General features: G+C 44.1%; 1 protein-coding gene across 1 annotated transcript; it reads left to right on the forward strand.

Annotated features, from left to right (window-relative positions):
• Positions 1-48,036: 48,036 nt before the first annotated feature.
• Positions 48,037-57,477, forward strand: LOC140491264 (NACHT, LRR and PYD domains-containing protein 3-like). The gene is made up of 3 exons (XM_072589235.1): positions 48,037-48,318; positions 53,672-54,009; positions 55,992-57,477. Exons 2-3 carry the CDS (start codon positions 53,925-53,927, stop codon positions 57,299-57,301), a joined length of 1,395 nt encoding a protein of 464 aa, XP_072445336.1. The 5' UTR covers positions 48,037-48,318; positions 53,672-53,924; the 3' UTR covers positions 57,302-57,477.
• The last annotated feature ends 4,297 nt before the right edge of the window (positions 57,478-61,774 follow it).

Here is a 61,774-nt window from a genome sequence, read left to right on the forward strand (position 1 = left end):
CCTGGGATGTCATTGCTATTACAGATAATACCTTCTCTTGGGAAATAAGGCAGGGCAAGTGACTGAAGTGTGAGTCAGGGAACACTTTTGGACCAGAGATCATAATGCTCGTAACTTTAAATTAGTTGTGTAAAAGGATAAAAGTTAAAGTTCTTAATTGGAGTGAGGCAAATGGGTATGAAATAAAAACTTTCAAAAGTTGATTGGAGCAGAATGATCGCAGGGAAAAGGATGACTGACAAGTGGGAGGCCTTCCAAAGTGTGATAACAAGAATTCAGAAACATTCTGTTCCTGTTAGATTACAGAACAATGGATGAATAAAGATGTTGAAGTTCAAGTCAGGAATAAAAAATAACCATCTATTAGAGAGACAATTGGGATCAACTGAATGTCTTGAAGAGTGTAAAGAGTGTAGGGACATTCTTCAGAAGGAAATGAGGAAGGCAAAGAGGGGACAGGAGATAGTCTTGGCAGATAGGATAAAAATTATCCATAAATACATTGAGTGAAGGAGCAACCAGAGAGAGAGTAGGACCCCTTAAAGACCAACGAGGTTGTCTTTGTGTTGAACCTCAAGAGATGGGAGGGATATAAAAAATATTTTGCATCCATTTTTATTGTTGGGAAAGAAATGGCGGCTGGAGAAATCAGGGATATAAATATTGATGTTTTGGAAACAGTTCACAGGACAGAAGAGGAAGTGCTGGAGATCTTAAAAAAACATGAAGATAGATAAACCTGATCAAGTGTGTCCCAGGATGTTGTGGGAAGTTGGAGAGAAAATTATACGGCCCCGAGCAGAAATATTTGTATCATCTATAAACCATGGGGAAAGAACTGGAGGACTGGGGTGTGGCTAATATGTCATTGTTTAAGAAGGGATGTGAGGAGAAGCCTGGGAACTATCGACCTGTGAGTCTGTCCTCGGTGGTGGGTAGGTTTTTAGAGATGATCCTGAAAGATAGGATTTACAGAGGTTGGAGAGGAAAGGATTGATTAGAGATGATCAGTCTGATTTAGTGGGAGCAAAATCATATCTCACCTTTGATTGGGTTTGTTTTGGAAGTAACCAAAATGATTGATGAGGACAGAGTGGTAGATGTTGTTTGCTTGGCCTTTAGTAAAGCCTTTGATGAGGCTCTGCATGATCGACTAATTGGGTAAAGTTAGATCACATAGGATTCGGGGTGGGCTTGCCAACTGAATACATAATTGGCTTTATGGCAGATGATGGATCATTGTTTTTCAGACTGGAGGCCTGTGACCAGCGGTGTCCCACAGGGATCGGTACTGGCTCTACTTCTGTTTGTCATTTATACAAAGGATTTGGATGAGAATGTCGGAGGCATGGTTAGTAAGTTTGTGGATGACACCAAAATGGTAAATAGACAGTGAAGAATGTGACCCAAGATTACAAAGAGATCTTGATCAATTGGGTCAATGGGCTGAAGAGTGGCAGATGGAGTTTAATTTGGATAAAGTTGAGGTATTGCATTGTGGTAATACAAACAAGGTCAGGAGTTAACAATAGGGTGCTGGATAGTGTGGGAGAGCAGAGAGAGACCTCAGGGTTCAGGGACATAATCCTTTGAAATTTGCATCCCAGTTAGACAGGGTACTTCAGGTGTTTAGCATGCTTGCCTTCATTGCTCAGACCTTTGAGTATAGGAGTTCTGACATCATATTGAACTTGTACAGGACAGTGATGAGGCCTCTTCTGGATTAATGTGTGCAATTCTCATCACCCTGTTATAGGAAGGATATTATTAAAGTGGAGACAGTTCAGTAAAGATTTACCGAGATATTGTCAGGAATGGAGGGTTTGAGATATACACATGGGCTGTTTCATTGGAGTGTAAGGGGTGACCTTACTGATGTTTAAACTATCATGTGGGGCACAGATAAGATGAACGATAAGGGAATTCAAGCCTGAGGGGTATATTTTTAAGGTGAGAGGAGAAAGATTGAAAAAGGACAGAAGGGGCAATGTTTTTAGAATTTTGGCTGTGGAATGAACTATCAGAGGAAGTGTTGGATGCAGGTACAGTTACAATGTTTAAAATACATTTGGACAAGTTCATGGATAGGAAAGTTTTAGAGGGATATGGGCCAAGTGCAGGAGGTGGGAATAGTTTAGTTTTGGAACATGGTCGGTGTGGCCTGGTTGGTCCGAAGGGCCTGTCTCCGTGCTGTATGACTCTATGACTCCATGACATTACGGTACGCAGTCAAAAGACACGTTAGTCTCTGCACACGCTCACTTTGCTCTCCAGCTCATGGGCTGGGACACAGCACGGGGAAGGGTATTGTTGATGGATGGAGATACCGAGGGGCTTCTATACACAGTGGGTGTATAATGGAGGAACTACAGAGGGACAGATCAGGATTGATGAAGCTGCACAAGGGAGGGCAATTAGACAGGGGACATGGAGGGGGACAGGGGCTAAATTTGCAGTGGTGGGGGTGGGATTGTCCAATATTGAAGTGGGGGGGGTGCAGATTCCATCTCAGAATCAGGGAAGGAAAAAAGGAGAAGGAAAGAGAGAGAAAAATGAGAGAAGAAAAAAGAGCAAGAGAATGGGAACGAACACAGATAAAGGTGGGAATAACAGGCAGGAGAGAAAAATACAAAAGAAGAGGCTGCCAGTAAGAGAGAGAGAGAGAGAGACAGAAAGGTTGAGAAGGAGAGAGAGATGTAGAGTAATACAGACAGAGGGTGAGAGGCAGAGGTAAAGAGAGATAAAGGGAGAGAAAAGAGGAAAAATCAGACAGATATAAGCACATGCTAAGGAAAGATATGGTGAGATTTAACAATTGATGTTCACCATTCTGGTTGGTCTCAGTTCTCGCGATGGTTTCTCAAACTCTTTCTCTCCCATTTAAGTCAAACTCTGCTCCAGGGGCTTGTTTTTGAGATTCAACCATTCCCCACACTCTCACACACAGTGACAGACAGAAACCCACAAATACTCACCCCCTGCTCAGTGCACACAGTGAAAGTTGAGTAGGTTAGGATAGTTTTCATTAGAAAAAAGGAGATTGAGTGGGGACCTGATTGAGGTCTACAAAATTATGAAGGGTACAGACAGGGTAGACAGAGATAAGCTTTTTTCCCAGAATGAAGGATTCAATAACGAGAAGTCACGCTTTCAAGGTGAGAGGTGAAAAGTTAAATGGGGATACACGCAGCAAGGACTTCACACAGAGAGTGGTGGGTGTCTGGAACACAGAGGGAGTAGAGGCAGGCACGGTAGATTCATTGAAGATGCGTCTGGACAGATACATGAGTAGGCAGGGAGTAGAGGGAGAGAGATGCTTAGGAAATGGGCAACAGGTTTAGACAGAGGCTTTGGATTGGTTCAAGCTTGGAGGGCCGAAGGGCCTGTTCCTGGGTTGTAAATGTTTTTGTTCTTTGTTCTTTGAAGGGAAAATGGCTGCCAGAACCTGTTTGAAATATCCCAAGTCTCTCACTGAAAGCACCCTCTCTGCCCAAGTCCCAGCTCATCCAGTCAGTTCCCAGCTCTCTCTACCCAGGGCATACCTCCCCCAGGGATGGAGCATAGCCAGAGTCATCTCAGTGGGATTAGAGGGGGGAGGGAGTGAGGGAACGAGGAGGTGTGAGAGAATGCAGCAGGTAAACAGTTTCATCCAGTCTGCCTTTGTCTACTCCTGCTTTGCATTTTATTGTCTTGGAATAAAAAACAAATGTATTTTCAAAATGATCCAATTCCTTTTGTCTTTGTGATTTCCTATTGATCAATGTGACAAATCTCAACTTGCAATTGTCAGGAATCTAACCCAGGTCACCTGTTTGGAAGACAACTACACTAACCACGATAGCACCATTACTGTGCACTTTAACACAACACAGTCCCCAAACATAGTTAAAAAGACCTTTATCATGACAAATTAAACAGAGTTCATGTTGATTCACTGAAAGTGATATTCAGTCAGGTGACGATAGCTTATATGAAGAGGTAGATTTGAAGAAGCATCTGAAATCGGAGAGGGAGTTGGGTCATTGGGTGGGTGCAGAGACGGAGTCCAGAAATCCCTCTGGTTGGGCTTGGATTCCCCGGCAATGCATCAGCTGGTTCATGGAAAGGAACAAATAAAGAAACGGGATGATGTCGGAGAACTGGTTCAGTCCAGATTGCCTTGTCTCCTCCTGCTTTGCATTTTATTCTTTTAGAATGAAAGCCACATGTATTCACAAACTGATCAAACTCCTTTGCTCTTTGAGTTTTCCTGTTGATCAATGAGAAAATCTCAAAATGCGATTTCCAGGAACCAACACGAGGAATTGAATGGAAACAAAGTACATTATTGTTGAAAGTAAAGGTGCAAATAAAGACACAGAATCTTTACAATATTTTATTTGCTTTTTCAACAGGAAACTTCTCGTTTTTTAAAAAAAAATGTCCACATGTGTGGCTCAGAGAATTCAGTGAGGAAGAGTGGACAGGAGCCTGTCGTTGCATTTCCCTCTCTGGCCTGCAGGGAGCGATTACACCTTCCTCCACATCATTTATTTTTCTACCCACTTCACTCACTGAGGACGGATTACTTGGAATAAATGTAGCTTTTTTATATATTTGGTTTTGCTTTTGTTCCTCCACTTCCTACTAATTGTTGCTGATTACTAACAGCACTTTACACTGGCTTTCCACCTCCAGGCTCTTTCATTTTGCTCCTCAGATGGAGCCATTCCTTGCCCATGAGGAAAGGAGTGTTATCATGTTGCTGCTCCTCCTTCTCCTTTCAGTCCATTCCTCACGTGGACTCCTCGTTCCGTTCTCTGCTGCACCTAATGTTGACTCTCAGTTACTTGGATTGATTCACCAATTGAATTATTGTTCTCACTGGATATGTCATGGTGTACTTTAACTGGTCTCTGAAATGTTTCTGTGTCACCACATAAATAAGGGCATTTGTGCAGCAACTGAAGTTCCTCAGCATGTATCCAATCAGAACAAAGAGACCAAAAGCAACAGAATCCAAGGAGTAACCAACATTAAAGAAATATAAAATATGCAACAACCAGAGAAGTATGAAGCTGGCAGATATGGCAAAGAGTAAAATCACAGAATTCTTCCTGCTCTCTCCCTCTGGATCATTCTCTGTTTTACTCTGACCTCTCAGTTCCTTCCGCACCTTAATGGCCTCGAAGATATGTCTGACAGTCAGAATGTTGATAAAGACAATAAAAGTGATTGGGAACAGTGGTGTTAAAAAAGTCTGAAAATATCTAAAACCTATCCACCAAGGGTCATAATAATAACTAGACCTGGTATAACAGTACCATGGAACAGTCCAAAGATGTGCAGCTCAGGTGAATTGGCCATGCTAAATTGCCCGTAGTGTTAGGTAAAGGGTAGATGTAGATCTAGATGTAGATGTAGATGTGGGGGTATGGGTGGGTTACGCTTCGGCGGGGTAGTGTGGACTTGCTGGGCCGAAGGGCCTGTTTCCACACTGTAGGTAATCTAATCTAATCTAATTATTGATAATCTTTCCAGGGTAATACACAAAGGAGTTGGGAATGTTCTTTAAACAAAAGAAGATGCAGATTGTTGCTAGAACCCTGGTTGCAGTTTTCCCTGTGCAATACTTAGTTTTCATCTCATGGAAACAAATGGCAACAAATCGATCAAAGGAAAAAGCAATGGTGAACCACGCAGAACAATCAATGCTCAAGCGGTTGAGGGCATAGATAACACCACAAACAGGAGTGATTTACAGGAAACACAGTGGACAATAATATTTTCAAAATTGGTGAAGGATGATATAAAAATCAATGAATAGTAGATCTGACGTTGTCATGGCCACCAGGTAGCGAGTGCTGCATGTAGAAAGACCACATTTGCCCCGAGCTAAGGTTACAATCACCACGAGACTAACTGTAAGAGAAAGGAAAAAATAGATTTGAAGTTATTAATAAAACATTCTCTGTGCCTGAGCCCAGATTGTAAGTAATGACACAAAGATAATTGTTGTTCCATGTTATATGAAGTTCAAAGAATCTCTCTCAATGAATCATTTGCTCTTTTAAAGGACATAGGGAAGAACATGAGCAGCAGATTACTCACAGAAACACAGTCATATACTCAGGATGTTTTTGGGTCAGCAGCAGTCGATTTTGCCTGCTCCTCAGATGCTATCTTGCCTGCTGTGCCTTTTCCAGCACATCGCCCTATCAGTAGTCCCCATTATTTCCTAATTCCTAATGACCTGCTGAACCCACCCATTGTCCTGTTGTATCTGAGCTCCCATTTGGAGCGAACTGCCTGAGCAAGATCCACCAACACAATCCCTTTCCATCAAGGAATGGGAAACACCAGGTGTCACTGCGAAGTGGGTTGTTACAAAACCCATCTGACCGATAGCGGGCTGTGAACTACCACAGAGAGAGGGTGGTCTTCCGAAACCCTTTCTAAACCAGGCAGGGCCGGTGCTCAGCCAAACTCCATCAATGTGGCCTCAGTGTAAACCCATTCTGCACAGTATAGGGAAACACACAATGCTGCACATTACTGAGGAACCCCCGAACTGACAAACTATTCACTTTAAATTCAGTCAGTGAGGACACTAATGTCAGACATCAGGATTTGCCTTGCTAAATGGAAATATAATAATTTATCAGTTATCTGTAGAAATAAGGATGATTCAATGCAGTGGTTTATATAAGTTGTTCCAATGCTTACCAGGAACACCAACAGCAACAAGGATGGTCTCGTACATTCTACCGATTCTTTCTCTGAGAAGATGCATTTCGTTGTTTATGACACAACCTTTCCTGCTGCTGGCAATCTGTTGGAATGGGAGAATTCTCTCAGAGATGGAGTTGACACAGTTCCAGAGACTTTATTTTATATTGTGTGGTATCTCCACTGGGAAACCGTGATTATATCTTCAAATTTTTTAACGTATTTTGAACAAACAAGTTACGACAGCAGGTTTATTTTAATGATGATAGCATTGAGATTTACAACAAGATTTGAATACCCCAAAGGCTGGATTGATCTGATCCTGTTAAGTCTCAAACATTCATGTTTTCAAGTAACAATATTTGCAATATTTCACTCACTATCAATCCTATCAATATCGAAATACCTTTTCATATTCTTTTCAGTGATGACCTTCGTTCTGCTGAGGTTATTCAGTCGTTCAATGCCTCATCCTGTTGAAGTTTTTGAGAGCTGTTCTCCTGCACACTGTTATCCCACAGCTTTCCTTGTTAATACAACTGATTTGGGAAATTCTCTCTATGAATGAGCACTCTAATACAGAACATGAAGCTGATACCGACCACACCTACAGCTGGAACTTCCACTCGGTCACATTTTCTCAAAACAAAGACAAAAATAATCAGAACCTTCAGTTCCAAATCATAGAATGATGACATCATACAGGATAGAGATGGCCCTTTGCTCCATCGAGTTTTTATCTCTAAACTCACACTCAAAGCTACTCAGGGCTGGACAATGGGAAGCCTTCAAACATGAGTTAATAAGAGTCCAGAGACAGTATGTTCCTGTTCGGGTGAAAGGCAAAGCTGGTAGGTGCAGGGAATACTGGATGACTTGAGAAATTGAGGTTTTATTTGAGAAAAAGAAGGAAGCATATGTCAGGTATAGGCAGCAGAGAACAAGTGAATCCTGAGAAGAGTATAAATGCACTAGGAATATACTTAAGAGGAAAATCAGGAAGGCAAAAACGGAACATGAGATAGTACTGGCAAATCAGGGTAAGGAGAATCCAAACAGATTCAATAAATACATTCAGGATAAAAGATTAACTGGGGAGAGAACAGTGCCCCTCAAAGATCAGCAAGGCAGCCTATGTGTGGAACCACAGGAGATGGGGAGATACTAAACAAATATTTTGCATCAGTGTTTACTGTGGAGAAGGTCATGTAAGATATAGAATGTGGGGAAAGAGATGGTGACATCTTAAAAAATGCTCATGTTACAGTGGACATCTCAAAATGCATAAAGATAGATAAATCCCAGGACCTGATCAGGTGTATCCTAGAAATCAGTGAGAAGCAAGTAAGGTGAGAAGCAAGTTGGGGTGGCACGGTGGCACAATGGTTAGCACTGCTGCCTCACAGCACCAGAGACCCAGGTTCAATTCCTGCCTCAGGCAACTGTCTGTGTGGAATTTGCACATTCTCCCCGTGTCTACGTGGGTTTCCTCTGGGTGCTCTGGTTTCCTCCCACAGTCCAAAGATGTGCAAGTTAGGTGAATTGGCCATGCTAAATTGCCAATAGTGTTAGGTAAGGGATAAATGTAGGGGAATGCATCTGGGTGGGTTGCTCTTTGGAGGGTCGGTGTGGACTTGTTGGACCAAAGGGCCTGTTTCCACACTGTAAGGAATCTAATCTAATCATTTCCATAAATAATTTGGATGTGAAAATAGCAGGTATCGTTTGTAAGTTTGAAGATGACACCAAAATTGGAGGTTACCTCAGGGTACACAGGATCTTGTTCAGATGGGTCAATAGGCCAAGGAGTGGCAGATGGAGGTTAATTTAGATAAATGTGAGGTGCTATATTTTGAAAAGACAAATCAGAGCAGGAGTTATACACTAATGGGTTTGTTGCTGAACCTCCTTCCAAGGCCCTAAAGGAGCCTTCCACATCCATCAAAGTTTTACCTGCACATCTACAAATATCATTTATTGTATCCGTTGCTCCCGATGTGGTCTCCTCTACATTGGGAAGACTGGACGCCTCCTAGCAGAGCGCTTTAGGGAACATCTCCGGGACACCCGCACCAATCAACCACACCACCCTATGGCCCAACATTTCAATTCTCCCTCCCACTCTGCCGAGGACATGGAGGTCCTGGGCCTCCTTCACCGCCGCTCCCTCACCACCAGACGCCTGGAGGAAGAACACCTCATCTTCCGCCTCGGAACACTTCAACCCCAAGACATCAATGCGGACTTCAACAGTTTCCTCATTTCCCCTTCCCCACCTCACCCCAGTTCCAAACTTCCAGCTCAGCACTGTCCCCATGACTTGTCCTACCTGCCTATCTTCTTTTCCATCTATCCACTCCACTCTACCCCCGCCCCCGACCTATCACCTTCATCCCCTCCCCCACTCACCTATTGTACTCTATGCTACTTTCTCCCCACCCCCACCCTCCTCTCATTTATCTCTCCATAAAACCCTTGTCAATTGTTGTTGAAACCAATCTGGTTCTCTAAAGCCCTTTAAGGATTAGGGCTGTCCTTGTCTTGTCTGGGCTACATGTGACTCCAGACCCACAGCAACTGATGCAGTTGGTGGAGGTCAGCCATCTAAGCTCCAGGGCCTCATAGCAGGAGGTCCTCAAGATTGCATCCCAGCCCTAACTATCTTTAGTGACTGTATAACTGACCTTCCCTCAGTCAGAATGTCATGAGTCCGAGAGTTCGCTAATACTCACACAGTGTTCAGCAGCATTCTTCGCTCCTCAGATACTGAAGCACTCCATGTGGCTCTGCAGCAAGATCCTGACAACTTCAGCTCCTCGGAAACGGTGTTAGGGAACTGGGGCAAGAGCTGGATGAACTTCGGATCATTCGGGAGGCTGAGGGAGTAATTGAGAGGAGTTACAGGGTGGTAGTCACACCTCAGGTAAAGGGGAAAGGTCGATTACAGTCAGGAGACAGAAAGGAACAGGCAGACAGTGTAGAGTTCCCCTGTGGCCGATCCCCTCAATAACAAGCGTACTGTTTTGGTTACTGCTGTGGAGGGGACAACTTACCAGGGGTAAGCAATGGGGCACAGGTCTCTGGCACAGAATCTGTCCATGTTGCTCAGAAAGGTAGGATTAGAAAAAAAGAGATTGAGGGGGGACCTGATTGAGGGTATGAAGGGTATAGACAGGGTAGACAGAGATAACCTTTTTCCCAGGGTGAAGGATTCAGTAATGAGAGGTCACACTTTCAAGGTGAAAGGTGAAAAGTTTAAGGGGGATACACACGGCAAGTACTTTACACGGAAGATGGTAGGTGTCTGGAATGCATTGCCAGCAGAGGTAGTACAGGCGGGTATGTTAGATTCATTTAAGATGCGACTGGACAGATGCATGAGTAGGTGGGGAGCAGAGGGATACAGATGCTTAGGAATTGGGCGACAGGTTTAGACAGTAGGTTTGAATTGGCTCAGGCTTGGAGGGGTGAAGGGCCTGTTCTTGGGCTGTAAATTTTCTTGGCTCTTTGTTGTTTGAAGTGAAAGAGGAGCAGAGCATTAGTCATTGGGGACTTCACAGTGAGGGGACAGATAGGAGATTCTGTAGGAACGAGAGAGAATCAGGGTTGATGTGCTGCCTCCCAAGTGCCAGGGTTCATGACATCTCAGATCGTGTTTTCAGGATTCTTGAGTTGGAGGGAGAACAGCCCCAACTCATGGTCCACATTGGCACCAATGACATGGGTAGGACAAGGGATGGGGTTTAAAAGCAGATATTCAGGGAGTTAGAGTGGACGTTTAGAGCTGGAACAAACAGAGGTGTCAACTCTGGTTTGTTACCTATGCCACATGCTAGCAAGGAATAGGGGGAGAGAAGAGTTGAACATGTGGCTACAAGGATGATGCAGAAGGGAGGGATTTAGATATCTGGATAATTGGGGCTTATTCTGGAGTAGGTGGGTCTTCTACAAACAGGATGGTCTACACCTGAACCAAAGAGGTACTCTAACCTGGGAGCAGGTTTGCTAATGCTCTTTGGGAGGGTTTAAACTAATTCAGCAGGAGATGGGAACCTGAATTGTAGCATCAGTGCACAGGAGGTTGAGAGCAATGAGGTCCTGAATAGGGTTTCAATGTTGCAGGAATACAGTGGCAGGCAGCAAGTTGGTTTCAAGTGTGTCTACTTCAACGCCAGGAGCATCCAGAATAAGGTGGGTGACCTTGCAGCATGGGTTGGGACTTCGATGTTGTGGCCATTTCAGAGACCTGGATTTAGCAGGGACAGGAATGGTTGTTGCAAGTTCCGGGGTTTAGATGTTTCAGTAAGAACAGGGAAGGTGGTAAAAGAGGAGGAGGTGTGGCTATGTTCGTTAAGGACAGTGTTATAGTGGTAGAAAGGACATTTGATGAGGACTGGTCCACTGAGGTAGAATGGGCTGAGGTGAGAAACAGGAAAGCAGAGGTCATGCTGTTGGGAGTTTTCTGTAGGCTTCCAGAGATGTAGAGGAAAGGATTGCAAAGACGATTCTGGATAGGAGAGAAAGTAACAGGGTCGTTGTTCTGGGGGCCTTTAACTTTCCAAATATTGACTGGAAACACTGTAGTTCGAGTACTTAAGATGGGTCAGTTTTTGTCCAATGTGTGCAGGACCGTTCCCTGACACAGTAGATAGACAGGCCAACAAGAGGCGAGGCAACATTGGATTTAGTACTGGGTCATGAACCCAGGCAGGTGTTTGATTTGCAGGTAGGTGAGCACTTTGGTGATAGTGACCACAATTAGGATACATTTACTTTAGTAATGGAAAGGGACAGGGATATATCGCAGGGAAAGTGATATAGTTGGGGGAAAGGCAATTATGCTGTGATTTGGCAAGAATTAGGATGCATAGGATGGGAAGGAAACTGCAGAGGATGGGCACAATTGAAATGTGGAGCTTTTTCAAGGATCAGCTACAACATGTCCTTGATAAGTATGTACGTGTCAGGCAGCGAGGAGATGGTGGAACAAGGGAACCATGGTTCAGTAAAGAAGTTGTATCTGTTGTTAAGAAGAAGAAGGAGGCTTATGTAAAGATGAGACATGAAGATTCAGTTAGGTGCTTGAGAGTTACAAATTAGCCAGGAAGGACCAAAAGAGAAAGCAAAGAAGGGCCAGGAGGGGACATGAGAAGTCATTGGCAGGTCGCATCAAGGAAAACCTTAAAGCTTTCTATCAGTATATCAGGAATAAAAAAATGACTAAAGTAAGATTAGAACCAGTCAAGGACAATAATGGGAAGTTGTGTGTGAAGTCTGAGGAGATGGGAGAGGCGCTAAATGAATATTTTGCATTCGTATTCACACTGGAAAAAGACAATGTTGTCGAGGAGAATACTGAGATCCAGATTATTAGAAAAGACGGGATTGAGGTTCATAAGGAGGAAGTGTTAGCAATTCTGGAAAGTGTGAAAATAGATAAGTCCTCTGGGTTGAAGGGGATTTATCCTAGGATTCTCTGGGAAGCCAGGGAGGAGATTGCAGAGACTTTGATCTTTATGTCATCATTGTCTACAGGAATGGTGCCAGAAGACTGGAGGACAGTAAAAGTTGTCCCCTTCTTCAAGAAAAGGAGTAGAAACAACCCTGGTAATTATAGACCAGTGAGCCTGACTTTAATTGTGGATAAAGTGTTGGAAAAAGTTATAAGAGTTTCGATTTATAATCATCCTTCAATCCTCCAGAAAGGATGAAGTTGATTAGGGCTAGTCAACATGGTTTTGTGAAGGATAGATCGTGCCTCACAAACTTTATTCAGTTCTTTGAGAAGATGACCAAGCAGCAGATTAGGTGGTCAATATGGTGGATATTGGTTTCAGTCAGGCTTTTGATAAGGGTCTCCATGATAGGCTATTGCACAAAATACGGAGGCACGGAGACTTGGGATTGAGGGCGATTTAGCTTTTTGCATCAGAAATTGGTGAGCTGTAAGGGTGGTGGTTGATAGGAAATGTTTATCCTGGAGTTCAGTTACTAGTGGTGTACCACAAGGATCTGTTTCTCGTTCACTGGTGTTTGTCATTTTTATAAATGACTTGGATGAGGATGTAGTAGGATGGGTTCATTAAATTTGTGGATGACACCAGGTCAATGGAGTTGTGGACAGTGCAGAAAGATGCTGCAGGTTATAAAGGGACAAAGATAAGCTGCAGAGCTGGGCTGAGAGGTGGCAAATGGAGTTTAATGCAGAAAAGTGTGAGGTGATTCACTTTGGAAGGAGGAACACAAATACGGAACACTGGGTTAAAGGCAAGATCCTTGGTGGTGTGGTGAGCATAGAGATCTCGGTGTCCATGAACATAGATCCCTGAAAGTTACCACCCAGGTTGATAGGGCTGTTAAGAAAGCACACAGTGTGTTAGCTTTTATTAGTAGACAGATTAAGTTTCAGAGCCATGAGGTCATGTTGCAGCTGTACAAAACTCTGGTGCGGCCGCACTTGGCATATTGCGTACAGTTCTGGTATTAAAAGTAGGATGTGGAAACATTGGAAAGGATGCAGAGAAGATTTATCAGGATGTTGCCTGGTATGGAGAGATGGTCTAATGAGGGAAGGCTGAGGGACTTGAGGCTGTTTTTGTTAGAGAGAAGATGTTGAGAGGTGACTTCATAGAGACATACAAGATGATCAGAGGATTAGATAGGGTGGACAGTGAGAGCCCTTTTCCTTGGGTGGAGATGGCTGGTACAAAGGGACAGAGGTTTAATGTCAGAGGTAGTTTCCTTACTCAGAGAGTAGTTGGGGCATGGAACGCCCTGCCTGCATCAGTAGTAGACTTGCCAACTTTAAGAACATTTAAATGGTCATTGGATAAACATATGGATGATACTGGAATATTGTAGGTTACATGGGCTTGAGATTGGTTTCACAGGTCGGCACAACATCGAGGGTCGAAGGGCCTGTACTGTGCCGTAATAGTCAATGTTCTATGTTCCATGCCTGGGCTGACAAATGGCAATTAACATCTGTGTCACACAAATGCGAAACAATTATCACCTCCAAGAAGAGATCACATCGATAACGCCGTGTGACATTCAATGCTTTGCTGTTGCTGAATCCCCCACAATCACCAAGCTGGGAGTTCCCATTGAGCTGAAAATGAAATGGATTTACAATGTAAGTACTGTGGGTACAAGAGCAGCTCAGGGGGCAGGAACACTGCAGTGAGGGATGTACCTCATGGCTCCAAAAGCTTCTCCACCATCTCCAAGGCACAGGTCAGGATTGTGATGGAATACTCCCCACTTGCCTGGATGGAAATATCTCCAAGATCCCTCAAGAAATGGGATCCCAGCATGACCCAGCAGCCATATAAAAGCACAATGTTGCAGATACTCAAATTCTGACATGAAATCAGAAAGTGCTGGAGAAATTCAGCAAATCTGGCAAACCTGTGGAGAGATACATAAAGTTAAACTTTTGAGTCCAATATCACCCTCCTTCAGAACAGTGCTGACAAGGAGTCATGTCGGACTAGAAACATTCATTCTCTTTCTCTCTTCATAGTTCAACTAGGCCTGCTGAGTTTCTCCAACATTTTCTCTTTTACAATGAAGTAACCAGTTTGATCGGCACCACATCTACAAACATTGTCATTCCACCACCGGTGCTCATTGGCAGCACTGAGTATCATTGACAATACACATTGCAGACACTCACCTTCAATATCTATGACCACTAACTTCCTTAAGACAAAGGCAGTAGATGTATGAGAACACCATGACCTGCATGTTCCCTTCCAAGCCATTCACCATCCTGACTTGGGTATATATTCCTTCAGTAAAATCGCCATAGACCCAATGGACCATAGGGCTGCTCTCTCATTAGTAAGACACAACTGGCCATGAGTTTAACCTGAGGGTCACCGTGCCTCAGGGGAACGGTGAGGTTGGGAAGGTAGGACCTTCATCATGATCTCAGCCAGTGTGGGGATTGAACCTGTGATGTTAACATAGAACATACTATAATATATCACCGTACAGGCCCTTCAGCCCTCGATGTTGTGCTGACCATTTATCTGACTCTATTGTTCTCTCCTCTATGTGCCTATCCAAGAGTCGCTTAAATTGCACAAAATACAGAGGCATGGGATTGAGGGTGTTTCAGCAGTTTGGATCAGAAGTTGGCTAGTTGAAAGAAGACAGAGGGTGGTGGCTGATGGGAAATATTCACCCTGGAGTTCGTTACTAGTGGTGTTGTCACAAGGATTTGTTTTGGGTCCTCTGCTGTTTGTCATTTTTATAAATGAGGGTGTAGAAGGATGGGTTAGTACATTTGTGGATGACAATAAGGTCGGTGAAGTTGTGGATAGTGTTGAAGGATGTTGCAGTCTTCAGAGGGGGACATAGATAAGCTGCAGAGCTGGGCTAAGAGGTGGCAAATGGAACTTAATGTGGAAAAGTGTGAGGTGATTCACTTTGGAAGGAGGAACAAGAATACAGAGTACTGGGCTAATGGTAAGATTCTTGGTAGTGCAGATAAGCAGAGAGATCTCAGCATCCAGGTACATAGATCCCTGAAAGTTGCCACCTAGTTTGATAAGATTGAGGCTCTTTTCGTTCAAGAGAAGAAGGCTGAGAGATGACGTAATTGTGAGATACAGATAATCACAGAGTTAGATAGGGTGGACAGTGAGAGCTTTTTCCTCGGATGGTGATGGGTAGCACAAGGGGACATAGCTTTAAATTGAGGGATGATAGATATAGGACAGATGTCGGAGGTAGTTTCTTTACACAGTGTGTAGTAGGGGCATGGAACACACTGCCTGCAACTGTAGTAGACACCGACTTTCAGGGCATTTAAATGGTCATTCGATAATCATATGGACAAAAATGGAATTGTGTAGGATAAATGAGCTTCAGATTAATTACACAGGTCGGCACAACATCAAGGGCCGAAGGCTGTACTGCGCTGTCATGTTTATGTTCTATATTCTAATTGTTCCTAATCTATCTGACTCTGCTACCACTGCTGGTAGTGTATTCCACACACCCACCACTGTCTGTGTTAAGAACCTACATCTGACATCTCCCCTAAAAGTTCCTATTATCACTTTAAAATGATACCTCCCTCATGATGACCTTTCCGCCCAGTGAAAAAATCTCTGTCTGTTCCCTCTATCTGTGTCTCTCATCCCCTTGTACACCTCCACCATCTCAGCTCTCATCCTTCTTCACTCCAGTGAGAAATACCCTCACTCCCTCAACCTTTCTTCATAAGACATGCCCTCCAGTCCAGGCAGCGCCCTCTCTAAAGCTCCCACATCCTTCCTATAATAAGGCAACCAGAACGGAACACAATATTCCAAATGTGGTCGAAGCAGGGCTCTTTCGAGCTGCAGCATAACCTCACGGCTCTTAGCCTCCATCCCTCTGCTAATGAAAGCAAACACGCGATAAGTTGCCTCAACAAATTTGGGGGGCACTGGGTGACTTTGAGGGATCAATTGGCATGGACCCCAAGATCCCTCTGTTCCTCCACACAGCCAAGAATGCTGCCTTCAACCCTGCATTTTGCATTTCAATTTGACCTTCCAAAATGAATCACTTCATGCTTTTCCAGGTTGAACTCCATCTGACACTTATCAGCCCAGTTCTGCATCCTGTCAATGTCCTGTTGCAACCTAGGGCAGTCCTCCACACTGTCCACCACTCCACCAACCTTCATGTCATTGGCAAACTTACTAACCCAACCTTCCACTTCCTCATACAGGTCATTTATAAAAAATACACAGAGAGCAGAGGTCCCAGAACCGATCTCTGTGCAAATCACTGGTCACCAAGCTCCAGGCTGAATACTTCCCATCTACTGTCAGCCTCTGTCTTCTATGGACCAGCCTGTTCTGTATTCAAACAGCCAAATTTCCCAGTATTCCTTGCCTCCTTACTTTCTGAATGAGCCTCCCATGGGCAACCTTATGGGCAAATCCCATGGGCAAATGCCTTGCTAAAATCCATGTGCACCACATCCACTGCTCTACCTTCCTCAGTGCATTTTGTCACATCTTCAAAGGATTCAATAACGTTTGTGAGGCATGACCTGCCCTCACAAAGCCATGCTGACTATCTCTAACCAAGTTATGGTTTTCCAACTAAGCATAAATCCTGTGTCTCAGAATCCTCTGCAATAATTTGCCCAACGCATATGTAAAACTGACTGGTCTGTAATTCCTAAGATTTCCCTACTCCCTATCATGAATAAGGGATTAATAACATTTGCCATCCTCGAATTATTTGGCACCACTCCAGTGGACAATGAGGACCCAAAGATCATCATTAAAGGCACAGCAATCTCTTCCCTTGCTTCCTGTCATAACCTTGCATATATTCCTTCCTGCCCAGGGGAGTTAGCTATCCTTAAAACTTTCAGCTCATCCTCCTTTTTAACACCAACCTGTTTGAGCATGTCAGCCGGTTTTATTCTGTCCTCACAAACATCAAGTTCCCTCTCAGTAGTGAATAATGAAGCAAAGTATTCATTGAGGACCAACACTACCTCCTACTCCGACTCCAGGCACAAGTTCCCTCCACTGTCCCTGATTGGCCCTACCCTCACTCTGGATTAGTGGTGCTGGAAGAGCACAGCAGTTCAGGCAGCATCCAACGAGCAGCGAAATCAATGTTTCGGGCAAAAGCCCTTCATCAGGAATAAAGGCAGTGAGCCTGAAGCATGGAGAGATATGCTAGAGGAGGGTGGGGGTGGGGAGAGAGTAGCATGGAGTACAATGGGTGAGTGGGGGAGGAGATGAAGGTGATAGGTCAAGGAGGAGAGGGTGGAGTGGATAGGTGGAAAAGAAGATAGGCAGGTCGGACAAGTCAAGGAGACAGTAACTGAGCTGGAAGTTTGAAACTAGGATGAGGTGGGGGAAGGGGAAATGAGGAAGCTGTTGAAGTCCACATTGATGCCCTGGGGTTGAAGTGTTCTGAGGCGGAAGATGAGGCGTTCTTCCTCCAGGCATTCAAACTTCCAGCTCAGTTACTGTCTCCTTGACTTGTCCGACCTGCCTATCTTCTTTTCCACCTATCCACTCCACCCTCTCCTCCTTGACCTATCACCTTCATCTCCTCCCCCACTCACCCATTGTACTCCATGCTACTCTCTCCCCACCCCCACCCTCCTCTAGCTTATCTCTCCATGCTTCAGGCTCACTGCCTTTATTCCTGATGAAGGAATACGTTGATTTCGCTGCTCGTTGGATGCAGCCTGAACTGCTGTGCTCTTCCAGCACCACTAATCCAGTATTTGGTTTTCAGCATCTGCAGTCATTGTTTTTACCTACCCTCACTCTGACCATCCTCTTGTTCCTCACATCAGTATAGAACGCCTTGGGGTTTTCCTTCATCCTGCCTCCCAAAGCCTTTACATGCCCCCTCCTAGATGTCCTAAATCCATTCTTCAGTTCCTTCCCGGCGACCTTGTCACCCTCTCGAGCCCTGTCTGATGCTTGCCCCCTCAACATTCAGTAAGCTTCCTTCTTCCTCTTGACTAGGTGTTCCACATCCCTTGTCACCCAAGGTTCTTTCACCCTACCATCCCTTCCTTGCCTCAGTTTGACAAACCTGTCCTCCTAAACAACCTCCACATTTCTGTTGAGAAGTTCCCTGAGAACATCTGTTCCCAATTTAGATACCCCAGTTTCTGCCTAATAGTGTTATAATTCACCCTCCCCCAATTAAATACTTTCCCAGACCATCTGCTCCTATCCCTCTCCATGAGTATAGTGAAGGTCATGGAGTTATGATCATTATCACCGAAATGCTCTCTTACAGAGAGATCTGACACCCGGCCTGGTTCATTGCCAAGCACCAAATCCAACTTTGGATGTTGGTATCACTCTACATCACAAACCAGCCGTCCAGCCCCCAGTGCTGCAGGGGCTCAGTTAGCACAGTTGGCTGGATGGCTGATGTGAGATGTAGAGAGGTGAGGTGGTACTTTGGTTAAACTCACCATCAATTGTTTCTCTACCTCTCTCCAAGACAGAACAGTCTTTTGAATTGTGCAATTCCTTCGGTACCCCTCTGTCACAATCCTAGAGAGAAGGCTGAGAGGCAACTTAATTGAGACATACAAGATAATCAGGGGTTCAATAGGGTGGACAGTGAGAGCCTTTTTCCTTGGATGGTGATGGCGTGCACGAGGGGACATAGCTTTAAATTGAGGGGTGATAGATACAGGACAGATGTCAGAGTAGTTGGGGTATGGAACACCCTGCCTACAACAGTTAGAGACTCACCAACTTTAAGGGCATTTGATGGTGGTTGGACAAACATATGGATGAAAATGGAATAGTGTTGGATCAATGGGCTTCAGATTGGTTCCACAGGTCAGCGCAACATCGAGGGCCGAAGGGCCTGTACTGTGCTGTAATGTGTGATGTTCTAGTTTAGTGACCAGTTGATCATTAAAAGTCTGAAGGGTGAGAGCAAAAGAGAGACCCGCAGAGACCCAGAGATGGAGAGCAGAAGGAAGGCTGTGCTTCTGCCCTTCACCATCTCTGGGAGCTTCACCCTCCCGTGGTTCATCAATGTTGTAGATTTCTGATATTATGTCAATCGAGGCATCAATCCTGATGATTACCCACCGTTTCTGTTAGTGTTCAGTGTTGTTGGTTACATGCTGCAGAGGTTACGTTGTTGTACAAACAGATTTATTTATGCAGCAACATTGTCTATCTTCAGAGGGAAGATCAGTAACACAGTAAAACCTCTGGCTGCACAAATTCATTACGTTCTGAATAAATAAAACTCTTCATTGAAGCCAAAGGGACAGTCCCATTGTTCCCAGACTGTGGAATGATATTTTTCATTGACCCGTGGGATATGGGCAGAACTGGCTGGGCCAGTGTTTTCTGCCTGTCCCTAGTTGCCCCTTGAGAAGCTCCTCAAGAAGAAGGAGCTGTCTTCCTCAACTTGCTGCACTCCATGTGATGTAGATTGACCCACAATGTGCCCCTTAGGGAGGGAGTTCCAGGACTTTGACTCAATGACACTGAAGGAACAGCGATATGTTTCCAAGTCAGAATTGAGAGTGTTCTGGAGGGGAACTTGTAGGAGATGGTGTTCGGATATAGCTGCTGCCCTTTTCCTTCCAGATGAAAGTGATCCAGTGGAGAGCAGACTGACCCCACTGTGTCTGGGCCACTGATGTCGGGGGAGCAGACTGACCCCACTGTGTCTGGGTCACTGATGTAGGGGGAGCAGACTGACCCCACTGTGTTTGGGTCACTGATGTAGGGGGAGCAGACTGACCCCACTGTGTCTGGGTCACTGACCCAGGGGAGAGCAGACTGGCCCCACTGTGTCTGGGTCACTGACCCAGGGGAGAGCAGACTGACCCCACTGTGTCTGGGTCACTGATGTAGGGGGAGCAGACTGACCCCACTGTGTCTGGGTCACTGACCCAGGGGAGAGCAGACTGGCCCCACTGTGTCTGGGTCACTGACCCAGGGGAGAGCACACTGACCCCACTGTGTCTGGGTCACTGATGTAGGGGGAGCAGACTGACCCCACTGTGTCTGGGTCACTGACCCAGGGGAGAGCACACTGACCCCACTGTGTCTGGGTCACTGATGTAGGGGAGCAGACTGACACCACTGTGTCTGGGTCACTGATGTAGGGGGAGCAGACTGACCCCACTGTGTCTGGGTCACTGATGTAGGGGGAGCAGACTGACCCCACTGTGTCTGGGTCACTGATGTAGGGGGAGCAGACTGACCCCACTGCGTATCTGTCACTGACCCAGGGGAGAGCAAACTGACCCCACTCTGTTTCACTGACCCAGGGGGAGTACACTGACCCCACTGTGTCTATGTCACTGACCCCAGGGAGGGAAGACTGACCCCACTGTGTCTGTGTCACTGACCCCAGGGAGGGAAGGCTGACCCCACTGTGTCTGTATCACTGACTCCAGGGAGGGAAGGCTGACCCCACTGTGTATGTGTCACTGACCACAGGGAGGGAAGGCTGACCCCACTGTGTAGGTATCACTGACCCCAGGGAGGGAAGGCTGACCCCACTGTGTCTGTATCACTGACCCCAGGGAGGGAAGGCTGACCCCACTGTGTCTGTATCACTGACCCCAGGGAGGGAAGGCTGACCCCACTGTGTCTGTATCACTGACCCCAGGGAGAGAAGGCTGACCCCACTGTGTCTGTGTCACTGACCCCAGGGAGGGAAGGCTGACCCCACTGTGTCTGTGTCACTGACCCCAGGGAGAGAAGGCTGACCCCACTGTGTGTGTATCACTGACCCCAGGGAGGGAAGGCTGACCCCACTGTGTTGGTATCACTGACCCCAGGGAGGGAAGGCTGACCCCACTGTGTCGGTATCACTGACCCCAGGGAGGGAAGGCTGACCCCACTGTGTCTGTGTCACTGACCCCAGGGAGGGAAGGCTGACCCCACTGTGTCTGTACCACTGACCCCAGGGAGGGAAGGCTGACCCCACTGTGTCTGTGTCCCTGACCCCAGGGAGGGAAGGCTGACCCCACTGTGTCTGTGTCACTGACCCCAGGGAGAGAAGGCTGACCCCACTGTGTGTATATCACTGACCCCAGGGAGGGAAGGCTGACCCCACTGTGTTGGTATCACTGACCCCAGGGAGGGAAGGCTGACCCCACTGTGTCGGTATCACTGACCCCAGGGAGGGAAGGCTGACCCCACTGTGTGTGTATCACTGACCCCAGGGAGGGGAGGCTGACCCCACTGTGTCTGTGTCACTGACCCCAGGGAGGGAAGGCTGACCCCACTGTGTGTGTATCACTGACCCCAGGGAGGGAAGGCTGACCCCACTGTGTCTGTACCACTGACCCCAGGGAGGGAAGGCTGACCCCACTGTGTCTGTGTCACTGACCCCAGGGAGGGAAGGCTGACCCCACTGTGTCTGTATCACTGACCCCAGGGAGGGAAGGCTGACCCCACTGTGTAGGTATCTCTGACCCCAGGGAGGGAAGGCTGACCCCACTGTGTCCGTATCACTGACCCCAGGGAGAGAAGGCTGACCCCACTGTGTCTGTGTCACTGACCCCAGGGAGGGAAGGCTGACCCCACTGTGTCTGTGTCACTGACCCCAGGGAGGGAAGGCTGACCCCACTGTGTCTGTGTCACTGACCCCAGGGAGGGAAGGCTGACCCCACTGTGTCTGTATCACTGACCCCAGGGAGGGAAGGCTGACCCCACTGTGGAGGTATCACTGACCCCAGGGAGGGAAGGCTGACCCCACTGTGTTGTGTCCCTGACCCCAGGGAGGGAAGGCTGACCCCACTGTGTCTGTGTCACTGACCCCAGGGAAGGAAGGCTGACCCCACTGTGTCTGTATCACTGACTCTAAGGAGAGCAGACTGAACCTTGTCCCTTTAAGAAGGATGTGTTCTGTTTCTCTTGATGAGGGATGTTATCAACCTGGTGCCAACCTGTATGTTCCATGGAAAGCAGAGTAAATAACTTTGGGTTTTCTTAAATTACGACCAAAGCAGCATGAGGAAGTGGAGTCTGGCTCTCACCGATCCAGGGGCTCAGTGCTGCTCTCAGTTATTGAAGTTGCATTATTTGGTGTTGAAGCTATTAGTCACAGCTGTCACCTCTCTCTGCTGTAGGATAAAAGCTTGAACTCTCTCTCTGCTGTGAGATTGTTTGTTTTGGTGTTCCCATCTTTTGGATTGGAGGAGATAGGAAGTGAGGGAAATCTGTTTTGCTGAATTTGCCTTGACTATGGGTCTGTTTATAGGATGTGGCTGTAATGGAACAGTTGATGGGTAGAATTAAATAATATATTATTTTGGTCTGTATTCCGACAGGTTCAAGTTGGTTTTTTTTCATTGTTTGCATTTTAATTGTGGTATAAGAAATGTGTGTTTTGTGGAAAGCTCAACATTCTGACCCACCGAATTCCATCCAGTACAGAACACTCTAGGACTGTCCATGATGCTACCAGCGATGTCTAAGGTTCAACATGACCATTCTCAAACTCACTTGAAATATTGGCCAACAGAGTTCTGTACATTCTAGAAGGGATGTGAATGCTTGGAGAGGGTGCAGAGGAGATTGACCAGGACATTCCCTGGGCTGGAGAGTTTTAGTTCTGAAGAGAGTTTGGACAGACTGGGATTGTTTTCATTAAAGCAGAGGTGATGGAGAGGAGACATGACTGAGATGTATAAAACTATGATGGGCGTAGGGTATACAGGAAGAGAACATTTCCCATGGATGGGGGGATTAAGGACCGGGGTGTAGATTTAAGTGAAGGAAACTGAACCCTTTAGTTGAGGGTGTAGCGTGTCAACAACTAAATGGCTGGAGGATAAGAGAAAGAGCTGGAAAGCGCAGCCTAAATGGTGTGAGAGGTGTGAACCCTAAAGACAATTCGGAATTATATGAATGATATTTTGAAATGCCACAGTGGACAAGGCTGCAGACTGATGTAGACAGTGAAGCAAGAGGATATGACAGACAAGGAGTGAAACCCACACCTCTCTGTATAGTGGGCCCAGACCCATACCCTCCCTGGCCTCACCCCTCCATCTCCCTTCAAACTGCTCCATCATCAGTCAGCTGTTTTGGGTTTCTTCACTGAGCATGCCCAGAACACTGCAGGGAACAAAGAATGTGATTCACCCCCATTTGCTGCTGTACAGATCGTGTGTGTCTCAGAGTCAGCTCTGAGACATCTCCTGGGCAGCCTCAATCTGTATCTGTGTGTCTCTGACTCCGTGACATTGAGCATCACCCGTACACCCTAATGTCTATGTCTAGAACTGCTTTGTATGTTCTGGAATATGAACACATTGTAACCTGAGAAAGGTGAGGACTTACTCCCTGTTTGATCGCAGTGAGGCCACTTGAACTGGACAGGTCAAAGTGTGACCTCACAGAACAAATGTGACCTCACCATGTACATCACAGAGAGAGCTCAGACATCACAATTGGTTTATAAACTGGCTTCATCGGAGACACGAGGCTGCTCCAGGAAACACAGGGAAGGCTAGATCACTGCACTGACCGTGTCTCTGGCTGATCTGCCTGGGAGTGAATGTGATCAGAGAGATCATCAAAACAGCTGGACTTTACAAAGAGAAAACAAAGCTTTGAAAACACCATCAGCAATCTGATCAGGCAGAAGATGGGGAACTTTGAAAGTTTTTTTTTAGATATTAGATTAGATTCCCTACAGTGTGGAAATAGGCCCTTCGGCCCAACAAGTCCACACCGACCCTCCGGAGAGTAACCCACCCAGTCTCATTTCCCTCTGACTAATGCACCTAACACTATAGGCAATTTAGCATGGCCAATTCACCTGACCCACACATCTTTGGACTGTGGGAGGAAACGGGGCACCCGAAGGAAACCCACGCAGACACAGGGAGAATGTGCAAACTCCACACAGACAGTTGCCAAAGGCTGGAATTGAACCTGGGACTGGTACTGTGAGGAAGCAGTGCTAACCACTGAGTCAATGTGCTGCCCTAAAAAAGGTTAGTGTAAAATTCTTCCCCTTGCACTGACTGAGGATTTGGGAGTAATTGCAGAATAATGCTCTAGAGATTTATTCTGAGAAAGTTTAGGGCTTATTGAAACCGGCGAGATACACAGAACTGATTCTTAACGAGGGACAGAAGCTGTCCCGAATGGACTTAGGCCGATCCCTATGTTCATCCTTTTGAAAAGCATTAAGGGTGGTAAAAATTGTTCAGTAGAGAACTGATGTGCGAACAATTTGAGGAGACCCCAGAGACAATGCATGTGACTGGGAGGAAGACAGGTCAGAAATTGAGTTGGAGAGAGATTGATTGAAGGGGAGCTCCCTGTGAGAGAGTAGGGTGGGAGAGGTGTCTGATCGTGGGATTAGAGGGGAGGGCATTGTGGAGAGATGATGCCCTGCTTCACATCATCATTGCCCTCAATTCCACCAAAATTACCAAGGGTGCCAACCTCAAGAGTTTGCAGAGATGCAAACCATTCTCAGCATGTGGCCATAATGCCCAATAATCCTCATTAGATTTAAAAAAGATGTTTGATCTTAATCTTGAGATTTGTTATTTAATTGGATGGAAGTTGCCATGGATTTGAAAATCTGCACTTTCTCTTGTTTCTCATCCTGCAGACTTGATTTGGAGGTGCCGGTGTTGGACTGGGGTGAGTGGACAAAATTATAAATCGCATAACACCAGTTTATAGTCCAACAGGTTTATTTTGAAGCACTAGCTTTCGAAGCACCGTTCCTCATCAGGTGGTTGTGATAAAGGAGCAGCACTTCAAAAGCTAGTGCTTCCAAACAATTCTGTTGGACTATAACCTGGTGTAGTGTGATTTTTAACTTCTTGCAGACACATTTCATAGTCAAAGAACAAAGAAAATTTACAGCCCAGGAACAGACCCTTCGGCCCTCCAAGCCTGAGCCGATACAAATCTACGTCTAAACCTGTCGCCTAATTGATAAGCATCTGTATCCCTCTGCTCCCCACCTACTCATGCATCTGTCCAGATGCATCTTAAATGAATCTACCATGCCTGTCTCTACCACCTCTGCTGGCAACACATTCCAGACACCCACCACCCTCTGTGTGAGGTACTTGCCGTGTGTATCCCCCTTAAACTTTTCACCTCTCACCTTCAAAGCATGACCTCTTGTTATTGAATCCTTCACCCCGGGTAAAACCTTATCTCTATCCACCCTGTCTATATCCTTTATGATTTTGTAAACCTCAATCAGGATCCCCCTCAATCTCCTTTATTCTAATGAAAACAAACCTCACCTACTCAACCTCCCTTCATAGCTAGCACCTTCCAGACCAGACAACATCCTCGTAAACCTTCTCTGCAACCTCTCTAAAGCGTCCACATCCTTTTGGTAATTTTAACATGACTTGCCAGCTCTTATACTGAATACCCCATCCAATGAAGGCAAGAATACTGTATGCCTTCTTGACTACTCTATCCACCTGTGCAGCAAACTTCAGGGCACTCCCAGATCTCTCTGCCCATCAACTTTTCCTCAGGATCTTCCATTCATTGTACAATTCACTCGAGAATTAGTCTTGCCTAAATGCATCACCTCACATTTGGCTAGATTGAACTCCATCTGCCACTTTCCCATCCAACTCTCCAGTCTATCTATATTCTCCTGTATTCTTTGACAGTCTCTTATGCTTTCTGCTACTCCACCAATCTTTGTGTCATCTGCAAACTTGCTGGTCAGATCAACAGTGCCCTCTTCCAGATCATTTATGTATATTACAAACAACAGTGGCCCCAACACTGACCCCTGTGGACCACTGGTCACCTTTCTCCATTTTGAGAAACTCTCTTCAACTACTACTCTCTGTCTCCTATTGCTCAACCAGTTATTTATCCACCGAGCTAGAACACCCTGCACACCATGTGACTTCACTTTCTCTATTAATTTTTCCATGGGGAACCTTATCAAACACCTTACTAAAGTCCATGTATATGACATCAACAGCCCTTCCTTCATCTATCAACTTGGTCACTTCCTCAAAGAACTCTATTATGTTGGTAAGGCACGACATCCCCTGCACAAAACCATGTTGTCTATCACTGATAAGCCCATTCTTTTCTAAATATAAATAGATCCGATCCCTCAGCACCTTCTCCAGCAACGTTGCCACCATTGATGTCAGGCTCACTGTTCTGTAGTTACCTGGAATATCCCTACTACCCTTCTTGCACAGGAGGACAACATGAGCAACCCTCCAGTCCTCCGGCACCTCACCTGTATTTAAGGATGCCAAAAAGATATCTGTCAGGGCCCCAGCTATTTCCTGTCTCACCTCCCACAGCAACGTGGGATAAATCCTATGTGGTCCTGGGGATTTGTCCACCTTACAAACCTCTAGCCTGCCCAACACATCTTCCCTACTTATGTCAATGTGATCCAGACTAATCAAACTTCTGTCTCAACATTCATCATGTCCCTCTCCTCAGTGAACACTGATATAAAGTAATCATTCAGAATCTAACCCATTCTCTCAGGTTCGACACACAGCCTTCCTTCATTATCCTGTAGTGGATCAATCCTTTCTCTAGTTACTGGCTTGCTTCTTATATGAGAATAAAATGCTTTGGGATTCTCCTTAATTCTGCTCGCTAAAGCTATGTCATGACCCCTTTTAGCCTGCTTGATTCCTCATTTAAGACTGGTCTTACTCTTCCGATATTCCTCCAGGGCCCATTCTGTTCTTAGCTGCCTAGACCTTATGTACACTTCCCTTTTCCTAGTTGTACAATTTCTCCTGTCATCCATGGTTCACCAATCTTGCCCTTCCTATCCTTTGCCTTCAACAGGACGTGCCTACCCTGCACTATCTTCAACCTCTCTTTGAAAGCCTCCCACACCTCAAATGTGATTTTCTCTTCAAATAGCTGTGTCCAATCCACATTTCCCAGCTCCTGACTAATTTTGATCTACTTGGCCTTGGCCCAGTTTAGTACTCATTCCTTAGGACCACTCTCCTCTTTATCTACAAGTATTCTAAAACTTACAGAATTGTGGTCACTGTACCCAAAGAAATCCCCCACCGCAACTTCTACCACCTGTCCTGGCTTGTTGCCCAGTACCAGGTCCAATATGGCCTCTTCTATCGCCGGACTATTGACATACTGCTCTAGAAAACTTTCCTGGATGCTTTGTACAAATTCTACTCCATCTAGTCCTCTGATGCTAAGTGTATCCCAGTCAATGTTGGGGAAATTAAAATCTCCCATCACTACTACCCTATTGCCTCTACATCTTTCCATAATCTGTTTACCTAGTTGTTTTCTACCTCACGCTCACTGTTGGGAGGCCTGGAATACAGCCCCAACAATGTAACTGCACCCTTCTTATTTCTTAGCTCCACCCATCTTGCCTCACTACTCAAGCCCTCCATAGTGTCCTCCTTTTGCACAACCGTGGTATCATCCCTGACCAACAATGCAACTCCGCCCCACCCCCACTTTGACTTCCCTCGCTGTCTTGTCTGAAGCAACTATATCCTGGAACATGCCAATCATGCCCTTCCTTCAACCAAGTCTCTGTGATTGCAATAACGTCATACTCCCAGGCTCCAATCCAAGCCCTTAAGTTCACCTGCCTTATACACTATACACCTTGCATTAAAGTAGATGCATTTCAGGCCACCAGTTCTTTTGCATTCATTTGGTCTCTGCCTATTCTTCCCTTTATTAATGCTATCTTCATTATTCTTACCATCTCCAGTCTCCACCTCACTGCCTACTTGTTTTCTCTTTCGGTTCCCAGTCCCCTGCCACAATAGTTTAAAACCTCCCCAACAGCGGGAGCAAAACGTCCACCAAGGACATTGGTTCCAGTCTGGTTCAGACATTGACCGTCCATTTTGTAATAGTCCCACCTTCCCCAGAACCGGTCCCAATGTCCAACAAATCTGAACCCCTCCCTCCTACACCATCCCTCTAGCCATGTGTTCATCCTGCCTATTTTTTCATTTCTACGCTGGCTAGCACGTGGCACTGGTAGTAATGCTGAGATCACTACCTTTGAGGTCCTTCTCTTTAACTTCTCTCCTCACTCCCTGAATTCTGCTTTCAGGACCTCATCGTGTTTTTTACTTATATCATTGGTGCTTGTATGCACCAAGACAACTGGCTGTTCACCCTCCCCTTTTAGAATGCGCTGCAGCCAATCGGTAACTTCCCTGACCTGAGCACCTGGGAGGCAACATACCATCTGGGAGTCCCGTTTTCGGCCACAGAACCGCCAATCTACACCCCTCACAATAGAATCCCCAATGACTATGGCCCTATGAGTCTTTTTCCCGCCATTCTGAACAGCAGTGCCAACTACGGTGCCATGATCTTGGCAACTGCTGCCTTACCCTGGTCGGCCATCTCCCCTAACAGTATCCAAAATGGTATACCTGTTTTGGAGGGAGATGAGCTCAGGGGACACCTGCACTGCCTTCCTACTCTTTCTCTGCCTTTTGGTCACCCATTTACTGTCTCCCTCAGCAATCCTAACCTGCGTGTGACCAGTTCACTGAATGTGCTATCCACGACCTCCCCAGCATTGCAGATGCTCCACAGTGAGTCTATCCACAGCTCCAGAGCCGTTATACGGTCAAACAAGAGCTGCAGCTGGACATACTTCTTGTAAGTGTAAGGGTCAGGAACATCAGACACATCCCTGAGCTCTAATGTCAAGCAAGAGGCACAGGGCATGGGTCTGAGGTCCCCTGCCATTGTAGGCTTAGCTTTATATCAACTAACGAAAACCTAACAATGCCCTTAAATATATGAAAAAGAAAGATAAAGAAAAAATAAAAGCTTTATCTTACAGAATCTTTTTCTTCCGGTTTGAGGTGGGGGGTGGGGGGGTGTGCAGGAGGGAGATATTACCTGTGTAGTATCTCGGGTTTAGCCACTGCCCAAATATAAATTAAGCCTTGACCTTCCCAGCAGCCCTTGCTTCACTCCACCTTCTCTCCTCGCCGCTCTGTCAAAATGGAGGCACAGCCAACTCCATTTTCATCTGTCGCCCCGTGATCAGCTTTTCCTTTCTCCCTGCCTCACAATTATCGGTCCCCTTTATCTGTCTGACTGCTCTTCTGTCTCTTTCTGGGCTCCATCTCCACCTATTGCAGCAGTGAGATGCCTCACACCCCCATCTGCACCTTTTCCTCGCTCCTATCAGTTATGATGAAGGATTACTGGATCTGAAACGTTAACTCTGCTTTAACTCCACAGAATCTGCCAAACCTGCTGGGTTTCTCAAGCGATTTCTCTTTTCAATCACTTTCACATCCAGATGACGTTCCCAAAGTGGGACCACACTTCCTATTGGCTATAAGCTCGCGATGGACAGACTTTCTAACCAATCAGAGTGGGATGGAGAACCAAGGCCCGCCCTGAGGACTCTCACGGTGTCAAGATTAGAGTGGTGTTGGAAAAGCACAGCAGGTCAGGCAGCATCCAAGGAGCAGGAAAATCGACATTTCGAGCAGGAGTTCCTTCGTTTAGGAATGAGGCTGGGAGCCTCAGGGGTGGAGAGATAAATGGAAGAGGGGTGGGTAGCTGAGAGTGCAATCGGTGGATGGAGGTGAGGATAAAGGTGATAGGTCAGAGAGAAGGGTGGAGCAGGTAGGTGGGAAGGAAGATTGACAGGTGGGACAGGTCATGGGGACAGTGCTGACTGGAAGGTTGGAACTGGGATAAGGTGGGGGGAGGGGAAATAGAAACCAGTTCCACCAGAGAACACACCAGATGTCCTCCTTCTTTAAAAACTGTAATGTACCCTCCTACGTGGTTGAAAATGCCCTCCAATGCATCTCAGCCATGTCCTGCACCTCTGCCCTCAACATTAGACATCCATGGCTGATGAAGGAACTCAGAAAAAGAGAGAGCCTATAAAGTGGCCAAGAGCATGGGGACATCAGAAGATTGGGAAGACTACAAAAACAAACAGGATAACAAAGAGAAAAATAAGGAAGGAGGGGATCAAATCTGAAGGTAAGCGAGCCAGTAATATTAGAAATGTGAATGAAAGTTTCTTTCAATACATAAGAAACAAATGAGAAGCAAAATTAGAGATCGGGCTGCTCCAAATTGAAGCAGGAAGGTGAGTGCTAGGAGATAAGAAAATAGCTGAAGAACCTAATAAATACTTTGTGTCAGTCTTCACAGTGGAAAACATGAGTAATATCCCAACAATAGTCAAGGGGCAGAGTTGAGTATGGTAGCCATTACAAAAGAGAAAATACTTGAAAAGCTAAAAGGTCTAAAAACTGATAAATCTCCTGGCCCGGATGGGCTACATCCTTGAGTTCTGAGGGAGGTGGCTGAAGAAATAGTGGAGGCATTGGTTATAATCTTTCAAAAATCACTGGAGTCAGAGAAAGTCCCAGGTGAACGGAAAATCGCTGTTGTAACCCCCTTGTTCAAGAAAGGATCAAGACAAAGATGGAAAATTATAGATGATTAGCCTAACCATGGTTGGAGGTAAAATTCTAGAATCCATCGTTAAGGATGAGATTTCTAAATTCTTGGAAGTGTAGTATCGATTAGAACAAGTCAGCATGGATTTAGTAAGGGGAGGTCATGCCTGACAAACCTGTTAGAATTCTTTGAAGAGGTAACAAGCAGGTTAGACCAGGGAAACCCAATGGATGTTATCTGCCTAGACTTCCAAAAGACCTTTGATCAGGTACCTCACAGGAGGCTGCTGAGTAAGGTGAAGGCCCATGGTGTTCAAGGTGAGCTACTGGCATGGATTGAGGATTGGCTGTCTGACAGAAGGCAGAGAGTTTGGATAAAAGGTTCTTTTTCAGAATGGCAACCGGTGACAAGTGGTGTCCCACAGGGTTCAGTACTGGGGCTGTAGCTGTTCACTTTCTACATAAATGATCCAGACAAAGAAACTGGGGGCATTCTGGTGAAGTTTGCTGATGACATGAAGTTAGGTGGACAGGCAGGTAGTTCTGAGGAGGTGGGGAGGCTCCAGAAAGATTTAGACAGTTTAGGTGAATGGTCCAAGAAATGGCTGATGAAATTCAATCTGAGCAAATGTGAGATCTTGCACTTTGGGAAAAAGAACACAGGCATGGACTATTTTCTAAACAGTGAGAAAATTCAAAAAGCCAAAGTACAAAGGGATCTGAGAGTGCTAGTGTAGGATTCTCTAAAGGTTGACTTGCAGGTTAAGTCCGTGGTTAAGAAAGCATATGTAATGTTGTCATTTATCTCAAAAGGGTTGGAATGTAAAAGCAGTGATGTGCTACTGGGACTTTATAAAGCTCTGGTTAGGCCCGATTTATAATACTGTGTCCAAGTTTGGGCCCCACACCTCAGGAAGGAGATACTGGCACTGCAGCATGTCCAATGGAGATTCACACAGATAATCCCTGGAATGGTAGGCCTAATGTACGATGAATGGGTGAGGATTCTGGGATTGTATTCATTAGCGTTTCGAAGGTCGAAGGGAGATCTAATGGAAACTTACAAAATAATGCATGGCTTAGAAAGAGTGGATGCTGGGAAATTGTTTCTGTCAGGCGGGGATACTAGGACTCATGGGCACCGCCTTAAAATTAGAGAGGGTCAATTTAGAACAGAAATGAGGAGACATTTCTTCAGCCAGAGAGTGATGGGCCTGTGGAATTCATTGCCACAGAGTGCAGTGGAGGCCAGGACGTTAAATGTCTTCAAGACAGAGACTGATAAATTGTTAATTTTGCAGGGAATTAGGGATACAGGGAGTGTGCGGGTAAGTGGCGTTGAAATGCCCATCAGCCATGATTGAATGGTGGAGTGGCGTCGATGGGCCGAATGGCCTTACTTCCACTCCTACTTCTTATGGTTAGATTAGATTACTTACAGTGTGGAAACAAGCCCTTTAGCCCAACAAGTCCACACTGACCCACCGAAGCGCAATCCACCCAGACCCATTCCCCTACATTTACCCCTGCCCCTAACACTACAGCAATTTAACATGGCCAATTCACCTAACCTGCACATTTTTGGACTGTGGGAGGAAACCGGAGCACCTGGAGGAAACCCACGCAGACACGGGGAGAATGTGCAAACTCCACACAGTCAGTCGCCTGAGGCGGGAATTGACACTGGCACTGTGAGGCAGCAGTGCTAACCACTGTGCCACCATGCCGCCCATAAACATTATAACATTACAGTCTCCCCTGAACTGGGAGGAAGTGTCAGGAGACTGGAGGGTTGCCAGCATTACAGCTTTGTTTTAAAAAGGGTTGAAAACCTAAGGCTAACCCTGGCAATTACAACCTTGTCAGTTTAACTCTGGGGAACAATTATTTGGGATAAAGTCATATGGAAAAAATATGGGATGGTTAGGAAAAGTCATGAGGAAATTGTGCACATCTGCCATTCCTAGTTACTGAGTTTTACAGCATAGAAACAGGCCGTTTAGTCCATATCCCTCCATACCTACCCATTCACGTACCTGCCCAAATGTTTCTCAAATAGTGAAATTGTTCTCACTTCCACCATGACCTCTGACAGCTCCTTCCTGACACCATCTCGGTGTGAAAAAAAATTGCTCCGCTGGATCCTTTAGTATCTCTCCCCTCTCACCTTATACTTATGCTGTCTAGTTTTAGACTCCCCAACCGTGAGGAAAAGCATTTGGCTATCTATCTTATCCGTGCCTCTCATTTTATAGACCTCTACAAGGAGACCCCTCCTTCTCCGATGCCCCAAAGGAAATGTTTGAGCTTATCCAGTCTTTCTGTATAACTCAAACTTTCCAGTCCAGGTCACATCCTCATAAATCTTTTCTGCACTCTTTCTAGTTTAATAATATCCTTTCTATAGCAGGGTGACCAGAAGTGCATGGAGTACTCCAAATGTGGTCTCACCAATGTCTTGTACAGCTGCAACAAAACGCCCCAATCCCTGTATTCAGTGTTCTGACCAATGAAAGCTAGCATGTCGAAAGCCTTCTTTACCACCCTGTCTACCTGTGACTCCACTTTCAAGGAACTATGAACCTTATCCCCAGATCCTGTTATTGTATAACGCTCCCCCGAGGCCTATGACTGTAATTCCTGCCCCGGTTTTCCCGACCAAGATGCAACATCTTGCACCTGTCTAAATTAAACTCCATCTGCCATTCCTCGGCTCAGTGGACCAGTTCATCAAGATCTCGCTGACTTCCCAGATAACATTCTTTACCATTCACTGTACCATCGATATTGGTCTTATTCACAAATTGGTTAACCATTCCTACTAAATTCACATCCAAATCATTTAAATAAATGATGAATAACAGTGGACACACAACCTCCACCACCATCTGTCAAACCAATTTTGGATCCAGTTGGCTAGCTCTCCCTGAATCACATGAGCTTTAACCTTACTCAACAATCTACCAGGTGGTACCTTGTCAAAAGCCTCACTAAAGTCCATATAGACAACATCTCCTACATTGCGCTCATCTACTTTCTTGATCACCTCTTCGAAAACTCAGTCAAATTCATGAGACACGATTTCCTATGCAAAAAGCTATGCTGACTATCCCAGACTATCGTTGCCTTTACAAATACCTTCAATCCTGTCTCTCAGAATCCCCGGTAGCAACTTACCTACCACAGATGGTAGGCTCAATGGTGGAAAGTTCCCACGCATTTGCCTGCAGCCTTTCTTAAATAATGGTACAACATTAGTCACTCTTCAATCTTCGGGCATTCCATCCCTGGCAGTCAATGATACAAATATCTCCACCAGGGACCTCTCAGTTTCCTCCCTAGCCTCTCACAGTCCAGGAAGACATTTCATCAGGTCCTGGGGATTGAACCTTAATTCACGTTAAGACTTCAAGCACTTACTCTTCTGTACTTTAAACTGTCTTTAAGACATCACAATTTATTTCCCCAAATTCCCTCGCATCCATGCCTTTCTCAACAGTAGATACTGACAAGACATATTCATTAGGATCTCATCCATCTCTTGTGACTCTAGCAGGTCTCCCAACCTCCAGTTCCGATCATCTCTATGCCAGGAGAGATCCCAGTGATCCATGTACCTGAATACCTGCCCCATCTCTCAAGTCACGCACTCAACAGCCAAATCCCCCTATTCCTACTCTCGCTTCCACATGGCACCGGAAGTAGTCCAGAAATTACTGCCCTTGAGGTCCCACATTTTAACCTTCTGTCTAACTCCCTATTATCACTGGTCAGGACCTAATCTCTTTTCCTACCCATGCAGTTGGTACCAATATGTACAATGACTGCTCACCCTCCCCTTAAGAATTTCATGCAACCACTCAGGGATGTCCCTGACCCTGGCACCAGGAAGGCAACACACCATTTTGGTGTCTCGATTGCTGCCACAGAAACATTTGTTTTTAACTGTCCGTAACCGTATCAGGCATCTAGAAATAATTCTTGACTGCAGAAAAATAGTTGTCACCACAACCTTCTCACGTGGACCTGATCAATCATTATTCTTTTTCCTTTGCATGTAACCTGCCCTCAAAGTTGAAAGATTGAAGCCCGTTTGTGTAACCTTTGTTCGGGACTTGCAATGATAGATCATAAACTGATGACTTCCTATCAACAAGTATAATTACAAATCAATAAAAACTAGTGCTTATCAGATTGAGTCACCCTTGGTAATTGTAATCAGAATCTCAACTTTGACCAGGGAGTGGGACAAATTCACTGTAAGGACAGAAAGAAGACTCTCAATCAGTGGACTTTGGTTAGGCTGTGTGGTTAACATGATACTGTATGCATCCAATTGTGTCACTTTGCACAGTGCTCATTATAGGGTAGGAACAAAATCAATCAATGAAGCATGGCTCTAAACACCATGATTCCAGTGAAATTCGACTTGTCCCACTAATTTGAGTAAAAAACAACAATCTGAGGCATCAGTCTGATTACTGCGTCACTTTGTTTCGAAATAAGATTAAATGTGAATGTTATCTATTTCGGGTATTTTCACAGACGTTCAGACTTGTCCTCTGCTCTTTGCAGCCTCCTTCCTAAGCAAGTTGTCAGAAAAAGCTCAGCAGAGAAGGTGGAAAAATGATCACATTAATTTCCCAAGCCAGATATTGATGTGGTTGAATCTGCAGCTATTACCGGAGTCTCAGTGTTAAATGGAAGGATATTTGATAGTGACTGAAACAAACAGAAATTGCTGGAAAAGCTCAGCAGGTCTGGCAACAACTGTGCAGAGAAATCAGAGTTAACTGTTCGGGTCTAGTGATCCTCCCTCAGAATGTTTTACATTGTATAAGGGATCCTTTTGAAATTATTGTAACAAAGAGAAGTAGAGAATAGTTCTGAGGACAGGTCACTGAATCCCAAACATTAAGTCTGATTTCGCTCCACAGATGTGACCAGGCCTGCTGAGCTTTTCCAGCAATTTCTGTTTCTGATTTCCAGCATCCCTAGTTCTTTCAATTTTTATTTGATAGTGACTACTTCAAACAACTATAAACATGGCTGCACTTGGAGCATACATTGCCACGGCACTTCTGTTTGTCGATAAGCCAAACAAAACCCAATTCCTAAGCTGCTATACCTAATCTTTTGTCATCTCTAAACACGACACTGGCTACTAAGGATAGCGGATCATTAGCTGTCTATGTAGTGTACAAAATCCCATGCAAGGACTGCACAAAACACTACATAGGACAAACAGGAAGACAGCTAACGATCCGCATCCATGAACACCAACTAGCCACGAAACGACACGACCAGCTATCCTTAGTAGCCACACACGCAGATGACAAGCAACATGAATTCGACTGGGACAACACTACTATTATAGGACAAGCCAAACAAGAGAACAGCCAGGGAATTCCTAGAGGCATGGCATTCAGCCACAGATTCAATCAATAAGCGCATTGACCTGGACCCAATATACCGACCACTACAGCGGACAGCTGGAACTGACAACCGGAAGCGGCAGATTCAAACCACTACAATTGCCGGAGGAAAGATCACAGAAGCGCTTCACAGGAGGCTCCCAAGCACTGAGGATGTCACCTAGACAGGGGACGAAATGTCTGCAACACAAATTCCCAGCTCGACGAACAGAACCACAACAACAAGCACACAAGCTAAAATCTTTTCACAGACTTTGAAATTCTTTCACATTATTGTAACGAATAGAAGTAAAGAACATTTATTTCGCACAGATGCAGTATTGTTGTATTGGAGTTCTTGAACTAATAGGATGAAAGCTCTAGACAGTGTACCAATTCTGCTGTGTTGGCTGATTGAATTTGAAATCTATGAAATCACGTGGAATACCAATGACAGTGAATGTAACAGCTATTTTAATCAAAGCTAATTATTTTTTCAGCAACTTACATTTGGGAAGAAAATCTGCCATCCCATTTTTTGTTTTCGCAACCCACAGTGTGATTGACTGGCAAGCCTGCTGAGGTCAAGAGGTGGGCAAATTGACAAGTTTCACTGACAAACCAATAAACACTAAAATGAAAGGAAACATAGGAACAGGAATAGGCCGATCAACCCCTCAAGACTCTTCTCCATTCAATGCGATCATGGCTGATCTGTGGCCTAACCTCATTTACTTGCTTTTGACGCAGATCCCTTAATATCTCTGCTTAACAAAAAGTTATCAACCTCAGATTTGAAATTAGAACTGATACAGCATCCACAGCTATTTGTGGAAGAGGATGTTAAATATCTACCTGCCTTATGCATAGATGTGCTTCCTAACACCTTTTGTCCTATACACAGACTATATCACCTAGTTCTCGAATCAGTGAAAAGAGTTGATCCCTACCTACCCTGTCTTTTCCTGTTAATATCCCAAAGAGTTTGATCAGACTACCGCTTAAACTTCTAAATTTATAAAGAGACATCACATGAAATGTCTGCGACCTCCAGGTTGTTAGTTGAGGAACAGAACTCAGCTCAAAATTCTTCTAATCTTGCAGTCATAGAATTATACAGCATAGAAACAGACCTTTGGGTTCAACTTGTCGATGCCGCCCAGCTTTCCCAAACTGAACTAGCAGTGGTGTGATGTTTTCTGGCTCCTGTAATGGAGTTTTAAATTTACACTAGAGAATGTCACAGATGATGAGTGACTTTCCATTATTATTATGCAACAAGCATCCACCTGGAGCAGGTCTTGGGAGTAGGATCCCATATGTTTCTGCCTCGGAGGCAAAAGCACCATCCTAAAAATGGGCATTTCAAATTCTGAGCAACAGCGCACCAATAAATGATGGTTGAAAACTAACCATTCTGTTCATTTTATTTTCCGCAAAGCAACTTGTTCAGAAATGTTATTGCGTAGGCAAGACTCGGACTCTGGCCACCTGACTCAGAGATGGGACATTACTACTGCACAATATGCCTCTGAAGGCACATTACGCTTAGTAACATTGCACTCAACCTTTAAGTATTTGTGAAAAATTTAGATTGCTACTCCCAATATTCAACACGAGAGCAAAATTGGGCTCTTGCGGTGCTCTGGCCCAGGAGTCCTGGGTTCAAGACCCAGCTTCTCTAAAGATGGGTCTGAACAGATTGATTGAAATATTTAGAGACTCTTGTGGCTGGGATTTTGTACTCATTCACAGGAGAAAGGCTTTGCTGGCTCAGGAAGCATTTAATTCACATCCCTAATTGCCCAGAGGCCAGTTGTGATTGAGTCACATTGGCTAGGTGGTCTGGAGTCACATGTAGACCAAACCAGGTAAGGATGGCAGTTTCCTTCCCTAAAGAACATCAGTGAACCAGGAGGGCTTTTCCCAAAAGTCAACAATGGATTCATGGTCATTGTGAGACTCTTCATTCCTGATTTTGTATCGGATGCAAACTCCACCAGCTGCTACAGTGGAATTTGAACTTGGGGACCAGGCTCATTACCAGCATCCCTGGGTTAACAGTTTAGTGACAATACCACTAGGCCATTGCTTCCCCTAGCCCAGAGACCTCTGTTTAAAACCCATCTACTTCAGAGCTGTGCCACAACGCATCTGAATGCGAGTTTAAGAAGCATCCATAAGTACAAAATTAATTTATCCTACAAGTTAATTTTGGGTGAGTGTTGTGAAGATGTGGGGTGTACTGTACCTTTAAGAGAGTTAAAAGCTACAGAACTACCTGACAGAAAAAAAAAGATAATGTAACGTGCCCCAGCTACTGGTGTAGCTAGGGTAGCCTGGTTGCCAGGAAACGACAAAACAGAATCGAATTAGGTCAATCAGTTTAAATTGTATCCCAAAAAAAACCAAACTTTATTGATCAGTAACCTGTGACGCAATATCCCCAAGGAGAAGGAAAGAAGACTGAAATACAGAGAAAAACAAAAGCTGCCTGATTTTGAGATAAGAAGTTTTGTTTTTTTTTGTAAATCTTAATCAAAGGGATGTTTTAATCGGACTAGTATTGTATGTGCAAGGTTTGTGAAGGTTTGTAGCTCAGGTTGAGGTTTAGGATGTAGGTTTGCTCGCTGACCTGTAGGTTTGATATCCAGATGTTTCATTACCTGGCTAGGTAACATCATCAGTGGTGACCTCCAAGTGAAGCGAAGCTGTTGTCTCCTGCTTTCTATTTATATGTTTGTCATGGTTGGGGTTCCTGGTGTTTGTGGTGATGTCATTTCCTGTTGTGTTTCTGAGGGATTGATAGATTGTATCTAGATCTATGTGTTTGTTTATGGCGTTGTGTTTGGAGTGCCAGGCCTCTAGGAATTCTCTGGCATGTCTTTGCTTAGCCTGTCCCAGGATAGATGTGTTGTCCCAGTCGAATTGGTGGTTTCTTTCATCCGTGTGTAGGGCTACAAGGGAGAGAGGGTCGTGGCTTTTTGTAGCTAGCTGGTGTTCGTGGATCTTGGTGGCTAACTTTCTTCCTGTTTGTCCTACGTAGTGTTTGTGGCAGTCCTTGCATGGAATTTTGAAGATGACGTTGGTTTTGTCCATGGCTTGTACTGGGTCTTTTAAGTTTGTCAGTTTTTGTTTGAGAGTGTTGGTGGGTTTGTGTGCTACTAGGAGTCCGAAGGGTCTTAGTAGTTTGGCTGTCATTTCTGAAACTTCTTTGATGTATGGTAAGGTGGTTAGGCTTTCTGGTTGTTATTGGTCTGCTTGTCATGGTTTGTTCTTGAGGAATCTGCGGACTGTATTTTTTGAGTATCCGTTCTTCTTGAATACGTTGTATAGGTGGTTCTCCTCTGTTTTCTGAAGTTCATCTGTGCTGCAGTGTGTGGCGGCTCGTTGGAATAGTTTCGTTTTTTGTGTGTTGGGATGGTTGCTGGTATAGTTAAGTAATTGGTCAGTGTTTATTGGTTTTCTGTATAGGCAGGTCTGTTCTTTCGACTGTGACGTCCAGGAATGCGAGTTTGTTGTCGGTTTCTTCCTCCTTGGTGAACTTTATGCCTGTGAGGGTGTTGTTGATGATGTTAAATATCTCTTCTATCTTGTTTTGTTTTGTGATGACAAAGGTGTCATCTGTGTAGCGGACCCAGATTTTTGGTTTGATGGTTGGTAGGGCTGTCTGTTGTAGTCTTTGCATTACCGCTTCCGCTATGAATCCTGATAGCGGAGATCCCATGGATGTGCCGTTGGTGTGTTTGTAGATTATGTTGTTGAAGGTGAAGTGGGTGGTGAGACACATGTCCACTAGCTTCATGATGTTTTCATTGGTAATGTGATTGGATGGTGGTTGGGGTGTGTGTGATGGTCTCTTCTAAAAGTGTGGTCAGTGTTTCCTTTGCCAGGTCGATGTTGATGAAGGTGAACAGTATTGTATATTGTATTGTCTGTATCCTTTTATTTCCTGCCAATCATGTCTGTCAAAATGCCAATAGACATTGCTATTGTGTCTGCTTCGACCACATCCTCTGAAAGCGCATTCCAGGCACATTGAGTCAGTCATATTGTCATACAGCATGGAAACAGACCCTTCAGTTCAACCTGTCCATGCCGAGCATAATCCCAAACTAAACTCGTCCCACCTGCCTGCTCCTGGCCTACAACTCTCCAAACCTTTTCTATTCATGTACTTCTCTCATCTCTTTCTAAACATTGTAATTATACTCACATCCACCACTTCCTCAGGAAGTTGCCTCTGTGGAAAAAAGAAATTGCCCCTCTCACCTCCTTTAATCATTCCCCCTTTACCCTTAAATCTATGTCCTCTCGTAAATGAGATTTCTATCCTGGGAAAAAGAAAACTATGCATTCTATCCATGCCTTTCATAATTTTGTAAATCTCTATCAGGCCGCCTTTCAGCCTCTGGTGTTCAAGTAAAAACCAATCTTGTCCAATCTCCTTCACAGATAATATCTCCCAAACCAGACAAAATCCTGGAGAACATTTTCTGTACCCTCTCCAATGCTCTCACATGTTTCTGGTCATGATGCAATGACCAGAACTGTACACTATATTCCAAATGCGACCTTGCTAACGCTCTGCACCATGGCTTGCCAATTTTTATACTCTGTGTCCTAAACAATGAAGGCAAGCATGCCATATGCCTTCTAGACTACCTCATCCATTGACATTGTCCCTTTCTGGGAACTGTGGACCTGTATGCTTCAAGCCCCTGTACTTTAATGCTTCTAAGGGTTCTGCCAATTACTGTGTAACTTCCCTTATGCATTGGACTTCCAAATGTATCAGCTCATATTTTTCCAGATTAAAGTCCATCTGCCATTTCTTCACCCAAATCTCCAGATTATCTATAATCTTGCTGTATCCTCTGGCAATTCTCCACATTATCCATAGCTCCCTCAATGTTTGTGTTATCGGCAAACGTACTGATCAGACAATGGATATTCTCCTCCAAATTATTTTTTAACAAATGAGGGGTCTCAATACTGATCCCTGTGCAACAATACTGGTCATATGGCCATATGACTTCACCCCCAGTATCTGCTTACCATGACAGACCTTGACAAAGGCCTTGCTAAAGTCCAGTGAGACAATATCTGCCACTCTGCTCTCTTCAGGCATCTTTGACACTTCCTCAAAAATCTCAATCAAGTATGTCAGACATGACCTTCCCCACACAAAGCCTTGCTGCCTGTCACTAATTAGTCCTTTTTTTTCCAAATGTGAGTAAATCCTGGCCCTAAGAATCTTCTCCAAGATCTCTTGGCTTGGCGGTATAGAGTCATGGAGTTGTACAGCAAGGAAACAGGCCCTTCGATCCAACCCATCCATACTGACCAGGTATGTTAAATTACCACTGACATAAGGCTCACTGGATTTCCCATATTATCCGTGTTGCCCTTCTGAAACAAGGGAACAACATTGGCTATTCTCCAGTTCTCTTGGACCTCTCCTGTAACTAAAGAGGATTTAAAGATTTTGTACAAGGCCCCAGCAATTTCCTCCCTAGAATAGCTCCTGGGAACTTGTAACCTCATGGTTTTTTGAAAAGCCCAACATTTCCTGCTTTTTTTATATAGACATGCCATAGAATTATCAACATACCCTTGACTAGACTCACTATTTACCATGTCCATTTCTATTGAATACCCATGCAAATTATTCACTAAGGTCCTCACCCACATCCTCTGGCTTCATGCAGAAATTTCCTTCTTTGTCCTCAACTGGACCTGGCTTTTCCCTCACCCGCACCAACCAACCCACCGCCCCGTGGCTGAACACCTTAACTCCCTCTCCCACTCCGCCAAGGACATGAAGGTCCTTGGCCTCCTCCATCGCCAGACCATGGCAACACGATGCCTGGAGGAAGAGCGCCTCATCTTTCGCCTAGGAACCCTCCAACCACAAGGGATGAATGCAGATTTCTCCAACTTTCTCATTTCCCCTCCCCCCACCTTATCTCAGTCCCAACCCTCGGACTCAGCACCACCTTCTTGACCTGCAATCTTCTGCCCGACCTCTCCGCCTCCACCCCCTCTCCGGCCTATCACCCTCACCTTAACCTCCTTCCACGTATCGCATTCCCTCCTCCCTCTCCAAAGTCTCTCCTCCCTACCTTTTATCTTAGCCTGCTTGGCACACCCTCCTCATTCCTGAAGAAGGCTTATGCCCGAAACGTCGATTCTCCTGCTCCTTGGATGCTGCCAGATGTGCTGCGCTTTTTCAGCAACACATTTTTCAGCTTTGGCCAATATCCCTCTAAACCCTTCCTATACATGTACCTATCCAGATGCCTTTTAAATATTGTAATTGTCCCAGCCTCCATCCCTTCCAATGGCAGTTCATTCCAGACATGCACCACCCTCTGTGTGAAAGCGTTGCCCCTTAGGTCCCTTTTATACCTTTCCTCTCTCATCTTAAACCTATGCCTTCTGACACTGGACTCTCATACCCTGGGAAAAAGACATTGACTATTCACCCTATACATGTACCTCATGATTTCATAAAACTCTATAAAGTCACCCGTCAGTCTCCAATGCTAGCGGGAAAATAGCTTCCATTTATTCAGCTTCTCCCTGTAGCTCAAAGCCTCCAACCCTGACAACATCCTTGTAAATCTTTACTGCACCCTTTGAAGTTTCACAACATATTGAGAGAGACCAGAATTGCACACAGTATTCCAAAAGTAGCTTAACCAATTGTCATCAAAAGCACTTGAAACTAGCCATCATTATCCTTCGCTTTCACAGGAAACGCTGGTCTGGAATTCACTAGCCTTTAAAACAGTCCTTATTATCCGCAAACAGCTACTCCCATATATATGCTCCAGTTTGTGACTAATATCGCCATCGCTAGCTTCTCCCAATTTCGCCAGGAACCACTTTTATCCTCATCGTAAGTAATGTATAACTTGCAGAATTATGGTCAGTGTTCCCAAAATGTTCTTCCACTGAATCTTTGATCACGTGACTGGGCTCATTCTTAATACCGGGTCAAGTATTTCCCTTCCTCAATTGGACTAGAGACATTTTGCTTCAAGAAATCCTCTTGGACTCAACTAACACATTCTACCCCCACCCACACAAAAGCCACTTTCCTTAAGAGAGTCCTTGTCAATTTCTAGAATGTTAAAATCACACATCACCACAACCCTGGTGTTTTCACATTTTTCCATTGTCTCTCCATGGATATGTTCCTCTGTCTCCCACTGGCTGTTGGGAAGCCTGTAATACAAACCCATTGAAAGGTTTGCAGCCCTCTTATTCCTGAGCTCTACCCATATGACCTCACTGGATAAGCCCTCCAAGATGTCCTCCCTCAGTAAACCGGTGATATTCTCCCTAATCAATAATCCTCAACATCTTTTACATCCCTCTCTATTTTGCATGATAAAATATAGAACATTAAGCTACCATTCTTTTCCTTCTTTGAACCAAGTAATAGCTACAATGTCATAGTTATTTGCATGAATCCAAGCCCTAAGTTCATCTGTTTAATGTGCCATAATCCTTGCATTAGAACAAATTCACTTCACATCGCCAGTCCTGCAGTGTTCAGTAACCTCTTCCTGTCTGTTCTTCTACTTCATTGAGAGTGCGCTGCTGGAAAAGAACAGCATGTCAGGCAGCATTCAAAGAGCAGGAGACTCGATGTTTCAGGCAAAAGCCCTCCATCAAGAATCAGGCTTGTAGTTCAGGGGGGCTTAGAGATAAATGGGAGGGGTGTGGGGCTGGGGGGAGTGGGGAAATATGATAAATAGGTGAAGGTTGGGGGAGGTGGGGGAAGGTGATAGTCGGAGAGGAGGATGGAACGGATAGGTGAAAAGGAAGATGGACAGGTCAGGCGGGCGGTGCCGAGTTAGAGGGTTGAGACTGTGATAATGTGCAGGGGAGGGGAAATGAGGAAACTGGTGAAATCCACATCGATCCCACGTACATCTCCCCCCTCACCTCTATCCCAGGCCCCAAAAGGATCCTTTCACATCTGACAGAGATTTACCTGTACTTCCACACACATCATCTGCTGTATCCGTTGCACCCGATGTGGCCTCCTTGACATTGGGGAGACAGGACGCTAACTTGCAGATTGTTTCAGAGAATATCTCTGGGACACCAGCGCCAACCAACCCCCTCCCCCCGAACACTTTAACTCCCCCTCTCACTCCACCAAGGACAAGCAGGTCCTGGTCCTCCTCCATCACCAAACCCAAACCACCCGACACCTGGAGGAAGAACACCTCATCTTCCACTTTGGGACCCTGCAAACACACAGGATCAATATGGATTTCACCAGTTTCCTCATTTCCTCTCCCTCTACCTTATCCCAGTCCCTTGCCTCCAACTCAGCACCACCCTCTTGACCTGTCCATTTTCCTTCCCATCTATCCACTCCACCCTATCACCTTTCCCTGCCACTTTCACCTACCTAACACATTTCCAGGTACATTTCCCCCCAGCCCCAGCCTTCTCCCATTTATCTCTCAAACCCCTGGCCCACAAGCCCCATTCCTGATAATGAGCTTATGACTGAAACGTTGACTCTCTTACTCCTCAGATGCTACCTGACCTGCTGTGCTTTTCCAGCACCACAGTCGACTCTGATCTCCAGCATCTGCAGTCCTCCCTTTCTCCCACCCTGCTTTAAACACCTACTGAGTGAAACCAGCAAACCTCCCTGCCAGGATATTGGTGCCTCTCCAATTTGCGTTAAATCCTTCCCTCTTGTTGAGGTCCCAATCGCCCTGGAGGACATTCCAATGATCCACATATTGGAAGCCCTCCATCCGACAGCCTTTTAGTGATGTTTTTCACTGCACTGTCTTCTTATTCCTCGCCTCACTAGCACATGGAATAGTCCTGAGATGTGAACCCAGAGGGGTTGCCTATGTTATTCATACCAACCTGTGCCACACTCTTTGGCTACTCAGAGTCATAGAAATGTACAGCATGGAAACAGACCCTTTGGTCCAACTCATCTATGCTAACTAGATATCCTAACCTAATCTAGTCCCACTTGCCAGCACCTTGGTCCATAACCTTCTGAACCCTTTTTATTCATGTACCCATTCCAGATGCATTTTAAATGCTGTAATTGTACCAGACTCCACCACTTCCTCTGGTAGCTCATTCCATGCAGGCACCACCCTCTATGTGAAAACGCTGCCCCTTAGGTCCCTTTTTTTATCTTTCCCCTCTCACCCTAAACCTATGTCCTCTAGTTCTGGACTCCCCCACCCCAGGGAAAATACTTTGTCGATTGATCCCATCCATGCCCCTTCATGATTTTATAAACTTTTATAAGATCACCCCTCAGCCTGTTCAGCCTCTCCCTCTAGCTCAAATCCTCCAACCCTCGCAACATTCCTGCAAATCTTTTCTGAAATGTTTCAAGTTTCACAAATCCTTCCTACAGGAGGGAGACCAGAATTGCACACAATATTCCAAAAGTGACCTAACCAATGTCCTGTACAGCTTCAACTCATTGCTCCTTTTGACAATGTTCTATGTCCATTCACAGACATCCTTGACCCTGGAACAAGGGAGGCCATGCACCATCTTGGTCCCTTTTGCAGCCACAGAATAGCCTGTGGAGACCCCTATTAGTACTGGTTTTCTGCACTTTGATCCTGCCTGTTGAACAACAGTGCCAGCTGTGGTAGCACTGTTCTGGCAGCTGCTGTTGTTATCCCCTGATCAGGCCCTACCGACCACTCCACTCCTCTCCTCTCAATATTCAAAACAGTATTCTTGTTGGAGATGGTTTAGCCACAGGGGTGTCCCAGTCTCCAACTGCCTGTCCCTTCCAGCTACCTGCCTGAACCTTGATAGCGTCCACGACTCTAAAACTCCTGTCTATGACGCTTTCCACTCACTTTCCTGAATGCCACGAAGTGTATCCACAAACTGACCCATGTAAGAAGCTACAATTGGACAGTTCCCACAGGTTTGGTTGGCATGACTGTTCGAACTGTCTCTTACTTCCTACATTCGACATGATAAGCACACTACCCATTTTAATCTTCTCACAACTATTTCATTGAAAATTAATGTCTATTAAAATTAACTTACAGCCGTAGAGTTAGAATCTTATTAAAGAACATTAAATATGCAATTAATTCTAGAAATAGCAGTCTAGATCCCACTCTAAATCCCATGACTGTACTGCTCCCCCACCAGCCTGACTCCCATTACCCTTAAACCTGATGGGGAGGGCAAGGTGAATGGAGGTTTCAGGTAAGAATAGTGAGTCATCTGACTGTTACTGACCAATCAGCAGCCCTTCTGTCCAAAACGTTACTTTGGCATTGTGACGTCACTCCCCTCCAGGTTTGGCCCCGGAAGCTCCTTCCGCTGCTTCAGCCCCTCAAGGTGTGTCTTCAAACCCGACCCTGCTCCTTCGGGATTGATCTGGAAGCTCCCACTGAGTGAGACCGTTTCATGCCGGATCACAGGAAGCCTGGACTGTGCTGGGTGTTGACAGTGTCGATTAAATATTAATCAACCTGTCACTGAGAGGTGTGAAAAAGGGGATAAATCGGAATCACCTTCTTCTGTGCTGTCGATCTCTACGACAATCATATAACCAGAAGATAACACACTGAGATCTTAATCAAGGTGCAGGAACAAATGACTGCAGATGCTGGAATCGGAACTGAAAACAACAAATGCTGGAGATCACAGCGGGTCAGATAGTATTCACAGAGGGAGAACAAGCTAACGTTTCGAGTCTAGATGACTTTTCATCTTAAATCAATACAGTTAAATATTTTTTGTGTCATTGCATTTTGATATCAACATGATCATTTTGCTGTTATTAGAATGTAGTTTGCTTACATTTGTTCAATAGCAGCAGCAACAAAATTCCGCCAAATTTTGATCAGTCTAACAATGGTACATATTCTTTTGTTTAGCTTGTGAACAAATGCAAAATTATGACGGAGTAAATGTGGGACAAATACAATGTACTTCAGTGAAAGGAAGAAATGGAAAAGATAAAGTTCAAAGATCAGCTGTGTTACTGGCAATATTCCCTGATGAGTATCAGACACTCCAGGATAGAATGTTACAATTTCAGGAAAGGCTGAGAAGTAACTGTGGCTATCAGAATGGTAAACAGCATGGCAAGCATCTCAGGAGACTGCATAGCCTGAGCACAACTTGCAGATGAATGGTATTTGGTGCTTGGCCACTGGGCAGACCACCTATGAACAAAAACAGTTGTTTTATCCCCTCATACATGATCTGTGGCAGCAGGAGAGATCATCTAGGCTCACGATCCTGCTACATGGAAACACAGAATTCAGTTTACTGAACCAGCTCATAACATCAATTGGATGGTCAGGCTGGTTGTAAGCAGGTCTTGGCAGTGTGGCTGTGGTGGGAGGTAACTATCTGTCCTTCTGTGGTTCCATTCAAGCCCGGGCATCCTTGGAGATGGGGTGCAGAATGTCCATCTCAATGCCTTTAGAGGGATGGAACACCACAGAGGCATACAGTGCTTTATTTCCCGTCCAACTCCATTTCGATTTTATCCCTTCCCTCTCTTCCTACTACGTCCCCTACCATGTTTATATTTGGTATTGCATTGCCCAGAAAAGGCTGCGCTTGTAAATCATCAATTGGATACACATGAGTTTTTACTGGTGGTGGCTGCTCGTTATACAAAAACAACAAAAGAAGTTGCAGTGGGAAAGAACTCATTTTTGTGTGATAACACTTCTGGGTAGAAACATATACTAATAAAACACAGCAATGAAGGACTCCTATGGTGCAGGGTTAGAATTCTTAAGTGTGTTCAAGTTCAGCCTGCTACCCTAAATGTGTAATATCTATGGGCAGAGTGATTAGAAATAACTAATGAGAACTGAAACAATTTAGGTTTTTGACTGTCATGTAGGAGGAGAAAGAGACCATTAATCCTTTTGAAATTGCTACATAGAGATAGGAAGAGTCTGCAAGTAAAATCGCACAATTATTTATTGCAAATTAATATTTTGTATCTATGGTTGAAAGTAGAAGGTTTTCGGTGTGATATTTCTTTAACTTTTTACATCAGATTTTTTAATTGCATGTTTGGTTCACTTTCTTCTGACAGACAATGATGGAAAAGGAATTAGTCAATTGCTGAATAGTTACAGCGACAAGGAGTTAAACCTGATTACCCAATTCTACTGTGAGAGATTGGAGGATGCAATATTAGACTTGGTGGAGAGCATTGCCCTGACATTAACAGCAACTGATTCATTGAGCAATGGAAATTACACTGTAAGTTTAACAATAGAATAATGGAATAATGGAAAAATTCTATAATATATCAGTAAATTGATTGAAGTGGGCATGTAATTGAAGGAACCTTTGGAAATTTAAGGAAAAGTAACAAGGTTGTGCATCTCATTAATGATATGAAAAACAATAAAAGTAAGGGTCAGGGGTACAAAACTAAAAATGCACCAGAAAATAGAAAATACTGAAACAATATTTTTTTCAAATAAAAAAAATAATGAAAAGTTGTTTACTTGAAGGACCGATAACGAACTGAGAGCAAAATAGAAATTAGGGAGGTGGGACCCCATGGCTTAGTGGTTAGTGGATGAAACCATGTGATGATGAAAACCACATGTTAGAGAATGTCAGGATACCAGATTAGTTTTAGCGAGATGGAAGAAATGCCATGATGAATATTTCACTGGGAAGAATAGCTTGTGTGTGCTCTGCAAGCAACAAGATCCTAGCAGAGAGCACAAATAAAAATACCATGGTGGGGAGGGATTGGTGTCAGCGGTTTTAAGGGTGACGCTGGAATACCCAGTGAGTTCAGTTTCCAAATCGATTATGATGGAATTCTTCAGTTTATGTTGTACGCAGCTTTTGGTTTAAGCTCTAACACTATGGTCATTGTGTCATTCAGAACTGAGAGAGTTAAGTTTGGCTTGACCTAGAAATAAGTGAAACATTGTCACAGGGCAGCACAGTGGTTAGCATTGCTGCCTCACAGCACCAAGGTCCCAGGTTCGATTCCAGCCTCAGGCAACTATCTGTGTGGAGTTTGCACATTTCTCTCCGGGTGCTCCGGTTTCCTCCCACAGTCCAAAGATGTGCAGGTCAAGTGAGTTGGCCATGTTAAATTGCCCATAGGTTAGGTGTGTTAGTCAGAGGGAAATGGGCCTGGGTAGGTTACTCTTTGAAGGGCCTGTGCCCACACTGTAGGGAATCTAAGAAATATGTTGTCAAGTTTTAAACCTTATGAAGTTCAAGTTCAAGTACCAGTAAGGTGCCACTCATGTCCCTGAGGCAGGTAATATTGAGGGACTCTTGAAGAAGTGTTCTGTCCAGATCATTGAAAGTGAGGAATTACAACCCCTTGTGAAGTTTTCTTGACTTGGTAGTGTTCCATGTTATTCATGGCCGGTGAGTTTAGCTGAGAAATCTCTGGTCACTGTACTAATTACTTTTGCTAATCAATGTGCTCCATAGTGTGCTATATCAAAGTCTGTTCCCATATTTGCCTCTTGTTAATTCTGGATGTTGAACATAAACTGTGCATAAATTCTGGCCCACTGTTATAAATGTATTAAGTAAAATCTGTTGCTGTTTGTTGCTAGAGAATTATTCAGCTTTTTTCGTTGACTAAGTTCCTTGAACTCACTGTGTCTACTCTTTAGATGAAGGTAATTGGTCTCTAGTCAAATCATAATATAGATTTTCCACGTGCTCATGTGTCACATTGTAAAACGTACAAAACAAACTGGTAAATGTGACTTGAAATTAACACGCAGAGTTCATTCAAAATGGTTTCTTACAACTACAAAATATTTTTAAACAAAACAAAAACAAGTTACATGTAATGAATACAGTAAATAGTTTTGCCATAGTGAATATCCCTGTCACCAAGAATGACCACAGCTTGAAAATTTATCAATTCATATTGAAGGGAAGAGCCTTTCATGTTTGGACAGATGACATACATTTATAAAAGTATATCATGCCAGCTATTCCACAGTAAAAAAAATCTTCGGGAAAATGTTTACAAATTAAGACCAGAGCTGTGAAGGAAATATTTCATGATTCCAAAAACAAATTATTCCTTGGTGGAAGAAAGGCTTCCTTAGAAACATGAACCATCAAGCTAAGTCAGATAATGATTATGACATCACAGTGAAATATAATAACATGCAAATTTATCATTTCATTAAGTTTCCTCCCCAGTGGCTCAGTGAGCATTTGCATTGAGTCATTAATTATTCTTGCCAAGTTGGGAATGACATGCTTTCATGAAGCATTGCACTCGATTTGATGTGATCTAGCTGAATTCTCGATAGGATTGGGATCCAGGATTATTAAACAGCTGCAGTGAATGAAAGGTAGAATATTTCCAAGTCCAGATTGTTTGTAGGTTGAATATCAGGGTTGTGGATTTGGTACGATAGGAATATAAAGATACATAAAGATACAGAATAAAGCAATTCAGTGCAGCATGTCTGCACTAACCAGAAAGAAATTGAAAAAGAAAAGTCGCCCAATTTAATTTTAAGGATGAGAAAGTGAGACTGCAGATGCTGGAGATCAGAATCTCTGGTGCTGGAAAAGCACAGCAGGTTAGGCAGCATCCGAGAAGCAGGAGAGTCGACGTTTCAGGCACAAGCTCATCATCAGGAATGGGGGAGTCCCAAGGGGACTGAGAGATAGGGTTGGGCTGGGGGGGTGGGGTGGGGTATAGGTAGCTGGGAATTCAATAGGTAGTTAAAGGTGAAGGTGATAGGTTGGAGAGGAGGGTGGAGCAGCTTGGTGGGAGGTAAATGGACAGGTAGGACAGTTCAAGAGGGCAGTGCTGAGATGGAAGGTTGGATCTAGGAGAAGGCGGGGGAAGGGGAAATGAGGAAAATGGTGAAACCCAAATTGATTCTGGGTGGTTGGTGGGTCCCAAGGCAGAAGATGAGACATTCTTCCTCTAGATATCAGGTGGTTAGGATTTGGTGGTGGAGGAGGTCCAGGATTTGCATATCCGTGGTGGAGTGGATCACTCTGACACAAGTAGGGAGGATGTGTTTGGTAGGCTAGAGGTTATTAAGGTGGACAAATCCCCAGGACCAGATGGGATCTATCCCAGGTTGCTGAGGGAGGTGAGAGAGGAAATAGCTGGGGCCTGACAGATATCTTTGTAGCATCCTTAAATACAGGTGAGGTGCCGGACGACTGGAAGGTTGCTCATGTTGTCCCCCTTTACAAGAAGTGAAGTAGGGATATTGCGGGTAACTACAGACCGGTGAGCCTGGCGTCATTGGTGGGAAAGTTGCTGGAGAAGGTACTGAGGGATAGGATCTATTTATATTTGGAAAATAATGAGCTTATCAGTGGTAGACAACATGGTTTTGTACGGGGGAGATCGTGCCTTACCAACTTATTAGAGTTCTTCGAGGAAGTGACCAAGTTGATAGATGAAAGAAGGGCTGTTGATGGCGTTTGCATGGACTTTCGTAAGGCATTTGATAAGGTTCCCCATTGTAGACTAATGGAGAAAGTGAAGTCACATGGTGTGCAGGCTGTTCTAGCTAGGTGGATAAAGAACTGGTTGAGCAACAGGAGACAGAGAGCAGTAGTTGAAGGGAGTTTCTTGAAATGGGGAAACGTGACCAGTGGTGGTCCACAGGGGTCAGTGTTGGGGCCACTGTTGTTTGTGATATACATAAATGATCTGGAAGAGGGCACTGTTGGTATGATCAGCAAGTTTGCAGATGACACGAAGATTGGTGGAGTAGCAGAAAGCAAAAGGGACTGTCAGAGAATATAGGAGGGTATAGATAGACTGGAGAGTTGAGTGGAAAAGTGGCAGATGGCTTTCGATCCAGATAAATGTGAGGTGATGCATTTAGGCGAGACTAATTCAAGAGTGAATTATACAATGAATGGAAAAGCCTTGGGAAAAGTTGATGAGCAGAGAGATCTGGGAGTGCAGGTCCACTGTACCCTGAAGGTTGCTGCACAGGTGGATAGACTGGTCAAGAAGACATACAGTATGCTTGCCTTCATTGGACAGGGTATTGAATATAAGAGCTGGCAAATCATGTTAAAATTGTACAAGACATTGGTTTGGCCACATTTAGAATACTGTGTACAGTTCTGGTCGCCACATTACCAAAAGGATGATGTGGACGCTTTGGAGAGGTTGCAGAGAAGGTTTATGAGGGTGTTGTCTGGTCTGGAAAGTGCTAGCTATGAAGGGAGGTTGAGTAGGTTAGGTTTATTTTCATTAGAAAAAAGGAGATTGAGGGGGGACCTGATTGAGGTTTACAAAATCATAAAGGATATAGACAGGGTGGATAGAGATAAGCTTTTACCCAGGGTGAAGGATTCAATAACAAGAGGTCACGCTTTCAAGGTGAGAGATGGAAGGGTTAAGGGGGATACACGCGGCAAGTACTTCACACAGAGGGTGGTGGGTGTCTGGAGCGCATTGCCAGCAGAGGTGGTAGAAGCAGGCACAGTAGATTTATTTAAGATGCATGAGTAGGTGGGGAGCAGAGGGATACAGATGCTTAGGAATTGGGCGACAGGTTTAGACAGTACATTTGGATTGGCTTAGGCTTGGAGGGCCAAAGGTCCTGTTCCTGGACTGTAAATTATCTTTGTTCTTTGTTCTTTGTTCTTTGTAAGCACACGAGTTGAAAAGGCAACACTTCATGCAGTTGCAGTGATGTTAATATTGTGTCTGTTGGTGAGCTGAAGGATATTTATGACTTCAATTATTGGAGTTTCATGATGTTATCAGAACTAGTTACCCAAATTGCCCCAAATACCATAATGACCGTTGATATCCTTTCAATTCTTACTGCAATAAAATCATGGCAATTACAAACTTTTCAATATTTCCTACAAAATTTCCAATTTATTGTTTTGGATTTCCTTTTTGTTTCTTTGGATATAGCAGTGAAACTAGTCCACTTTTAATGTAGGAATTCATTGAAGGTGTTGTGGTTCTAGCATCAAAGGCTATTAAAGTGACAACATGGATCTCATGTTCACATCATAGTTCAACTGTTATGGATTCAAACCCAAACCCCAAAACTTCCACTTCCAATATTGTAGAGTTTGGCTTTGTTTATCACATGACTTGTTAACTGCAAGTTTCATGTCATATCCAATAGATTCCTCTATTCCTGATGAAGGGCTTTTGCCCAAAACATCGATTTTCCTGCTTCTCGGATGCTGCCTGAATTGCTGTGCTTTTCCAGCACCACTGTAATCTAGAATCTGGTTTCCAGCATCTGCAGCCCTTGTTTTTGCCTACTACTAATGTCTCCCTCATAGTACTTCTTCACAAGTGGAGGGAAGGTCTCATCAGTGTGCTGAGATGAATATTCTTCACCAATCGAACATCATTAATGTAACAGCTTTTCATAATTACGACATTGCTGTTTATCATTTTCTCTCATGGTTTTCCTTTCTATTTCTTCTTTTTCTTGTTTCTTTCTGGTTTATTCCATTGCTCTTCCTTAGTTTCTTTCTTTCCCATCTTTCTTTTTCCCTCATTTCCTCCATCAATTCATTCTTCCATTCCGTTCCTTCATCTATTGTTTCCCTTTTCCCTTTCTATTTTACCTGTTCTTCTCTTTTATTTCAGTATATCCGTAATCTGTCAGAGCATCAACAGAGAAAGGAAGCAACAAAACATTTTCTGAACACAGTGACCAAAACCAATGGCTGTGGAGAACGAATATTTTGGGAAACATTGGTGAAAATGCAAGAATCAAAACCAAAACTGAAACTCATTCTGAAAGAAATTCAGAGCAGAAGTGTTGTACAGTCCAAGTATTTCTAGCAATCAAACATGGTTGCCTCTTTAATGGGTGAGGCTGCCATACACTACTAATGAAATGAAACATCTTTCCCAGGTTTTGACTTGCTTTATAATGCAAGCATCGGAGAGATGGAAGGAGAGCTATCAGATCACCTCAAAAGGTAAGTCAAAATAAAAATAATCGTTAATCATAAAAACGTACCGCATTAATTAAGTTCTAACATTTTATTTGTGTCTCACATTTCACCACTGAAAGGAAACAAACCCTCCAAATTATTACCATGAACTGTTTCTATAAACTGCAATCAAAGTTACAACACGAAGCAAATGAACTGGAACTTGGGCATGGACAGTGTTCCATCTGCCACAAATTATATTCCACTTGTGTGATATTGAGCTTTGTTGGAAATTGCTGAATGCTCATTTTGATTTTCCCAGCTGCTCTGGAGTAGACTGAGCCCAACTTTCCAGTTTTAGATGCTGAACCACAAAGTCACATTCAGTTTTGCAAGTCAGTTGGTTTTAAAATCTTCCCTAGTACTTTGTCAGGCCATTATTTCTTTTCCCTTCAGTCACATCAGGGTCTGAATAGAAGTCTTGCTTTTACTGTCAATACAAGGCCTTAGGGTGCCTTTATGCAAATGTAAACCTCAATATCGCCAGAGTCTCGGAGTCTACAAAGTCTGTATTGGGCTGGAGTCACATAGAGTTCGAGACCCAGTTAAAGCTTGAATCAAATACATGACAGACTGAGTAAAGATGATGTCATTTATAGGATCACAATTGGTTCTAGACTAGTTACTGATGAAGTCAGATCTGGTGAATACAGAAGTTAGAGTGTGGTCTCATAGTGTGGACAGTCTGAACTGATATGTATGTACTGGTTGAAGAAGGTCTTGATTCATATGTCGGCTCCACCCTGGGCAGTGACTTGAAACACACATTGACCTAAAGAAGGTGAGGATGTGGGTCACGTATAGAAACAGAATCTTTAAACATCCAAGTGTCATATTTCTACCGATTGCATGTGTACTAGAGTTCACCATGTATCAGATTGCACACATGTTGTTTGGGCATTGAATGAAGGCACAAATAGGGCTACAATGATATTAGCTTGACCTAATTGATCAACCAGGACTAGATAAGGAATTGTTTTTCAATAAGTCACATATCCCTGAAACACATTTCTACACACAGTGCTGAAACATTGGATTTGTGAAGAGCACATATTTGCTGAAATCTTACTGACATAGAGTGGCTGTGTCAAAGACTGTACTCAATTGTCTGGCCAGGTAGTTAGTTGACTTGGAAACATATTTAGGCTCATAATGGGGTAAGATTTGCTTCATCTATGTATCTATGTCTCGAACTTGTTAAAACATGAAATCAAATATGGGGTCAAGCTGGGTATAGGTAGATTCACATGAAGATTCAGAATAGATAGGGAGTTCATTTACATACAATCTTAGACTGTACAATGAGAGGCTTCAGCTTTCGCACTGAAATGAACAATGAGTTGATAAAATTGGTGGAAGATCCCAATGTGATCCTTATACATCGACAGTGTTGTTTTATAATTATGGTTCACATAGCACATTTAATTGTATCACTGGTTTGTCATCCTGTTCCCAACATTCAGCATTGAAAAAGTGAGTGTTATGCACAGTCCCTATTCAGCCAGTGGGCCATATGTTTACATTAGGTATAAGTTGTCTGAGATTGAAGCAGACATCAATCTTATAAACACTCTGATACTATCTCCACTGAGGACAACAGACAAAACAAAAATGAATACAGTAAATAATAATAAGTGAACAATGTGATAATATTTGGCTTTTCAGATATTCCAATGGTAAATTCTCCTCAAATGGAGATGGAGAAGATGAAAGAGTGGAGGGGCTTGTCTGTTATAACGTAAAATCTACTATAATCCATCTGATTCTCCCTGGTTTATATTTAATTTAATTCAGTATTTATCCGGCAAGATTAATTTCTAGCACGGCGTAGTAAAATTTGGATTCGACTCACATATTTTGTATTGCTACCCAACTCAAACTCCTCCTTGCTTCTCGTTAATTGTTTTAATGTAGTTAATTAACAAATAAGAACAATGCCAACATAATTTTGATCATTGTCATGAAAGGTATACAAGATCAACATAAGCAACACCTCCTCCACCAAACCGAGCATGTGGTCAAACACACCATCAAAGGAGACAGCAAAATAACGATCATTTCCTTCACTGATCGATATACAGAGCTTATCATTATTTCCACTCTGCCTGAACGGAGACTAGTGGAACATGAGCTCCTTTCGAGAGGTAGGGAACATGAAGAATGGCAGCGGAAGTACATCACCAGCGAACTTGAAAAAAATCGGATTGATCAATTATTCAGGAGCAGTTTTGGCCACTCCAGCCTGTCTGGCACCACGGTGGTTAGCGGAGTGGCTGGCATTGGTAAGACAACAATGGTGCAGAGGATGGTCCATGAATGGGCATCAGGAAACATCTATCCTCAGTTCCAATTTGTTCTACATTTCACATTTCGAAATCTTAATGTCATCAACAGAGCCGTTTCTCTGACTGAAATGGTATTGGATCAGTACCCTTATTTAGAAAAGATAATTGAAGATATCTGGATGAAACCTGAATATCTTCTCTTGGTTTTTGATGGATTAGATGAGTACAAACACCAGATTGATTTCACTGGCCGCATGGCTGGTGATGTCTCTGCGAATCACTGTGTTGCACCTGACTGCAGATGTGAAATTTTTGAAATGGTGCACTCCCTGGTACAGCAACAGCTGCTCAGAGGTTGTTCTGTGCTGGTTACCAGCCGGCCGACTGCCCTTGACTCATTGGAAAAGGCCAATGTCAACCTTTGGGCTGAGATCCTGGGTTTTCTTGCTGATGAAAGAAAAGAGTTTGTCAGAAAGTTTTTTGGCAGTGCGCAACTCGCTACCAATGTCTTCAAACACGTCAAGGAGAATGAGATCCTGTACACCATGTGCTACAACCCTTCATATTGCTGGATCATTTGCTCAACCTTAGGCCCGCTCTTTACACAGCAGAAGTGCAAGCAACCTCTTCCCAAAACCATCACTCAACTTTTCTCCATCTACCTTTCCAATCTCTTGGACAACCACAAGCGAGATGTTGAGGACCAGCGGATGGTTTTACAGCGACTCAGGGAGTTGGCTTACCAGGGAGTTTCGAAAAGGAGAATTGTTTTTAATGAGAATCACTTCATTCAGCATCAGCTGAAGTCCAGCAAATTAATTTCAGGATTCATGATGGAGATCCTTGAAAGGGATGACACAGCTAAAAACATTGTGTATACATTTCTCCACCTTACCATCCAGGAATTCTTGGCCGCCCTGGCTCAGAATGTGGTGGAAATGCTTCACTGTGCTTTTAAGAATGATGATGGTCGGTTTGAGATTTTTATTTGATTTTTAGTTGGTCTTTCAACACCCACTTCATCCCGAAATCTGGAACCATTCCTGGGTCCACTGTCTCATCACACGACCTGTCAGGTAATAGATTGGCTGCAGGCCAATGTTCAGGCAGAAATCAAAAACATGGACAGAGTCACTGGAAAGAGGAAACTGCTGAACACATTCCATTATTTGTCAGAGTCTCAGAATTGAGCTTTAGTTTAGAAGACCATTGGATCTGTGGAACATTTGAACTTTGGGGACTCCAATCCAAAGAATGCACTGAGATTGAACCCAATGGACTGTTTTGTAATGTCTCATGTTGGACAACGTTGTGAATCAGTGATGGAGTTGAATTTGGAGAAATGTTATATTCAGGAGGAGGGAATCAAACGATTGGCCCCTGCAATCCACAAGTGCAAAGTTCTAAGATAGGTTTGATCCGGGTGAAATTAGATAACATGTCAGCAATGACCCATTGATTTTCTCTTATAAATTCCACCTGATATGAATTTCATAGGATCACAGAATCTCTACAGAGCAGAAAACTGTCATTTGGACCATCTCGTCTACGTCAACCCTCTGAAGTGCATCCCATCCAGACCCCTCCCCTATCCCTGCATTTCCCAAGGGACATGAAAGGCTACAGAAAAGATTTAGAAGGATGTTGCCAGGGTTGGAGCATTTGACCTATAGGGAGAGGCTGAATGGACTGGGACTGTTTTCCCTGGAGCATTGAAGGCTGAGGGTGACCTTATATATAAGAGTTTATAAAGTCATGAGGAACATGTTTAGGGTAAATAGGCAAGGTCTTTTCCTTGGGATCTGTAAGTGAGAGGGGAAAGATTTAAAAAGGTACTTAAGGGGCAATTTCTTCACACAAAGGATGGTGTGCGTATGGAATGAGCTGCCAGAGGAAATGGTGGAGGCTGGTGCAATTACAACATTTAAAAGGCATCTGGATGGGTATATGAATAGGAATCATTTCGAGGGATATGGGCCAAATGCTGGCAAATTTGATTAGATTAATTAAGGATATCTGGTCGGCATGGACGAGTTGGACCAAAGGGTCTGTTTCCTTGTTGTACATCTCTATGACTCTATAACCCATCTAGTCTGCACATCCCTGGACACTATGGGCAATTTAGCACAATCAGTCCATCTAACCTGCACATAGTTGACTGTGGGAGGAAACCAGAATACCCAAAGGCAACCCCCTGCAGACACTGGGCGAATGTGCAAACTCCACACAGACAGTCACCCAGGGGTGGAATCAAACCCAGATCCCTGGTGCTGTGAGGAAACAGTGCTAACTGTTGAGCCACTTGTCACTATAGTAGCTGAATCACAATTACTATCGTTTCTTTTTCAAGGAGAGTCAATGAGTTTTCCATGCTTTTTATTTATTTTTAACGCTACTACCGCATTGACCTTGATACTGAGTACTCTTAACTATAACAAAAAAAAAGCACCAGGCTAACTTAGTTGGTCTTACACTGTGGGACATTCAAAGCCACAAGGAGTCTGGCAGAGTCTTTAACTAGTGCTATGACAAGGAAACAAAGAACTGAGCCAAATCATCGTACCTCTGTGTTCACAACAGAGTAAAATGAAAACCTTCAAAGATTTTAACCTCAACAATTCCTAACTAGACTTTATAACCAATCGCAGACTCTGTTGATAAATGAAACCTAGGCGGTAGGTTAATAACTGAAACAACCAAAAAAAAGCAATTTATTACCAATATAGGAACTTTAGCAGAGCAAAATTAAACAACAAAGTTTGAAACCAATAGCCTTGTTTTCAGGGCAATTCACACAAAAGACAGACAGACAGACAAATAAACACAGTGAAGGGATAATTAAAATAAAGTAACAAAACTGGCCAGATTAAGTGGTTTTCATATCTTATTCTCAATGTATATTTAATGGTTTCTTTGTTAATTTTCTGAAGATATCAATCTGTGCCACCTTTGAATTCACTCTGAGAACTCAAATTCTGAAATAAAGTGGAAGTTTAGGCAGGGAGCATTTAAATCTTCATGCTGTAATGTCAATAGCTAAGTTCATTCTCTCAAAAGCACAGTCCCAAAAACCAACTTAAATCATGATCTATGCCTATGATTGACCATCTCATTCTCTCCCAGAAACAAATGGAAATTGCTGTTCTAAGGAAAGCTCATTGGACCAAATTATATCTATCCACAGATGCTGCCAGACCTGCTGCGCTTTTCCCTCAATTTTTGTTTTTGTTTCTTATGTCCAGTATCCACAGTTCTTTTGATTTTATGTTCTATCCCAGGCTTGTTCACAACAATTCCCAGGTACTGGCCTGATCAATTCCCAAACATTTCTTCTCTGGTTCAATGTGCTGCTCTCCCACTGTGCTGAAACATCTACAGGATCCTATTGATCAAGAGCTAACCTGCCATTAACTGTGAAGCCCCACCTCGCGAACAAACAGCAGCTTGTTTGTTTGTTTTGTTGAAACATAAGTTGCTGTCCACAATCCAAAAATCATTTCCAGCTCATTGCAGTTCACAGCTACAAAGCAATATTGATGAAATAATAAATTAAACGAAAAGTTGGCGAAGGTTTGAACACTAATCCTAAGAGGCCCTCAATTAAATGAACAGACCTGGTGTGTGACTGAACACAGTTCACTGACAGAGAATAGCAATGGAGATCAGGTGGCAAATCAAACTGTTGAACCCAACCTCTGTCACCAATTGTGTGCCATTGCAGAGATGAATATCATCGTTTGTAGTTTACTTTTACAAACCAAAGCTAATCTGATATTGTATTTGACCCAACCATTCACTAGATAAATAGTAAGTGAATGCTGTACCTAGTTCAATGCAGAATACGTTGCTAACAGCAAGGCTGCCATTCATGTATCTGAAACTGTTACAGGGGAGGGTCAGGGTGGGTTTGAAATAGAGGTTCAACAGTCTGTGATTTACAGGAGGCATGATCTGCCCTTTGTGGTAGCACAAGATTCACCATTCACCTCAGCAGCAGGGAGATTGGGCAGCTCATCACCACATATTTTACATGACTGTTGGGATGAACTATTATCCATTCTGTTTGGAACTGAAAACATGGCTTGTGTATTGTTAAATACATCACAGAAGGAGGAATTTATTGATTGATTGATGTCTATAAGTCTTTTTCTTTGTTGTGTTATCCAAGCAGGACAATAATGCCTCACAATTAACCATTGTTTTTACTCTTTGCTGGATTACATATGGATGAGTTCAATGGAATATAATTGCATAAATGTTTAAAAAAATTGGATATAAGACAATCAATTGCGTTCAACTGTTCAGAGAGTCAAATAACATGAAGAGAGACCCTTTGGTCCAACCAGTCCATGCTGAACGTAATCCCAAACTAAAATAGTCCCACCTGCCTGCTCCAAGCCCATATCCCTCCAAACCTTTCCTTCTCATGTATTTATCAAAATATCTTTTAGAGTCATAGAGTCATAGAGATGTACAGCACGGAAACAGACCCTTCGGTCCAACCTGTCCACGCCGACCAGATATTCCAACCCAACCTAGTCCCACCTGCCAGCACCCAGCCCATATCCCTCCAAACCCTTCCTGATCATATACCCATTCAAATGCCTCTTAAATGTTGCAATTGTACCAGCCTCCACCACATCCTCTGGCAGCTCATTCCATACACGTACCACCCTCTGCGTGAAAAAGTTGCCCCTTAGGTCTCTTTTATATCTTTCCCCTCTCACCCTAAACCTATGCCCTCTAGTTCTGGACTACTCAACCCCAGGGAAAAGACTTTGTCTATTTAGCCTATCCATGCCCCTCATAATTTTGTAAACCTCTATAAGGTCACCCCTCAGCCTCCGACACTCCAAGGAAAACAGCCTGAGCCTGTTCAGTCTCTCCCTATAGCTCAAATCCTCCAACCCAGGCAACATCCTTGTAAATCTTTTCTTAACCCTTTCAAGTTTCACAACATCTTTCCAATAGGAAGGAGACTAGAATTGCATCCAACAGTGGCCTAATCAATGTCCTGCACAGCTGCAACATGACCTCCCAACTCCTGTACTCAATACTCTGACCAATAAAGGAAAGCATACCAAACCCCTTCTTCACTATCTACCTACGACTCCACTTTCAAGGAGCTATGAACCTGCACTCCAAGGTCTCTTTGTTCAGCCACGCTCCCTAGGACCTTACTATTAAGTTCTGCTAAGATTTGCTTTCCCAAAATGTACGAATTCGCATTTGTCTGAATTAAATTCCATCTGCCACTTCTCAGCCCATTAGCCCATCTGGTCCAGATACTGTTGTAATCTGAGGTAACCCTCTTCTCTGTCCACTACACCTCCAATTTTGGTGTCATTTGCAAGCTTACTAACTGTACCTCTTACATAAATAATTTGGACGTGAGCATAAATGACAAAAAGTAGAGGATCCTTGTGGCACTCCAGTGGTCACAGGCCTCCAGTCTGAAAAACAAC

The sequence above is a fragment of the Chiloscyllium punctatum genome, chromosome 19 (assembly GCF_047496795.1).
Source record: "Chiloscyllium punctatum isolate Juve2018m chromosome 19, sChiPun1.3, whole genome shotgun sequence".
Classification (NCBI taxonomy): domain Eukaryota; kingdom Metazoa; phylum Chordata; class Chondrichthyes; order Orectolobiformes; family Hemiscylliidae; genus Chiloscyllium; species Chiloscyllium punctatum.

Excerpts from the sequence above, each read along its gene's own strand:
- LOC140491264 (XM_072589235.1), top strand. The coding sequence starts at position 53,925 with ATGAAACATCTTTCCCAGGTTTTGACTTGCTTTATAATGCAAGCATCG. Across the intron at positions 54,010-55,991 it reads CTATCAGATCACCTCAAAAG|GTATACAAGATCAACATAAG; the intron begins GTAAGTCAAAAT and ends TTGTCATGAAAG.